This window comes from Anticarsia gemmatalis, chromosome W (assembly GCF_050436995.1).
Source record: "Anticarsia gemmatalis isolate Benzon Research Colony breed Stoneville strain chromosome W, ilAntGemm2 primary, whole genome shotgun sequence".
Taxonomy (NCBI): Eukaryota; Metazoa; Arthropoda; class Insecta; order Lepidoptera; family Erebidae; genus Anticarsia; species Anticarsia gemmatalis.
The window spans coordinates 14,214,409-14,286,497 of record NC_134775.1 but is presented as its reverse complement, the minus strand read 5'-3'; the positions used below and the strand labels follow the sequence as shown (position 1 = coordinate 14,286,497).

Here is a 72,089-nt window from a genome sequence, read left to right as displayed (position 1 = left end):
ACTTAGCTTTTCTATGTCTTCAACTACACTTTTAACGTATTCTTTTAAATTATTATCTTCATTTTCATCAACATTAACTGCCATAGACTGATTTTAGGATAGCGGATGCGGATTTTAGGAGAGGATAACGCATTAAGTTTGATTCTGGAGAGAGCATCTGCATTTGTATTTTGTTTACCATTCTTGTAGATCAATTCGAAATCGTAATCTTGTAAGCGTAATCGCCATCGAGTAAGTTTACTGCTAGGGTCTTTGAGTGATCGAAGCCAAACTAAGGGGCGATGATCTGTGTAAATATAAAATTTTCGACCGTATAGGTAGGGCCTAAAATGTTTCACTGCCCAAACGATAGCGAGCAGTTCACGTTCGATAGTGCTTTAACGTGATTCTGTATCACTGAGAGTACGGCTAGCATAGGCAATGGGCTTGTCACTACCAATCTGTCCTTGCGATAGGACAGCACCTAAGGCGACATTAGACGCATCCGTTGTCAGAATAAAGTTTTTATCATAGTCAGGGTATTGTAATAGTGGTGCGTGTGTCAGAAGTTCCTTGCATTGATTAAATGCGTCTATGTATCTTTGGTCAATAATAATTTTGTTTCGTTTCTTTAAGCAGGCGGTCAATGGTTGAGTAATTTTTGCAAAGTCTTTTATAAAACGTCGATAGTAACCTACGAGACCGAGAAAGCTTTTTATCTCAGTTGTAGTCTTGGGTAATGGGTAATTGAGAACAGCATCTATTTTGTCGTTGTTGGGTCTTAGTCCGTCTTTTGTAATGGTATGTCCAAGATAAAGTACTTCTTTGCGCAAAAATTCCGATTTGTCTAACTGAATTTTCATGTTGGTGGCTCTAAGTCGGTCAAATACAATTTTAAGTCTGTTTATCATTTTGTCAAGGCTATTTGCGTAAATTATAATGTCATCCAAGTAAACCATACAGTGCAGACCCTGTAAACCGCGCAGTATGTTATCCATAGTACGTTGGAAAGTCGCCGGAGCAGTCTTAATCCCAAATGGCATTCTGAGAAACTCAAAATGACCATTTTGTGTAGTAAAAGCAGTCTTCTGTCTGTCCTTCTCTTCTACTTCTATTTGGTGGTATCCACTTGCTAGATCTAGCGTTGTAAAGTAAACACTCTTTCCTAACTTGTCAAAAAGATCGTTGATATTGGGTAAGGGGTACTTGTCGTCAATAGTAATGTCATTCAGTCGTCTGTAGTCAATAACCATTCTGTATTTAATTTCGCCAGATGCATCTTTTTTCTTTGGGACTAGGTGAACTGGAGCACTCCATGGGGAATGCGATTCTTGTATGACATTGTCATGTAATAATTTATCTACCTGATTACTAATTTCATTTTGAACGAAAGGTGCCTGTCTGTAAGGTTTAATGTATATGGGGTCTTCATTCTTTGTACGTATATTATGTTTTACCTGATTTGTAAATGTCAAGGGAATTTGTTCACAGTAAAATATATGTATCTTTGTATTCTTTACAAAGTGCATATATTTTGTTACGTTCTTCGTCATTAGCGTGGTCGAGTCTTAATTTATTAAAATTTTCCTCGAGTAATTTGTCTATTTCTATGGTAGAGTCGCTTGCAGTAAAATTAGTATTACATTCAGAGTTATTGTATGGCGTCACTGAAAAAGGTCGTGTAATAGTCAATTGTCTTGGACAGTCTAAAGTATTTTGTATGACTGAAAATGCATATCCGTGATCACAATTTACTATTGCGCTTGGCATTCGTAGTCCATTTTGAAAGTCATGATAGTCAAGAATAGCGTCACCTGAATATTGGTCTACTGGTAGTTTGACACGTTGTTCTGAACGTGGTTGTATATTAATTTTATAATTTAAATTATTATTAATAATTGGAATACTAGTAGAATTAGTTCGTAAGGTTTGTTCTTTCAGATCAATAACAGCGCCTAATTGTTGTAATAGATCATTACCAATAAGTCCGTCATATCTTATATCGACATCGTATACAAAGAACTTATGCCAGTCATTACTAACAAAAGTAGGTAAAAGTGGTATTTCAATAACTTCGTCATGGGCACTAGTAGCATGTGTACTGACTACGTGGAAATTTTCTTTGCTTATATAGTCACTGAAATATTCGTACGCTTTCCTAGGACTAAGAAAAGAGCGCATACTACCCGTGTCTATCATCATTTTCGCGTCTATTTCTTCTATGTAAATATAAGGTAATTTTAAATTAGAATCAAAATTTAGTTCTAAGATTTCTTGTTGTTCGAGGCTATTTCCTGAAAATTTTCATCTTGAATTTCAGTTTCCATTTGCTGTTCGCAATCAATAGTTTCGTCATAATAATTTAAGTCATAGTTATATTCATCATCATAATTAGGGTAATACTCTTCGTAATAAGGCTCATAATTTTCGGTACATAATTCATTAACTTTGAAACTTTGTGGCACATTTGATTTAGGCTGTGCTGTACGCATGGAAACGTCTGTGTTTTGCAATTGCGGTTTTTGTTGTTGAGGAACATTAAAATTAGTAGGGGGTTTGTAACCAAACTGTTGTGGTGGTTTATATCCAAATGGCTGAGGTTGAGGATGCCTATAGCCAAACGGTTGAGGTTGTGAAGGTCTATAGCCAAATTGTTGAGGTTGTGGAGGTCTATAGCCAAACTTTTGCTGCACAGGTGGTCTATAGCCAAACGGTTGAGGTGCCTTGTACCCGAATTGTTGTGTTTGGGGTACGTAGCCAAATTGTTGGCGTGATGCATTAGATGGTTGACCTTGAAGCATTTTATTTTGGGGAATACCGAAATTAAATTTTGGTGCACTCATATTACCGGGTAATAAAGGTTTGTATCCAGCTGGAGTCATTACTAACCTTGATCCTGAACTATGAGATTGACCTTGGATACGATTTTTGGTATTGTACTGCTCTAAGAAATTAACTTCCTCAAGTACTAAACTCAAGGCCGCTTCCAAAGTTTCGGGTGTCTTAAGTCTTACAACACGTATCATATTCTCAGGAAGATTATACAAGAATACATTCAGAGCCGTATTTTTATAAATAATAGATTTCGCGCGTTTCAAATCTGTATCATCGATCATGTTGACCTTGGACATCAGGGCTGATCGGACACTTTGGATTCTGTTACAAAATTCTAAATAACTTTCACCGGGTTTAATTTTTAAAGATTCAAGTTCAATATTTATACAAGCTTCGCTACGTGGGTCTCCAAAATGTTGGATGAGTAATTCCCGAAATGTGGACCATGTCACAATATCTTCGCGTTCTGATAGAAGTGCGGCTGCGTCGTCTCGCAAACGGCTAGTTAACACGTTATATACGTAAAGATTTTGTTCATGGCTTCCCTTGTATCGCTCAAGAACATATTGACACTTTTTCAAATAAAGATTTAACAGTCTTTTATCCCCATTATATAAAGGTATTAACTGAATAATTTCCTTTGGTATTTGTTCGACAGTAGGAACAGTTTCGATAGTAGGGTTCGACATTTTTACAGAGTAATGTACGACACAGATATAACACTAATAAAAAATCACAAAATTCAAAAAATTAAAACAATTAACACACGTAAATCAAATTAAACAATAGTATAAAGCAAAATGTAATTGCTAAGAGTTTTAAATTGATTTTAATATTATATGTATGTATAAAATTTATATTATTATATAAAATATGTGTAGAATCTCATACACGTTACTTTATACTTTAAAAAGACACATTTAAAACACAATTAAAACATATTTAAGAGACATTTAAAACACATTTTATAGTTATATCAGAAAAGATTTGTATTCTCTGACTTTTAACTACTCTGTATATTATTCTATTTATAGCACAGAGATAAGAACAATGGAACTTATAACATAAACAATTGGACACGTTATAATGAGAGAGTTTCGATCTCAAAATAATGTAATTATATTAATATAGGATATAGGAGGATAGCGGAACAAGGATTGGCGAAAAAATTCACTCACCAACCGACTGCGACTCCCATACCGGCTGTTTCTTACTCGAGCTCACGTACCAAGAGTTATTTGTTTGATTCGTCGGATTCCACTCGTCGTCTAAATTCACGCGGCGCGACGATTTAGAGTTTACCGCGGAAAATCTATGATAACTGAGTGAAATCCTACCGGCTGCGCCACTCTTGTTTCCGGAGCGGGGAAACAATTTTTTAAAAAACTAATTTAATTAAAATAATGTGAGAAATTAAAACAAAGACATATGTGTAGCCGATTCGGAGGCTGTTTTAATTCTAGGTTGTTTACGAGCGTTAGACCCTCAGGAGAGACACATCCGTTGGGCCCGGCTTATCTTACTTCTAAGAATTGTCAGCATTATGCTGGCTAAGCATAAACTATATTCTAAACTTAATCTAAGGCTGAAGGTGTGGGTGTTACCATAACTAGATATTAAATACTAGCTGACCCGCGCAACTTCGCTTGCGTCACCTAAGAGAATGGGTCAAAATTTTCCCCGTTTTTGTAACATTTTTCGTTGCTACTCCGCTCCTAATGACCATAGCGTGATGTTATATAGCCTATAACCTTCCTCGATAAACGGGCTATCTAACACTGAAAGAATTTTTCAAATCGGACCAGTAGTTCCTGAGATTAGCGCGTTCAAACAAACAAACAAACAAACAAACAAACAAACAAACTCTTCAGCTTTATAATATTAATATTATTATTAAGTATAGATTAGTATAGATTATATATATCTTCTCATGTATCCTTCACTGTTTGTCCTGGGGCATGGTAGGATATACTGAACTGAGAGTACGTAGGGAATTTCAATTAGTTCTATCTATACTATCTATACTAATATTATAAAGCTGAAGAGTTTGTTTGTTTGTTTGAACGCGCTAATCTCAGTAACTACTGGTCCGATTTAAATTCTTTCAGTGTTAGATAGCCCATTTATCGAGGAAGGCTATAGGCTATATAACATCATGCTACTGGCATTAGGAGCGGAGTAGCAAGGAAAAATGTTACAAAAACGGGGATAATTTTGACCCATTCTCTTAGGTGACGCAAGCGAAGTTGCGCGGGTCAGCTAGTATTTATTAAAACTATTGCGTGGCATTGAACACAAACCTACAGTACTACGATGCCTTACCCTTTGTGTACGGGATCGGTATGTGTGCAGGCGGCGACGTCCGCCACTCTTAAAGCATTAACAGACGATCGCACCGCACCGTGACCTTGGTGCGCTCCGGACAATATTGGATAGTGTGTACATCGGTCCGCCGCACATTATTATTATTATTGACGGTCCGCTCGGTCCGATGGTTCTGCCAAAGGATTCGGTGCGGTTCGCGCGTGTGGCCCACGCACCGCACCGTTTAGCGCTTTAGTCGCGATTCTGCCTCCGAGCGAGACACACGTTAACGAAGTTGCAATGGCGGCGGCGTCGGAGCAAGAAGCCGTAAATATTACGGAGAAACAGTTGATTTTAGAAATCATTTAAATTTATAAGGATTTTCCATGTTTATGGGATTCTTCCCACGAACTCTATTGTAACAAAGACGCCCGCAATCAAGCATTAGAAATTATATTAGAAAAGTGGAAAACGGGTTACCCACATGCCACAATAGAGGACGTTAAGAAAAAAATTTAACACCTAAGAGCAGCATATAGGCGTGAACGAAAAAAGGTAGGTATATTGCAAATAAATAACACTCTTTGTAAAATTAATATTTTAGTTATATTTAGTAAATACATATTTAGGTACAGAGTCAAGTGCAGGTCAAGCTTTACAGTGGTGCACCTTTTTTTGTATAGGTTGATCTGCACTCGACTGTACGTAAAACTTTACAAAATGAACTTATTTACTAGTAATATTATTGTAAGTTATTCAGGTACATACTCGTACTAAGATAAACAAATGTAATTTGTAAGTGGAATCCAGCAAATCAACTGGTGCTGGGTCGGAAGGAGTGTACACTCCGATACTATGGTACTATACGTATCTGACTTTACTTCATGAGAAGACCACTCCGACATCAGAGGGAATCGATAATACCGACGACGTATGTATACTTAAATATTTAGTACATTGATCATTCTTTCCTGAAAATCAACTCTACCTTGATTGTTAAAATATTCCGTGAATATCTGTCTAACTGCATTGCCATCTGCAGTACGTTGTCTCTCTGATCTATTGAGACCGATTGATATATCATTTACCCGCCAATCTCCTGGTCGGAAAGTATTATCTTCAGTATCTTCCCGGTCGACACAATTCCTTGTGACGTAGTTAGCAGACTTTTTTCTTAGAAAATTGTGCAGAAAACATGAAGCCATTACTATTATTGGTACATTTTTGACATTGATTGTGATGGGTTTTTAAATACCCTGAAGCGTTCAGCTAGTATACCAAATGTATTGTCAACAATTCTCCTAGCTATGGAAAGTCTATAGTTGTATATTCTTTTGTCATGTGTCAAGTTTTTCTGTGGATATGGCTTTAAAAGATTTTCATTTATGGCAAATTCACTGTCTGCTACTAAACAATATGGGGCAACTACATCTGATGACGGCAAGATAGAGGGTCCTGGTAAATGCAGTTGTTTGGACAATAACTTTTCATGAAAGGATGTATGGTTAAATACTCCACCATCAGAAATACTCCCGTTTGTACCTGCGTTCACGTAAATAAATTCATAATTGGCATTAACAATGCCAAGCAAAACTATGCTGAATGTTCCCTTGTAATTGTTATAAGTTTTATAAGTTATAAGTTTAAGTTGGCACCTCCCACGCAAGTGGTCGCAGGTTCGAATCCGAGGCAACACACCAATGACTTTTCGAAGTTATGTGTGTATTAGAAATAATTATCACTTGCTCTAACGGTGAAGGAAAACATCGTGAGGAAACCTTGCATGCCTAAAATTTGTTTAATACATTTATTGAGGGCATGCAAAGTCCCCAACCCGCACTTGGCCAGCGTGGTGGACTCAAGGCCTAACCCCTCCCCCTCGTTCGGGAGGAGACCCTTGCCCTGCAGTGGGACAGATATGGGTTATTAAAAAAAAAAAAAAAATTGTTATATATTGAACCGGAGTCTGGTGGCTTTTCGATAAGAATATGCTTTCCGTCAATTGCACCCACACAATGATTGAACTGCCATTTTTGTTCAAATTCTTTTGCTATTTTTAACCATTCATTTTCTGTTTCAGGTACCTGCTACAAAAAAGGGAAAGAGTACATTCAAACGCCAAAAAGATCTAGACAAGAAACAAGAAGAGTTGATACTATCTGCGAAACAATTAATTAAAGAAAGCAGCTCGCATGAAGACACCTCAGCAGATGCGTTTGGACGCTCAGTGAGCTGTCAATTGAAAGAGTTACCGAAACTGCAAAGATGTATTGTAGAAAAAATGATTGGAGAACTTGTACAGTGCAAGCAATGCACAATAATTTGTTTCTGACTTATTAGCACTTTACGTGAGCCGTGGCGCTTTACATTCAGTGCACACATATCATTCATTTCGCGTAGTTGGCACTCAAATTATATCAATAAATAATTTTCAATCTCGAACTTCGTATCAATCAAATATTATTCATCAGTCAATCCAACAAGTATAAGTTGTGTGGTGAACAGACAGCAAACACCCTACATCTTTTTGGTCCTTCGAGCCGGATACTCTTTTTGTGGTAGCGAATCGGTTCCCTGGCCTCCCACAAGCGGGTCTCACCAGGCGAATTGAGACGACACGCACATATCACAGAAAGTTTAAATCATCAGCAACCTGGTAAAGCAGTCAAGAAGTAAGTAAAACAGAATATCAATTCAGATCTAATAATTAAACAATCAAAATGAGTGCAACCATGGAGGATCTTTTAGCCAATCAAGATCAAACCATCGGGGCTATGGAGCAGCTATTTAGTAACTTCAAAAAAGATTCATCTGGTCGTAAGACACTTCCATATATCAGAAAACGATTGCAAACATTGGACTCTTACTGGGACGAGTTTCAGTCGAATCATTTGCAATTGTGCAAGTTTGACGACCGTGGATATAGGTATTTCACGGACAACGTCTATCATAAGGCAAAGACGTTTTACAACGAAGCTCGAGAAACAATATCTCAGTTTAGTGCTGCGAGTGATCTTCAGGTGGAAGATCGAACCCCGAGCAAGCCATCGGTTTGTATAACGGAGTCTCAAGATCAAGACAAACAAAAATTTAAAGATCAGCGAGCGGCAGTTGATCCCGATCAAGCAAACAGCAAAGCGGAGAGCAAATCATTCAGAAACACTGTTTCCCGAGGAAATGACAGCAAGCTAGAAGACATGCTGCGCAAACAAAAAAGCAACTTCAAAGCGTTATCCCGTACCATCTCGAATGTAGACATAGAAGGCCTCTCTGAAAAATGGGAATTCCAAGACATCCTGAAAACAGTTGAAGCACGGTGGTCCACCATAGACTCTCTGCACTGGGAGATCGATAGTGAACTGTACGAGGATGATGAAGAATATGAAAGAAGCTATTCTAAGTACGAACAGCTGTTTAACAACATGAAACGGTCTATCAATATCAAGATGGGTTCAGTAGTGCACAGAGAAAAGAGTACACCTCAGCTAGACATTCCATTCTTCAATGGAAGCTATAGCAAGTGGACTTCTTTTAAAGACCTATTTAACGAGGCTATTCACACTAACAAGTCATTGTCTAACGCCCAGAAGATGCAGTTTTTGAAGGAGAAACTGAAAGGTGAAGCAGAAAGGATAGTGCAACACTTGGATATCAGCTCAGAAAATTACCAAATTTGCTGGGACATACTGGAGCATCGGAACAGCAATTATAAGCGCATATTCAGTTCTCACGTAGACGTACTTCTATCAATACCAATTATGCATACACCATCTGACACGCATATTAAGAACATGTTCGATGTTGTCAATGAATGTGTTAATGCCATAAAGAAGCTCAGTCCCTCACCATGGGAACCACTGATTGTGCACTTCTTGACGCAGAAACTCGACACTCAAACAAATGCTGATTACGCCTTGTCTCTAGAAAACCCACGAGAGTTGCCCAAGATCGCTGATTTTCTGAAATTCCTTGAAAACAAATATACTGCTTTGGAGTCATCTCGACGCAAGACGCATCCATCAAAATCAGCGCCAACGTCGTCAAGCTATAAAAAGGATAATTACGCCGAAAATCATAATTACGCCAAACAAAATAAATCATTCAATAATTATAACAAAAACGATTCGAAGCAACCGTTCATACGCAATTCAACAATAAAAAGTTTAGCAATGAAGGCTCAAAAATGCCCACTGTGCAGTGACAGTCACGGCTTATTCCATTGCAAAACATTTTTAGAATCTAGGCCAGAAGCGAGGCGCGACACAGTACAAAGGTTAAGACTATGTAAAAATTGCCTGTTCGATCATAAAGACAACCAATGCTATTCTGAAGCAAAATGCCGGGTATGTCACGAGACTCATAACACCTTGCTACACGATGCCTTCCAATTGCCAACGCCATCTACGTCACGGGAGCACAAACCGAGGGCCAATGTCTCTCATGTCGCAAATGAATACGTTTCTGAAGTCTTACTCGCTACGGCTCTAATCAAGGTCAAGGGAGCAAATGGAGCATATCACACTATGAGGGCTCTCATAGATCAAGGCTCTCAGGCTTCCCTCATAAGCGAAAATGCAGCTCAAATGTTACGCCTTCCACGTCAAGCATGCAAAGGGGTTATATTTGGCATCGGTTCTAATCAAACAAACAGCAAGGGCGTAATTAATGTTATTGCTACATCTATGTACTCAGAGTTCGAGTTCCAAACTGAAGCAGTGATAATGAACACTCTACTCCATCACTTGCCGAATAAGACATTCGCCCAACCGTCATGGTCACACCTAAAGAATATTCAGCTGGCCGATCCAGAATTCTATACAAGTCGACCCATCGACTTGCTCCTGGGTGCCGACGTATTTGCCCAAATACTCATGAGCGGAATTATCAAAGTAAATGAATCACTACCTGTAGCGCAGCAAACTCATCTGGGCTGGATATTGAGTGGAAATGTCAAATCATTCCATTGCAACGTTGTGATGAATCACATACAAGACATACAAGACTTTTGGAAAATCGAAGATGTAGCTGATGGAATCATCAACATGTCCAGTGAGGACTATCAATGCATACAGCAATACAACTCGGAAACAATAAGAATAAAGGACGGCAGATATATTGTCAGATTACCTTTGAAGGCAAATATCAAAGAAAATTTGGGCGAATCTAAGAAAAAAGCAATAGCTCAATTTTATCAATTAGAAAAACAATGTTCAAGATCGGCAAATATCGCAAATAATTACAAGTCATTTATCGAGGAATACATTAACCTTAGTCATATGCGTCAATGTGTTACACGGAATGTGCCTGATTGCATTTTACCTCACCACTGCGTGCTTAGACCGGAATCAAGTACAACCGCACTACGTGTGGTTTTTAATGCATCAGCAAAAACGTCCACAGGCTATAGTTTAAAACGACTTAATGTACAGTGGCCCCAATTTACAACAAGATTTATTTTCAATAGTTTTGAGATGGAGACAATACCAGTATGCGATGACAGCTGACATCGAGAAAATGTTTAGGCAAATATTTTGCAATGAAGACGACCTACAATACCAGAAGATTTTATGGAGATTCTCACCTAAGGAAAGGTTGCGAGAATACGAGCTAACCACGGTAACATATGGCATCAAAGCAGCACCATTCCTGGCCATGATGACCTTGAAGCGGTTGGCGGAAGATGAACGTTCTAAGTACCCCGAGGCGTCAGCTGTCGTTGAGAAAAGTTTTTATATGGATGACTTATTGGCGGGTCATTATAGCATACCCGAAGCCCAGAAGCTCAAAACCGACGTCAGTGATTTACTGAAATCAGGAGGTTTTCATCTGCGGAAATGGTCGTCGAACAAACCTGATATTTTGGGTGACGACACTAATCAAGCATTTGAATTCAAACATCAAGAATCAACCAAGACCTTGGGACTGCGATGGCATTCATATGAAGATCATTTCCAGTTTCAAAACAATATAGATGTATCAAACATAAAACGAGCCACAAAGAGGTCATTGTTATCAGATATTTCAAAAATATTTGATCCTCTTGGCTGGCTCTCGCCGCTTACTACACAACTCAAGCTTTTATTTCAATCTGTTTGGTCATTAAATCTCAATTGGGATGATCAAATCCCGGATGAAATTAATGAGAAGTGGCTCAAAATAAAAAATGATCTACCTGAGATGGAACAGATTCAAATACCTAGATGGATCAAAACATACAGAAATGCTCACATAGAACTTCATGGTTTTTGTGACGCATCAACCAGAGCATACGCTTGCGTCATATATTGCAGGGTTATCAATCAAAACAATCAGAATCAAGAATCCCCTGTGATAATTGTCGCTGGCAAATCAAGGCTTGTACCCATCACTAAAACCGTATCATTGCCGAGATTAGAGCTGTGTGCGGCCCATTTACTATCAAAACTGACTGAAACAGTACAAACTAGCTTATCCAGCTATGACATGCAGTTATATGGCTGGTCTGACTCCACAGCGGTCTTAGGCTGGATTCAAGGAGATCCAAATAGATGGAAGCCATTCGTAGCTAACAGGGTAAACCAGATTACAAAAATCATAGCAATCAAGAACTGGCATTACGTCAAGACGACTGAAAACCCAGCTGACTGTGCTAGTCGTGGTTCTTCAGCAGCACAGCTCAAAGAACATCCATTATGGTGGCGTGGCCCATCATGGTTAACTTCGTTCAATGAAAAGGAATATCACGGTCAAAAATCTAAATTCAATACAACCGAAGAAATGAAGAAAATACAGACAATTACAAGTAATATTACGCAACAAAAAGTGGACATTGTGCAAAATATATTAAATAAACATAGCACATTCACCCGAGCAACACGAGTACTTGCTTGGATTTTGCGTGCAATTTCAATAAATCAGTCAAGGCCACAATATTTAACAATAGCTGAATTGAAAAAAGCAAGACATTTATTAATCAAATGTGTACAACATTCCGAGTTTAAAGAAGATATTATTTATCTCCAAAAACAAGATCAAGTCCATTCAAAGAGTAAACTGCTGCCATTGCATCCGTTTCTTGATCAAGAAGGGTTATTAAGAGTCGGCGGGAGGCTTAGACACGCAAAAATCAATCAAAATATGAAGCACCCTCTTATCATACCAAATGATTGTCATCTAAGCAATCTGCTCATCGATTTAGGCCATCAAATGACGTATCATGGCAGCGCACGAGTGACTCAAATGTGGTTACGACAAAAATACTGGATCTTAGGTGGGAATCGAGCCATCAAGAAACGTCTTCGTAACTGCATCAAGTGTAGGCGACAGGATCCCGTTAAACAAGAACAATTGATGGGAGACTTGCCACCAGCACGTAGCAACCCGACACGTCCGTTTTATCACACAGGTGTAGATTTTACTGGGTTCATCGACGTCAAGGCAAACAAAGGGCGAGGAGTGATAACTACAAAAGGCTATATAGCGGTCTTTGTATGTATGGCCACAAAGGCGGTACACCTCGGATTGGTGTCAGATCTCAGCTCTTCCTCTTTTCTAGCAGCCTTGCGCAGGATGGCAGCACGCAGAGGAGCCCCAAGAAATATCTATAGCGACAACGGAACCAATTTCGTTGGAGCAAGCAGAGTATTGAAAGAAGAATTTGTCAACATACAATTTATTTTGGACGTCGAATTTCACGATGCAATCACGGACATGAACATCACATGGCACTTCAACGCCCCATCCTGGCCGAGTGCTGGAGGGCTGTGAGAAGCAGCCGTCAAAAGCTTAAAATATCATCTCAAGCGAGTGATCGGCGCCCAGAAATTAACATTTGAAGAGTACACGACATTACTAGCTCAACTCGAAGCCTGTTTGAATAGCAGACCACTATGCGCATTGAGCGAAGATTCAGATGATTTAGACTGCCTCACACCATCGCACTTTTTGGCAAGCGGTCCGACTTTAACGCTGATCGAAACAGAGAAAGACTTGAGAACAAGGTGGCAGCTAACTCAAAGGATCTTCGATGACATATGGAAAAGGTGGCGAGCTGAGTACTTGAGTCAACTTTCAGTACGTAGTAAATGGCGAAAATCACAAGATAACTTGAAAATAGATGATATAGTTATCGTCCAAGACATCAACCTGCCACCAGGGAAATGGCCTCTAGGCAGAATCACGGACATATTTCCCGGAAAGGATGATTACGTTCGAGTAGTAACTGTTCGGACAAAAAATGGGTTAATAAAACGACCCATTTTAAGACTGTCATTACTACCTATAAATGAAAATCAAACACAACATAAAAATATCAAAAAGAATCAACCAACAGTTCACAAAAGTAAACAATCAAGAGGTACATCGAAGTTGTGCAATTTAATATACAGTATTCTACTTATATTTATGATATTCGCTCCTGCAGTACTAGGTGACTACAAAATTTCATCAATCAGCAGTAATCAAAGCATCTATTTTGACAAGATTATTAACATGCGATTGGAACAGGATGTCTCCATACTGGCGAGGAATCGATCTACTAACTACATACCAAAAACACCTGGATAACATATGTTCAACACAACAAATATCACAATGCGACATCATCAGGTTACAATTACGTCATGGGCGCGATGAACTTGAACATTACAACAACATTTTGCTTGGTCAACAAGGTAGCGCACGTCAACGATCGCGACGCGGCCTTATCAACGGAGTCGGCTACGTTGCACATAGTTTATTTGGAATATTGGACAACGATTTTGCTGAAAAATACGAACAAGACATCCAGCTCATCCACAAAAATCAGGCTCATCTTGCAAAGTTATGGAAGAATCAGACATCGATAGTAGAAGCTGAGCTAAATGTTATCAAAAGAGTCGAAGATGCCATAGAAAAGCAACATAAAATGATCAATCAGTACATGATCAACGTGGACACCAAAACCAACAAATTGGCTGACCAGATTGAAAAAACAGATAGTAAGAGTGAATTCACATTGATGTCACTCATCGCTAACTATATTCTTACGAGCCTCAGAAACATTCAAGAGTCCTTGGTAGATACAGTAGCCGACATCTTTAATGAAAAATTCAATCATCATTTACTGACCCCTGCACAGTTGAGAGATGAGCTGAATACAATTACAGGACAACTACCAACGGACTTGACTTTACCTATCAATAACATTCAATCCGATATATCAAAATTGTACCACCTATTAAAAGTGAAAGCGAGAGCAACCAAACAATATTTGATATTTGAGATCAAAATTCCACTTATCAGCAGGGAAGATTATGAGTTGTACCATCTCATAGAAATTCCTCAACAAATCGGTGAAAACATGGTCACCCTACTGCCCATTGCTTCTCATATAGCAATCAATATACGCAAGGATTTATACATTCCAATGTCAATAAATGACCTACAAACTTGTGTACCAAACAACTCTGACGATCTGATTTGCCCATTGAAACGGCCTGTTAATCAGATGACGTCCGATAATAGTTTGTGCATCAGAACTTCAAGATCAAATGACTGTCGAGCAGAAAAAACCGAATGTACCGACAAATGGACAGAGTTAAACATAATTAACTCATATTTATATTATTGTTGCGGACAATGCACCGTACGTATCATATGTCGAGATCGAGTTACATCAAAACAACTAAGCAAAGCTGGTGTCATTACACTCAGTGACGGATGCGTCATCAAGGGGACTACCTTTACAATTTATTCGCATCGAAGATTTACAAACACAATCCATACGAAACCTGACGTAATAGCAACAGCAGAGATCCCGACTATAAACCATGTCATCAATCAGACTATACCACTTCACCTGTACAATGAGACTGATGAAGGGATTAGTCGACAACAAGACTTGAAAAGAATCGGCACAGCCATAAAAGACATCAAGAGCAATGAGGCAGGAATACTGGCAGAACAAGTTACGTATCATGACATCCATCATTATGTTGTCATATACGGGCTAGTAGCAGTCGCGGGAATCTGCGGTATCCTGTACGTCTGGCGCCGCATGAGAGCGCGCCGCGTCACATCTTCGCAACCACGGCAAATGGAACAAGGAGAACCCAGCGTACTCTACGTCACCCGAAGTGAACGTCCTATCAGCACCATCTTAGAACACAGCAGCGCAGAGGTCGTTCACCAAGCTACAACATCTGTTCTAAGGAAATCTTCTATTTAAGTTTTAGTATTATATAGAATCATCATTTCAATTAAGTTATATCGTTGCTTTATTTACACAATCATTCATCCTTTTGTATCATCTAGTCTTCTCGGGCCCGGAGCATGTACAGTGCAAGCAATGCACAATAATTTGTTTCTGACTTATTAGCACTTTACGTGAGCCGTGGCGCTTTACATTCAGTGCACACATATCATTCATTTCGCGTAGTTGGCACTCAAATTATATCAATAAATAATTTTCAATCTCGAACTTCGTATCAATCAAATATTATTCATCAGTCAATCCAACAAGTATAAGTTGTGTGGTGAACAGACAGCAAACACCCTACAGAACTATTGTTTTATGCTAAATTAGGAGAACTCTCTTTAGACGCTTCGATAAAGTTAAATAAAAACATGCATACTGGTACACAACTCTACTACACTCCACCATATACAAGCCATTTATATCAGCACCTTTCATCACCATTTCCTCAATATTCACAAACATCACAGTCACCTAAATATATGCAACTGTCACAGTCTCCTCAATATTTACAACCGTCGCCGTCTCCGCAATATTTACAACCTTCATCATCTCTTCAATATTCTCAAACATCACAGTCACCTAAATATACCTAACCATCACCGTCACCTAAACATTCACAACAATCACAGTTACCTATGTTGGGTTTATCTCGCCGTTGACGGTACCCCGGTAGTTGTTATAAATAATTAACACCACGCCACTATAGTATATATAAAAAGGTTTATTGTTCATAGAATTACCGCGGTATATATCTGAGTCGCACTTCGCGTATATGTAACTTGTTTGCTGTTGACACACACGATCGCGTCACAACGGTTGTTATACGACTGACCTAAAAGAAATAAATATGCAAGTTGCATATTTATTTAATTTAGGTAAATTTGTTGTATGAGCATTATTGGCTCGTACATGCTCCCGAGGGAAAGATAAGAACGTACTCAGATCACAAAACCTGCGGTATAGTTACAAGTTACAAGATTAAATAATCAATGGTTATTAGTTAAGTAAATGTTAAATAAGTATAAAGTTACAAAAGTGTAAAAGCAATAAAACAATAAGCAATCTAAATCACATTTCATAAAATAATATAATCAAAGTTTGAACGTTGTTCTCATAGCTGGTTGCGGCTGAGGATCGTCTCTTCGAAACTCCATCTCCTTCTTCTTGGAATATTTATCTCCTATTTCAGCGTAGGTAGCCATTTCCTCTAGTTCTATATTTTCTGTGTGTAGTTTGATTGAAGTTTCTTTTGTTTTTGGGGTAATATCCTTCTTGGATGCGGAAAGATATCTTCTCACTCGCCATACTATGATAGCGACGACGCATCCTCCCACCAGCAAGGAGCTTATCGTGTAATTGCCGATGTCGTGTATAGTCAATTCGTTAGGCAAAATCTCTTGATTTTTCTGTGCGGCTATCTGGTTGTCGAGTAATCGGTGTTCATCTGATAGGTTCACGTTAGGTAGTACAATCTTTGTTTTTGTGAACGTATTCCACATATCATTTGGTGAGTCAATAGTAGGCACTTCCAGACTAATTCCGATGTTCGTTTGGCTACTAAGCACGTTATGTGAGTAAATAGTAGCGTCTTTGTATTGTATTACACAATCCTGACCTAGGGCAAGAAGCCCCGCCTTTGTAATAATTGTTGTTGAAATTCGATTTTCGCATACTATACGGGTCGCGCACTCGCTGATGCAATTGTACATCCATATGTTTGGTCTCTGTAACTTTATCCATTGGTCAGAACATTGTTGCAGTACCCAATCACATGTGATATTGTTGACATTTTGACTCAGCATTTTTGCTTCGCAAGATGCTGTGGTCCCATGTAAGTTACTTATGGGCGTATAGGCGTGGCAAATGTAGTTGTCCGTCGTCATTGTAGTACATTGTTGAAGATCAGCCTCTTCTATCTGTATGTAGGTATTCTTTACAAAGTTCACTCCTATATACTTTGTTGTTATTGCTATCACCTGACATTGGTTAGTCGTGTGCTGTCTTGGTATAGGTATAGGTATATTGCGATATAATGTATCGTCATCGCTTAGTAATGGGATATGTAGTTCAAAAAGTAGGTATTGTTCAGTGAGTCGGGCTTTGACATAAATAAGTTTGTAAATATTCTGTCTGTCCGCTCCATTGCTGTTTTTAATAGGTAACGTTAATCTTTTCGATATAATGCCGGCAATGTAATTGAGTTCTTCCGATAGTTGCTCCGGCGTGAACAGATTCATATCGAGATTTCCTCTATAGATATCTGTTAATGCATCTAAGAGCATTTGTTGGTTTCTTCTTAATACTGAGAGTAGCGAACTGGCTGTTAACGCCCCAGCGTTGACCTCACTCATCATTCTCATAATTAAGAATCTGTTTTCGATGACTGCCATAGAATGTTGTGTATCGTTAATATATTGCTGAATTGCTTCCAGTTGCGTTTTTACAAAGTCTTCATTTTTCTTCAAAATATTGTTTTCTGCCTCGATAATAAGTGTCTGATTTCTTATCAGTTGTAGTAAATATTGTTCGTTTGTTTTGATTTTTTGTATGTCTTGAGTGTATTTTTCTGCGAAATCGCTGTCCAGTACACCAAACAGGGCTCGTGCAAGGTTTCCTACGCCGTTAACGTAGCCGCGGCGCCTTCGTTGTTGATGTTGAGACAGTAACAAAGTGTTGTATTCATTTAACTGGTTCATTTCAAACTTGAGTTGTTGTATCGTAGAGTGGCATGGCTCGTTGGGTATCGTGTCGCATAGTTGAACTAAATGATTAACGAAATTCTCGACCTTTTTTGTACTTTGCCAGAATGTTGACAGGTTGTAGTATACCAGTAGTTTCCACTCGTCATGTATATGTTGAACATTTCCCACAGGATCGAAATAGATAGGTTGATTTTCAGGTAACGGAGTTATTTTAAAATGTTGCGTGGGTGATGCTAGTCCACATGATAGCGTTGTAAATGCTACCAGTAGCACCATAAGTAAACTATTGACCTTTTTCTGAGTTTTAAAGGTCCTTTTTTCGTCCTTGCAATGTTCAGCTTGAGTTAGGGGGGCTAGCTTCGTTATGGGTCTTTTCAGTACTCCATTTTGTGTCTTGAGCGTAACCACTCGAACTAAGTTGTCGCTACCCAGGTGCAATTCTACCACGCGGCCCATAGCCCACTTGCCCGGAGGCAGATTGTCTTCCTTCACAAGAACTAATTGTCCTTTCTGTATATTTTCTTTCGTTTGTTGCCATTTATTTCTGTTTTGTAATAAATGGAGATATTCTTTTGACCAGCGATCCCAATAGTGTCGGCGCATAAGTTCAATAAGTTTCCAGTTGTTTCTAATGTCTAAAGACTTCAGTTCTGTCGGTGTATTGAGTGGTAGTGAGAGCGTCGGACTTCCTGTGAGGAAATGTCCGGGAGTAAGGTAATCCAGGTCTTCTACATCCTCAGATAACGGACTCAGCGGCCTACTGTTCATGCACGCTTCGATTTGGGTCAGAAGCGTAGTAAACTATTCGTAGGTTAGATTCTGTTGTCCGATTACCCGTTTCAAGTGTGCCTTCATAGAGCGTACAGCAGCTTCCCATAAACCGCCTGCTGATGGCCAGGATGGAGCGTTAAAATGCCACTCAATTTGAAGGTCGTTGATCTCTCTAAAGAACTCTGGCGACAGCATTGTTTTATATAGTTGGAATTCTTCTTTTAATACTTTTGCAGCCCCGACGAAGTTAGTCCCGTTATCGGAATAAATATGTTTTGGAGTTCCCCTTCTAGCACACATTCGTCTTAATGCAGCTATGAAAGTTTGCGTCGATAGGTCCGACACAAGTTCAATATGTACGGCTTTTGTGCACATACATATAAATATAGCAATATAGCCTTTGCATGTTTTTATCCCACGGCCTTTGTTTATTTTTATATTCACATAGCCTGTAAAGTCCACGCCACTATGTGAAAAAGGTCTCGAGGGAGTGATCCTTTCTTTAGGGAGGTTACCCATTAACTGGTCAGTTCGGGTTGTTGCGTAACGACGGCATAGTATGCACTGTCGTAGTATCTTCTTAACTGTTCGATTACCGCTGATAATCCAGTATTTGTTTCTAGTGTAAGCTAGCGTTAATCTTGCTCCACCGTGTAACGTTCGTTGATGCGCCTTTTCAATAATCAGACGGGTCAGCCTTCCTTCTCCGGGGATGAGAAGGGGGTGTTTGGTTTCCTCTGGTAAGTTTGCGTTTTTTAGACGTTCTCCGACGCGAAGAAGTCCATTGGAATCCAAAAACGGGTTAAGTTTCAATATGGTACTCTTGTTTGGCAATTTTCCGTTTTTCTTGAGAGATGTTATTTCGTTTTCAAAATAAGTATCTTGTATAGATTTAATAATTATACATAATGCATCGTTTATTTCCTTCAAGTTCGGTTCATTGCGCTCATTCGACCTTTTGTATTTCAATGTGTCAGCGAAACGTATTACCCAGGCGAGTACTCTTGTAATACGATCTAAGTTGCTATGTCGCTCAAGTAATGAATTAATTAATTCATTTTTTTTCGTCATGGGTTCCGTACTGTTAGCCGTGTAACAGTTTGTTTGAAAACCCTCGATGGTAGTAAAAGTTTCCTTTGAGGTAGGGTCCAGGTTTTCTTTTTCCTTGAGCCATTGAGGTCCTTCCCACCATAGCGAAAAGTCAACCAGTTTCGATGGTGGCAGTCCCCTTGTTGCACAGTCGGCAGGGTTTTCGCTACTCTTCACGTAACCCCAGTTTATCGCAGGCACGATTTTTATTATTTCTGTTGTTCTGTTTGTTACGTATTTCTCGTATTTTGTTTGACTTCCTTGAAGCCATGCTAGGACTACTTTCGAGTCAGTCCAGCAGGATATCTTGAGATCGTAATCTGTCAGGATTTTCGATATTTTTTCAATTAATTTCGCTAACAAAACAGCGGCACATAATTCTAACTTTGGTATTGTAGTCTCTTTCTTGATTGGTGCCACTTTAGTTTTTGCTGCGAGTAACGTAATGACGTATGCGCCAGTCGGTGACGTAGTTCGGCTATAGATGACGCATGCGTAGGCTTGCTCGCTCGCGTCACAGAATGCTTGTAACTCGATTGTTTTATTCGTTTCATTTTTCATCCATCTTGGTAAACTGATTTTGTTTATGTTTGGTAAATCGTATTTAATTTTTAACCATTCTTTTTCTATGGTGGCCGGTACATTTTTGTCCCAGCCAATGTTTTTACAATCGTCATTCCACAATTTTTGAAAAATGAGTTTTGCTTGTATGGTCATCGGAGCCAGCCAACCGAGCGGATCGTAGATCTTGCTTATCTCTGATAACAGCCTGCGTTTCGTGTACGGTGCAGGTTTGTTATTTTTTGGTGACGTACTAATAAAATGGAATGTGTCACTTGTGTCATTCCATGCGAGTCCCAGTGTCTTGCTGAACTCTTGTTGTTTGAAGTTAAAATCGGAAGTGTGTTTTTTCTCTTTTGTTTGTAATACTTCAAGAATACATGGTTCGTTGGTGGCCCATTTTCGTAAAACAAAACCACCCTTTTTCAGCAGCTCGTAAAGCTCTTTTTGCAGTAATTTAGTTGACTCGATGGTATGGTGACCCGTTGTGACGTCATCCATATAAAAGTCATTTTGCAGTGCCTTTTGGGCTAAAGGGAAAGCGTTGCCTTCATCTTCAGCCAGTTGTCGTAGAGTGCGCATAGCTATGAATGGTGCAGCTTTGGTGCCGTATGTAAGTGTACACAGCTGCATCTCTCTAAGTGGTTCTCTCACAGAGTTTCTCCAAATTATCTTTTGAAGACATTGTTGATCTTGATAAATAAGGATTTGACGGTACATTTTTTCAATGTCCGCCGTTAGAACATATTTATAGCTTCTCCACTTGATGATCAGCGATAAAATATCCTTCTGAAGATTAGGCCCTTTTTCCATCAAGTCGTTTAGGCTGTAGCCGGAGTCAGTCTTCATCGAAGCATTGAAAACAGCTCGTAGTTTGGTTGTTGTTGAGCTCTCCCTTAACACACCGTGATGGGGTAAGTAGGCTTGTAGTTTATTCTCGAATGTAGCCACTGATTTCATGTGACCTAATTCTATGTACTCTTGGATGAATTGTTTGTATAATTTTGCAAAATATTCTTGTCTCGCCATTTTCTTTTCTAAGTGAAGAAATTGTGCTATAGCTTGTGATTTTGACTGTCCGAGTGTTTGTTCATAATTAGCCTTCATTGGCATTTTTACAATGTATCGCCCATCGTTCGAACGTTCTGTTGTTTCAGCGTAATACTTTTCACAGTATTCGTCTTTCTGTGTAGGTTTCGGGTCCGAAGGAATTTCTTCTATCTCCCAAAATTTATATGTATTCTAGCTCTGTCAGCGTAACTAGACAGTTAAATTGCTTTGTTGCACCACAGAGAATCCAGCCCAACTTCGTTTGTTGCGCTACTGGTGATTCACTGCTGTGCTTGAGTACTCCTTCTAGGATAACATCAGAGTATATTTCCGCCCCCAATAATATGTCGATGGGGCCAGAGATGTTAAAGTTAGGATCCGCCAACTTTATGTTATGGAGGTGTGTCCAATTTTCTACGTTGATGTTTGAGTTGGGCAGGTTGTTAATCAGCTTACGTATTACTAATGCTTCGGTTCTGAATGTATAATCAGAGTGGATAGATTTACATTCTAGCTGAATCATTCCTTTACTCGTGCCCATTGAAGTCCCGACGCCAGTAACAGCGGCGTTCATTTTGTTTCGGGGTAAGTTCAATCGTTGAGCAGCATTTTCCGTAATCAAGGTTACTTGAGAGCCTTGATCCAGTAACGCCCGAAGGACGACGTAATCTCCTTCTTTGTTTTTCACTCTCAGTTGAAGAGTCGTTAGCAGGATCTCTTGTTCACCGTTTATGTGATTGGAAGATCGCTCAGCTACTGTTCTGGTGGATGGCTTAGATTGTTGCCCTTTCAGATTATCATCATGGAGAAGGGAATGATGTTTAAAGTTGCACGTGCGGCATCTTTTCGTTGAGTTGCATTTATTGCCGCCGTGACTAAACAAACAATTCTTACATAAATTCAATTTGTTTGTCGTTTGGTTTCGTGATGCAATATCCATGTCTATAAATGTAGGACATTGCCTCAGTGCATGATCGTTTTTGCAGAGTGGACATTTTCGTAGCGATGCATGATAGGTTTTTGTACACTTTTCTGCGTCTTTAAAGTTCGTTGACTTGTAATTATTATAATTTTTGTGTTGCGAATTCGTTGAATAATTTGATTTCAGACCCCCTTTTTTGTTTCGGGATGTTTCCAATGTCATGAACCTCAATTCCAGGAACTCCATAAACTCTTCTAAGTCTGGAAGCTCTCTTGAATGTTTCATGTTTTGTATGTAGTCACCGTAAGTGACGTCATCCAATTTCGATGATAATAAATGCACGATAATTGGACCCCACACAGGAATATCGATGTTTATGTTCTCTAACGCATTTAAACATTCCTTGGTGGTGTCATGTAGCTTTTTCAAATTTGATGAGTTCGGTTTATCGATTGACGGTTGATTGAGAAGTGTCTCAATGTATGACGTGAAAAGTAATCGCCTATTGTCATAGCGATGCTGGATGATTTCCAGGCATGAGTCATAATTCTCAGCGCTTACAGGCAGGTGTTTGATTAACTTTTCAGCTTCACCTCTCAATTAAGATTTTAGAAACTTCATCTTTTGTGTTTTGTTTAGCGTTGGGTTGTTATGAATCATCTCAAAGAATAAATCTCTAAATGAAATCCAGTTGTTGTAAGCGCCATTGAACTCTGGTAGTTCAATTCGCGGTGTTGTTTTTTCGTAATGAGATGTTTCAAAGATTTTTCTATTTAAATCTTCTTTCAGTTTGTCGTAGACTTGCTCCCAATGGTCGAATTTCGCTTCATAATCATCGTCGTTTCCTTGCAGTAAGTAGCTTATTTCCCAGTGAATCTTGTCTATGGATGCCCACTTAGATTGTAAGATGTTGAGTTGATCTTGAAGTTGCCATTTCTCTTTCATGTCATCCAGATTCGTTTTTGAGATCGCTCGCTGTAAGGCGTTGAAGTTACACGTCTGATTACGTAAAAGCGTAGATAAGTTCTTGTCAGACTCATCCACAGTCACTGTTGTATCAAACTGTGGCTTGTCCCGGGTTTCTGGCGATTTCGGTTTCGAAATACCCGAAAATCCAGGCGCGTTCACTAACTCGTTGAGTAGTTGAGTCATAGACTTCATTGTCTCGTCGAACATATCTTGCGTTATATCGAAAATGTTCTTGTTGAAGTATTCATGATCTTTGTTAGCAGACTCATACTTCTTAATAATTTCGTGATTGGTACGAAATTCATCCCAGAGAGACTGTAAAGCGTCGATGCGTTTGTTAAGGTAATCTATGTTTTTTCTACTCACAGAATCCTTTTTGTAATTGGATTGAAGAGCTTTGATTTTCTCGTAGCTGGTTTGTTGCTTGTTTATAAGTTCTACAAATTGGGCGTAGTTTTCCATCGACATGTTGCTGTCTGTTAGTGGTATACGCGTAATTTTAACCAAACGACGTTGAGTACTCACCTAGGAGTTTAAAAACAGTAGACGTTGTCTCTGCCAAGTCGATGGTTATTCGTGGTCGTGGCTGCAGTGGACGTTATCCCTGCTGTTTTGTAGATGATGTAAAGTTGTAGCGGTAGACGTAATCTTCGCTAGTTCGTTACAGACTGCTCAGTGTAACCCTCCTTTACGTTATGTGCAACGTCTCAATGCCGCCGGTGAGACCCGCTTGTGGGAGGCCAACAACACCGATTTGCTAACGTAATTTGTAAACGCCACACTAAGCACTCTGCCTATGAAAGACACAACTATCTAAACGCTGATCTGCCGTGTCCAACAAATAACTCGAAGGACCAAAAAGGATGTTGGGTTTATCTCGCCGTTGACGGTACCCCGGTAGTTGTTATAAATAATTAACACCACGCCACTATAGTATATATAAAAAGGTTTATTGTTCATAGAATTACCGCGGTATGTATCTGAGTCGCACTTCGCGTATATGTAACTTGTTTGCTGTTGACACACACGATCGCGTCACAACGGTTGTTATACGACTGACCTAAAAGAAATAAATATGCAAGTTGCATATTTATTTAATTTAGGTAAATTTGTTGTATGAGCATTATTGGCTCGTACAACCTAAACGTACGCAACAATCACCGTCACCTATACATTCACACCATTCACCGTCACCTATACATTCACACCATTCACCGTCACCTAAACATACGCAACCATCACCATCACCTAGAAATTCACGACATTCATCGTTAACAAAACATACTCAACCAATACGGTCACCTCAACACTCGCAATCATTATCACCACCACACTATTTGCAACATTCATCATCATTAAGCCTACAATCGACATCCTCTGTACCTCAAACACCAGCCGATTCGATAACAATTTATTCAGCAGACCCACAAGCTCAGTATTTGCCTTATAGTCAAGTATTATCACCAACTAACACTCCATCAGAGTTGACTCCAAGCGAAGTGTGATGTATATGTATTAATAAAGAGTACGGTAGTGGTCGCCGGACGCACTGAGTGGGGATGACACTTCTCGGTTGGCAGCCGTGCGGAGCGGACGTGCGATCACTACTGTAGTGAAACTGTGTGTTGTGTTGTTTATTGCCTGAGTTCTTACCCAAGTGACGAGTGGACGTCACAAGTGGCGACGAGTCTGTGGGTAAGTGCTTTTGTTGGCCAATTACAAAAAAAAAAAAAAGAAGGAACGGGAACACTAAATGTGTAAATGTGTGTTCAAAATGAAATTAGAATTGTGAACGGATAAATAGTGAAGGTAACAGATTAGTCAGTGCGGTACTCAAGGTGCCATAAAAGAATAATTATGTCAAATAATGAGAGGTATTTGTGTAAACAGAGTAATCTAGGCGTCAGAATATCGATACATAATTTTACCGAAAATAAAACTTTAAACTAAAGTTCCTTGTATAGAAAAAACTGTATTTATTCATTATTTTATGATGGAATTATTTTAATAATTTATTCTATTTCTAGTATGTGGTTCTATATTTACAAAATTACACAGTAGTTAACGAAAAAAAAAAGAGAATAAAACAATCATAAAGAACCTCAGTTATAGCTTTCATCATAATTACTGAAACTTATATTATGTTAACAAAATAACAATCTTCCATTTCTGAATAACACGTACTGCATCCTATATGCATCCGCCACTATTTGAAATAAATAGTACTTAACAATACTTAACAATATTACTTATTCTTCTTCTCATCCCATAGTACGCGGCACGTGGTCTTCTCATCCCATAGTACGCGGCACGTGGTCTTCACATCCCATAGAACGTGGTGCGTTAAAGCTCGAAGCCGTGGTGCGTGGTCTTCTCATCCCAGGTCTGATGTCGGGGCAGGGTGTGTTATGTGGGGTTTGTATCCTGACATTTCACTTCTGATGTCGAAGGCATATGGGGTACCTCGCTATCAGATTGGTCAGAAATGGCGAATAGTCCAAAATAATACGCACTAGACTTAGCTCGCTGGTGTATTTGTCCATTACAATGATCACATTACAAAAATAGGATAGGATAGGACTAGGATTTAACCGATCTAACTGGATGCAAGACAGAAACGCGGCGAGTTCGGTACAACGTGGCAACGACCGTCTTCCCTTGAGTTCGAATGTTGAATAATCTAACCATACTAACGTTCCAACCATCATACATCTGAATGACAGCTGTCTATTGTCATGTGACAATAGTCGGTACAATGTTGCCAACCGTCATCTGCCCGTGTTGCCAACATTGTACCGACCACACCCAAGTGTTAACACTTTACGTTTCCGTTACATTAAATTATTTCTTAACAATCAAATCAAGCTAATTTCAATTAGATTGTTCGAAGATATAGCGCCTCGATGCTAGCGCTCCGACATATATATCATTAGTTCTTATCAAATCATAATAATATAAATCATTTCGCGTTATCAATTAATTATCATCCACAATCACCCATATTCATCCAGCACAGTGCTGCTTGGTAGCTGATTTAATTCCCGGTTTAGTGGTGGGATAGGTAGCATACCTACTCCTACATTGGTGACCCCGGCAAACAATAAGAAGCTGGAGATTGTGGTAAAGCTGTAGTTTGGTCTTAAGCGGTGAGCGATTTTTTATTTTTTTATTGGTGCCATCAAAATGAGTGTCAAAGACGATGAAAGTCCTTCAGTCAGCGGTGATGAAGTGTTGCGAGTCAGTGTGCGTGTACCTCCATTTTGGCCAGAAGAGCCAGCGTTGTGGTACGCACAAGTAGAGTCCCAGTTTGCCTTATCTCGGATAACCACAGACGAGACTAAATTCTGCTATTTAGTTGCTCAGCTAGATCACCAATACGCTGTAGGAGTGAAAGATGTGATCACGAATCCGCCCGCAACCGACAAATATTTGAAATTGAAGACGGAGCTAATAAAACGTCTTTCAGCTTTACAGGAGAGGCGTGTAAAACAGCTACTGACGCACGAGGAGCTCGGTGACAGGAAGCCATCACAGTTCCTGCGACACCTGTCGGTTTTGGCTGGCCCGTCTGTGCCCGCTGACTTTTATTAACTTTGTGGACTAGCAGGTTACCGCAGAACATACAGACGGTTATACCCATGCAGATGGACCTCGATAGAGACAAGCTGGGTGAGCTGGCCGATAAGGTATACGAGATCGCACCGTCTTCACCCCAGGTTGCGAGCACCTCCCCGGCGTCGTCCCACAATGAGATGGCGCAACAGATCGCAAAGTTGACAAAGCAAGTCGCTGCATTAACTAATAAGTTAAATAACTCCGATCGTTCTCGCTCTAGGTCCAATTCGAAACCTCGCTCAAGAAGGCCACACTACCGCAGCCGTTCTAGACCGAAGCAGCCGCCACCCGACCATCCACATTGCTTTTACCACTTTACGTATGGTGACAAGGCCCTCAAATGCACACAGTCGTGTTCCTATCGCGCGGGAAACTCCAAGGGCAGTCGCCAGTAGCGGATCACAACTGTCTCTCATCACCAGGCCGTCTGTTTGTCACCGATCGCAATAGTAAGATGCAGTTTTTAGTGGACACGGGATCAGATCTTTGCGTTTTTCCGCGATTTGCAGTTAGGACGCCCTGTGTTAGGTCCAAGTTTGACCTTGTAGCGGCGAATAACACGGTTATACATACTTATGGACCTGCATTTTTACTCTTGAATTTAGGTTTAAGGCGAGATTTTACGTGGAATTTTACAGTCGCGGACGTCAACAAGGCCATCATTGGCGTAGATTTTCTGAGCCACTATAATCTTTTAGTCGACTGCAAGAATCAGCATTTGGTTGATGGTACCACATCCCTGTCTGTAGCTGCTATCTCTTCTAACGTTTCGGAAGACATTGCCTCACTCAAAGCTGTCACTGGTCACTCACAATTCCACTCAATTCTTAGAGAGTTTCCGGATATTACCCGACCTGCAGGGGTTCGTCGTCCATCAAAGCATTATACCGTGCACTATATAAGGACAACCCCAGGTCCACCAGTTTCGTGCAGGCCTCGTCGTCTCGACCCAGCACGCTGTCAGGCAGCAAAGAAGGAGTTCGAGGATATGCTCGCTTGTGGCACAGCAAGGCGATCCGACAGTCCCTGGTCATCTGCCTTGCACATGGTAAAGAAGAAGGATGAGGGATGGAGACCATGCGGCGACTATCATGCACTCAATGCACGCACCATTCCTGACAGGTACCCCGTCCGGCACATCCATGACTTCTCTTCGCAGCTCTCAGGGTGTACTATCTTCTCCATAATCGACCTGGTAAAAGCTTATAATCAGCTAGCCGTCAATCCAGCCGATATACCGAAAACGGCCATTACTACACCCTTTGGCTTGTATGAATTCCTTTACATGACGTTCGGGCTAAGGAATGCAGCTCAGACATTCCAGAGATTTATCGACGAAGTCCTTCTAGGCCTGGATTTCTGCTACGGATTCATTGACGACATATTAGTTTTTTCCAAATCTGTAGCAACACATCAGGATCATCCACGTCAGCTATTCGAGCGCCTAAGTCAGTACGGGATATTGGTGAACACTTCTAAGTACAAATTTGGTTTCTCCGAGATAACTTTCCTTGGATATCAGGTTTCAGCAGCTGGTCCGAAGCCTCTGGAGTCAAAGGTCGAAGCTATCAAGAACTTCGCAACGCCGAGAACTGTGAAGGAACTTCAGCGTTTTCTTGGTATGCTTAATTTTTACCGCCGCTTTATTCCCCATGCCGTTCATATTCAAGCACCGCTTACTAACATCCTAGCTGGTCCACGCATTAAAGGTTCGCAGCCAATTACTTTCACTCCGGAGATGACGCAAGCTTTTAACGAGTGTAAGCTTACTCTATTGCAGGCTACATTGCTCTCTCATCCTGACCCATCTGCTGAACTTGCTTTAGTTACAGACGCTTCTGACGTAGCTATTGGAGCTGTACTACAGCAACGTAGGGAGAATGTGAACGATTGGCAACCCTTAGCTTTCTTTTCACGCAAATTGAGTGTATCACAAAGGATAACCCGCGAGCTGCTTGCGGTATACGAAGCCATTAAATATTTTCGGCACGTGGTAGAAGCTAGGCCATTTACAGTGTTTACGGACCACAAGCCGCTGACGTTCGTGTTTTCGCTCAACCGAGACAAATCTCGCCTAGGCAATTCAGGTACCTCGATTTTATATCTCAATTTACCACGGATATTAGGTTTATACCTGGCCAAGACAACATCGTAGCAGATGCTTTATCGAGAGTTGAGGAGATAGCCAGCTCAATCGATTACCAGTCTCTTGCACAGTCCCAGGAGAGTGATCCGGAGCTGCAGGACCTACTCAGACACGGTACAGCCTTAAGATTGCGCCTGATGACGACTACTTGACGGCTGACGTCACACAGTACGCGACGCGTCTTCGCGCGTACATGGCGAAGCTGTCTCCACGTCAAACTTCCTGGCACAGCGCGTCATCATTCTACGTGCCACGCGACCTACACACAACCTCGCACGTTTTTGTAAGACAGGACCGCGTGAGAGGCGCCTTGGAATCTCCATATGCTGGCCCCTATAAGGTTGTCAGCCGACAACCCAAGTACTTTACCATAGAAGTCAACAACAAGACGGTGACTGTGTCCATCGACCGGCTCAAACCGGCGTACATCGCGAGGGAGGCCCAGGTTCCAGCTGAACAGGTCGATGATGACGTCAAACGTACTTTCAGCGGCAGAAGAGTTCGCTTCCCGGATTATTATCGCCCGTAGTCACGGTCTCCCGGGGGGAGTACTGTGGCGATCAACCACCACGACAACGATCAGCGAACATCGCTTTAAGATCGCCCGCTACCCGCTCCGCTTATGCAACTTGGGCCAACAGTTGTTTACAACTTAGCTGTTTACACGTGCTGCAAGTTTGACCGCTGTCCGTCCTTCGGCGCGTGCGCAGGGCCTCGAGCGCCGGACCGCGGGCACTTCTTCCCCGTCCTTCTAGCTACGCGTTGCTCTGTATAAATTCTTTATATCATAATAAAAAAAAATCTTTATTGTAACATGTTAATACAGTTATCTTATATGTAATCTATCATATGTATCGTATTGATGTATAGCACTAAAGGTACTGCTACTGATTTCCAAACTAAGCTTGAGCTTGTATTTTGGAAAACAGTGTTCAGCCGTAGGAAGTAACACTTAATAAAAAACGAATACATTTGGTCGAGATGTCGCTACAGTAGACTTACAATTCTGCGACAGATTTAGTTAAGATAAAAAATATTTTAGTTTATTTATGTACTTATCTGTTGAATGTGATCGGTGTTGGTGTGTGAGTGTGTTAAGTGTATATTGTGTATATGGGTGTGGTGTGAGTGAGAGCATAAGAGTGAAAGTTAAATTAAAATATTGTATGATGTATGTTACGTAATATATGCCAGTAGGTCTTCCGTCTTGTGATAATCTAATGTTTGAAGCCATTTGGAAACTTTATCTTTAAGTTCGTGTCTGCTAAGTAAAGTAATGTTGACGTGTTTATTTGAAACATTGTATAGCTTACTGCTCATAACCGTGTAGTGTCTTTATGCGAAAGAGGTTCTGCATGGGGTTCGAGGGCAAACCGGCTTTTTGCTGCGTCTATTGGGATCGGGCAGCGGTACACTTTGATGTTTTCTGAGAATAGTTCTGAGCACAAAGAGCTGGCGAACTGATAGGACTTCACATTCAGAGTACAGTTGAGATGTTGGATGTCTATAGGGCTTTTTTGTCATAACTTTAAGCACAGCTCTTTGTGCTCTCTCTAAACTCAGTAGATGTGTCTTTGCAGCCCCTCCCCAGACAGTGATGCAATATTGTATAATTGATTGACACAGTGCCAGGTATACAAGTCTGAGTTGTTCCACAGATGCACTGTCTCTAAGCATCTTGAACATATGAATGAGTCGTCTCACTCTGGAATTAACGACACTTATGTGCTTGTCCCACCTTAAGCCACTGTCCATGTGTACTCCTAAATATTTCACACATTCCGCGCGTGTGACTTCTTGGCAGTTACAGTTGGCCTGCGAGGTGCAAGTGTGAGCCTTAAGGGAAAAACCTTGTGGTGGAGACTTAGTTTTAGTGATGTAGAAGGGAACATATTGTGTTTTTATTTGGTTTAATGTTAGTAGGTTCTGAGTTAGCCAACATTTCACTTTGGATAGTGCAAATTCTGCTATCTGTTTAACTGCTTGCCAGTTTGGTCCCCAGACAATTATGGCGGTATCATCTGCATATGTGAAGATGCGAATATAAGGGAGGGATATTGTGCAGAGGTCGTTGATGTATAGTAGAAAGAGGGTGGGACCCAGCACACTCCCTTGAGGAACGCCGTAGGTGACCGTCTCCTCCTCACTCATGCAATCCCCAATTATAACACGTTGCTTTCTGTTCGTGAGGTAGTCTTTGAAGATTTCGTAGTTTATGCCACGTACCCCAAGCGTGTCAAGCTTGGATAGAAGTATGGGGACAGAGACTGTGTCAAACGCTTTAGATAGGTCTAGGTAGATACATAAACAATTATTTTTAGCATCTAGGGTTTTAACCACGAGATTACTCAAATCCATTACAGCATCCTCCGTGCAGAGGCCCGATCGGAAACCATATTGGTTGGCGGCTAGAATGTTAAACTTGTCAAGAATTTTTTTAAGAGAGTTATTAAGTATTTTTTCTAATATTTTTGATAGTGTAGAAAGGATTGATATGGGGCGTTATCAATTAATTATCATCCACAATCACCCATATTCATCAAGCACAGTGCTGCTTGGTAGCTGATTTAATTCCCGGTTTAGTGGTGGGATAGGTAGCATACCTTTTTTTTTTTTTTTTAACGTGGCTAATGCATTAAGCATACACCTTGACTCTGGGTGGAGTGCAGGGTTATGTGGGACTCTCCCGCCAGAAGGGCGGGCATACACCACTAAACCGCCACGTGTATCCTCACGGCCGCTTGTGGCGGCGTGCGGCGGAATAACTGCCGAAGCGTGTACCGCATGCCGCACGCCACGCGGATGCCCCAATTTAGGGGTCCCTCACAGAGGCTGCCTAAAGCACCTCATTACTCTACATGCCGATAGGCCGGATACAACAACCCATCGGCAACCCTCGAGAGGACCTATTAACTGGACGGCGGTGTCCCCGTAGCCGCCGCCCAAGGTCCTCACTAAGGGCCCAACTAGCACACAAGCGCTATAACAAGCTGCACAATGGCCGGTTAAAGGATTTTTATAACGCCTTAGGCTCCTTTAGTAAGAAGTATAGTGGTTCTATAAGCGGCTACAGATCTCTTGTAGTGTCAAATAGGCCCATACTGTCCAGCTTATAGCTCGACATTGGATCTACAGTGGTCGTAAATAGTAATTATAATAGTACGTAGTATAGTAGTTATACAGGAGCGCTAAAATAAGATAAAGGTGGTATAATCGCGCTACAAGAGCTTTTTCGAACGCTCGTGGCGCTAAGCCAGAGGTGGTTAGCGCCACGAGCGTTCGAAAAAGCTCTTGTGGCGCGATTGTACCACCTTTGTCTTATTTTAGCGCTACTGTGTAACCGTTATAAATGCTAACGCTCTAAATTAGTAATATGGTCGGTTTATTGTGGTGTAAACTAAATATATTGTATTAAAATGAATCATCAGTGACAAATGAGGAGACATTTTATTTTTACGGATGGGATTATTAAAATAACAAGTAGTCTATCGCTTTTATTTCTTTGTGTACGTGATATGAAAGTGCGAGTTCCAGTTTGCTGTCAATATATATGTATATTATCGTCAATATTTTCATGCGCCCTCAAAATATTCAGTTTTAAATGCAAAAAATATATAGATATGTGGATTTGGAAATTGTATTTTGAACATAAATAAGACTTTGAGGGTTACAGATAGTTTAATTAGGGTTATAGGTAATAAAAAATGACTTTAATTATGTTAATGTTACCAGGCTATAGATTTATATGATCTTCAAAAGATCGTAATAACCTCAAAAAATATGTTTACCAAATGCTGTAATGGCGTCTCGATCAAGCAGCTCTCAGAGTTGGTTACATCTGCTCTAGCGGCTTAAGCTGTACAAAGGCTCTAGTGTTTGCTGTTGTAGACTTAAGGTTTTGCAGTAGTGGCATAGGAGTGCTTCAATATAACTGTTTTGGTCGCACACCAGCGTTTTACTCGTACTTTAAGGGGTCAGTCGTTGAATATTAAAATAGTTTGATAGTCAATTTATAGTATGATTCTTTGAAAACAGTTGACAGACTGAACCACCACTGCACCTATGTAAATATTATTATGATTATAATTTTAAGCTTTAGTATAAAGGTATATATTACTTGGTTATAGATGTATAGTTATAATTCATAATTCATAATTCATTTATTGCATCAAATATGGTTACAAGGTCTTAAAATATAACAGGTTTCACATATTTGGCCGTGTTATGGCATGCAATATAAAATAGAAACAAAGTCGGTGCAGATTAAAAAACAAAACATATACTAAAAGCAAGTCACATACAGTCATGTTGCCTTACCATGCTGAAGATATTCTTCTACAGAGTAAAATGAGTTATTTAGCAGCCAATTCTTAAATTTTTTACAAAAAAGGTTTATAGGCAGCTGTTTTATGTCATTGGGCACTACGTTAAATATACGCCCGCACATGGTTTGACAGCCCTTCAAATACATTGTAGTTCTTGGAACTTTTGGCAAAACAATTCTGTCTGGCTGTCTGGTACTTCGAGGAAATAAATCTTTTGCTCTTTTGAATAATTCTGGGTGTTGTTTAACCAATTTAGCTGCCTCTAAGATATACATACAAGGTAGCGGTAGTATTCTATATTGCCTAAACAGTGGCTTGCAAGATTCCCATGGAGGTATACCTTTGATAGCTCTGACGCATTTTTTTTGAGCTAAAAATGCTTTTTGCACATTTGTAGAATTTCCCCAAAGTATTATACCGTAATTTAAGACTGAAGACACATAACCATGATAAGCGGCCAATACTGATTGTTCAGTCGAAGTCTTACGTAATTTATAAAGTACATATACAAATCTGTTTATTTTATTGCATACATTCTCTATATGGGGTTTCCAGTTAAGGTGTGTATCTAAAGGAAAACCTAGAAACTTCGTTTGCTGGACTTCAGTTATTTTCTGATCATTATAATTAATATTGACATTGATGTATGGTTTGTTGTATGTGCTAAATTGCATAAAATTTGTTTTATTCAGATTAACCTGCAGATTATTATTAGTAAGCCATTTGATTATATTATTTATAGTATTATTTATGTCACGTGAGAATTGTTCAATGTCAGCATCATTATCACATGTCATTATAAGTGAAACGTCATCAGCAAATAAGATAGTGTCAAATGTAGTAATGTCAGGTAGGTCATTTATATAAATAACAAATAATAGGGGTCCCAGGATGCTACCTTGAGGTACACCCATGTTATGTTTGATGAAAGAAGATCGATAAGCTCGTAATTCTTTATTATCGTCAATGCCTAGTATTTCTACAGCTTGGTGTCTGTCTTGAAGGTACGATTTTAACCATTCCAGAGCTGGACCTCTAATACCATTCCGCTCGAGTTTGTCCAGTAACACATCATGATGTACTAGATCAAACGCCCTAGTCATATCAAAAAACACCACTATCACTCTTTTGTTATCCTCAATGTTCCTTAATATTTTTGTGACTAGATCATAGCAAGCTAACGTGGTGGATTTGCCTTTCTGAAAACCGTATTGTTGGTTTTGTAGAATATTGTGCTTATAAATAAAACTAGATAGACGTTTATGCATTGCTAGTTCAAAGATTTTAGACATGACTGGTATCAAAGCAATTTGTCTGTAATTGTCTAAGCATGTTTTTTCTCCCTTTTTAAATAGTGGATTGACGATAGATGATTTCAGTGGTCTGGGAAAACAACCATCACTGAAGGAATGATTAATTAAATGTGTTAAAACTGGTGTGATTTCTTTAGCACATGCTTTGAGTATGTTTGTATTTATTTCATCATAACCTTCAGCGCTGGTATTGTTCAGAGACATAATAATTGTGTGAGTTTCATGACTGGTGTAGGGTTGTAAAAATATGCTATTATTTAGGTTGTTTTTACATATATTTTGTATCGAACCTTTACTAATAGTGGCCAAGTTAGTAAAATGATTATTGAATGCCTCGGATATATAGGTTGGATTAGTTAATACTACACCATCTTTTATAATGTTAGTTATATATTCAATTTGTTTTGTTGACTGTGTTTCTTGTTTTATCAACCGCCAAGAGGTTCTACATGTATTTTTTGAATTTATAATTATATTATAGTTATGGTTTTTTATAGACTGATCAATACAGTTTCGTAAGATCTTTGAATATTTTTTATACTTAGTTATAGTTGCTTTACATTTTTGCGTGTAACTTTTGTAACGCAATAAGCGCTTTGTTCTGCAACTAACTTGTAACCCTTTAGTGATCCATTTAGATTTCTTAATTTTATTTGATATTTTTATTTTATTTTTTGGAAAACATAGCTCATAAAACAAACAAAAAGTTTCGTAGAACGTTTTAAATGCAGATTCAAAGTTATTATCATTATAGACTTCACTGAATGACAGGCTAGATAAACATTTCTTAAATTTGTTTATATTATCTACATTATAGTCCCTTTTATAAATAAAGTACTCCGACAATGGTGTTTCTTTATGTGATGTAGGGACTGTAAGCATTTGAGCTGTGTTATGGTCAGAGATGTCGAGAGGTAACAATTCACCAGTTGCATAAGGGATATTGCTCATTATGTGATCGATACATGACCGTTGGCGAGTGGGTTGATCTATATGCAGTTTCAAATTATAGTTCTTTGTTAGATCTTTTAAGTGTTCTGCTTCTTTATTATGCAACTGCAATGTATCTATGTTTAAATCTCCCAATAGAACAAGTTTTTTACGATTATTGTAAGCAATCTTATGCAAAAGCTTCTCAAGCTTCATGAAAAACATTTTACAATTAGAATCTGGTGTCCGATATATGCAAATAATTATTATATTTTGAGATATTAACTCTATTGCACAGCATTCAAAGTGTTTATCTACTGAATAATCAGTGCAGAATTTGACCTGTTTGTACTTTAACCCTAGTTTAACAAATATGCAGACTCCTCCTCGTTTTTGTTTAGACTGTCTGCAATAGAAAGAAGCCAAACAATAACCCGTAATATTTGCCATATGTTCATGACCGCTTTGGATGAATGTTTCCGTAAGGCACAGTACGTCAATGTCTTTATCATTTTGTGTGAGTTCATTTAGGTGAATCTCTAGTAACCGACGTTTACTAAACAAACCAGCAATGTTCTGATGCAATATTCTAAATGATAAAGAAGGTGTATTCAAGCCATTAAAGAAAAAACAAGTCATTTGAGTCAGAATTATTTATTGGGATACTTTCCCATTCGGTCTGTGTACATTGATCATTCGTCAATGTTAGGTGTTTCCCGTTACTTATATTAGACTTGGACCTATTTAGTCGCAAATTATACCAACTTGTATTAATATCATGTAGAGCGCTATTAGGTTTTACTAAAAATCTTTCATTATAATCAGCTTGATCCAGAACAGAATTTATTTTACGACATACTGAATAAAATCGATTAAAATAATATTTGTAATTTACGTCAACATATGTACATCGTGTGTATTGCTTACAAATAAAGTGTAACATGGAATTTAATTTACCTTCATTTAAATATCTGTTTTTAAACACTTTCATGACAAAAACTTGACATTTTACAGATTTCAGGAATGCACACAATTCAGCCTTAATTACAAATGGGTTTGAATCATTTTGGCCTATAAACAATATTACTTTGTCATTTTCAGACATGTCATACATCGAAGCGCTTCTCAATATTTCCCGTGTAGTTGCGTGTGGCTTCAGAAACGACGTAAATTGATACGTTGAATATCGAGTATGAATTCTTGACTTGATGAGATGCTTTGTCAATCCGGAACATTCCTCTGCTCCAAAAATAAACGCTTTTTTTATGTGTTCATGTTCAGATTGCTCATGTTTTGGTTCCGTTATGGTAATCTTTTCAGTGTTTGTAAGGGACTGGTTTGATTCTGCATGTTTTGGATTCGCGTCTTCTTTAAACATACTATCAGGCTCAGAGCTAATAACCTGGTCTGATGGGTCCGAGGAATGCGAACTTCCATTTTGAGTTGGTGGTGAAGTTGGATTACCAATAAAAGAGTTTGTTAGTCGGCGTTTAGCGTTGGATTTTCTGGCTTTACGAATCGATGACAAAGGGGATTGACAAATACGTTTCAAGGCTTCTATTTCTTGTGATAATTGAAGAATTTGTTTTTTCAGGTCTGTGTTTTCAAGTATAACATTTTCTAGTTCTTGTTCTGTGCTTTGCAAATTAGTTTTCAAATTGTTTATTTCTTCTTTCATTTCTTCATTATACAGAGCCAAAGCATGGGATGATAAATCTAGGCTTTTACCCAATAATTCTTGAGAATTAGAAGAGTTTAAGGATATACTCATGTCTACTTTTTCTAAGGATTTTGATCTTGTTGCTGGTCTTCTGATAGTTATATTATTCAATCCTTCCATTTCAGCGCCCTCTAGTATATTGGACTGGAACTATATACTCCGTTGATATTGACAATACTGCGTGTGCGCTTTCTAATGGTTTAACTATTGCAGTCCTTCACAGAGTTCGTATACTCAACAATAGATGTCGTTTCTGGAGTTATATAGCAACCAACAAAGAAACTAACTCCATCTATGATCGGCTACTGTAAAAATGTTGACGCTGTAGCACAGTTTGACTACTCGATAATAGATGTCTCTGCCTGACTTATTAAGATATCAGCAAAGAAACTAGCTCTATCTATGATCGGCTTAAAACAAAAGTTTTCAAACGGTCTCAGATTTTAAATTGTAGTTTTCACTACTCGACACTGGGCATTAGTAGTCTGTACATAACTAAAAAAATGTTATTTTCAATTTAACTCACAATTTTTTGTGCTGCTTTTATAAACAGGTATTGGAGACACAACGTTATAAACTTTTTTACTTCTGTCAGTAGTTTTTGCACTTCCTATGGATTTATTTTTTCTTCACACTGTCACACGATCAAGGTTTTTTAACACTGGTATAAGTTCACATGTACTGAAGTATTTTCAGAGATAACGTTTGTGCCAGGGAATTGGTCAGTAATAGTCACTATAATGCACTTTGATTCACTTATAGTACCGTAATTTAAATTTAAAACATTTTTGAAAATGAGTCGACACGAATTGAATGTTTACTTGGTCGCGCCATCTAGCGGTTTTTTCAAGAGCGTTAGTTCATGCTATTAAAACGCTTTAGGTGCTTTAACATAATTCTGTAATCCCCATGGCTGTAAAAATGTTTCGAATGATACCTTATACATCTATTTGCCGTACAGAAGCCATATAAATATCTGATATAACGCTCAAGGCGCTATTAAAGACCTACGCAACTCTTTTATAAATGAGTAATACACTAGCCCTAAAAAAATCTGTTATAGAACCTAAGGCGCTATAAACGCAACGCATAACTCCGTTTGAACTCCTTTATCTCCTAAAGTCCCCTTATACAGTTAACGGTGTTACAAAAGATTCCATTAACTCAATTATACTTCCCTAGGCTGTCTAGCGATGCAATTACATGCTCATATATCACTATAAGTCATTAGTTTCCTACTAAACGGCTACTGTCCCGCCTAGCTGTTAAAGGGTTTTTTAAATAGCTAGTATACAACTTATAGAGAATTGTACAGCATTTGAACGACTCTTATGCAACTATCAGGCTGTATAACGACTGTATAAGTAGCTTGTGTGCTAGTTGGGGGGGAATGCGCCGATCGTGCGCCAGCCGCCGGCGACCTACTCGGCGGCGACGCATCTGGGCGGCAAGGGGATCATTCTCACGCGCCCTCTCGGCCTCCTCCTTCCGCGATATGACCTCCTGGCAGAAGGTGATCATCGCCCTCCACGCCAAGGTGCAGCATGCCATGGCCCTGACGACGGCCGGCAGCGACAAATCGGCGCCCACCACTGCAACAAGGCGCGCCCTCTGTACGGTCCATGCCGCGCAGTCAGAAATAGTGTGCGCCGCCGTATCTTCCTCGGCGCTGCAATGATGGCACTCTGCCGTCGGCTCCCTCCGTGCCACCTTCCACAGGTATCGGCTGAAGCAGCCGTGACCGCTAAGGACCTGTGTAAGGCAGTAGGTGATCACACCGTGCCCTCTACTCGTCCACTCGCCAAGGACCGGCCGGATGGCGCCGATGGTTAACACCCCGGCGGTTGGTTCCTCCAGCCGTTCGGTGCAGGTACGGACGACATTCCGGCGGGACTCTAGTCTCCACCGTGCTATGTCCTCCGGCTCCGGACCGGTCCCCCGGAACCTGGCCTCCACTGTATGGCGGTAAACGTTCGCCAAGACTTTGGCTTCCAAATCCCAAGGGGGAGTCCCCGCGAGGACGCATGCCGCCTCAAAGGACACGGTAGCATAGCCCCTTATGGCCCTGATGGCAAGGATGCGCTGTGGCCGTCGCAAGACCGCGATTTTTTCGCGGCGTAGCGCGTCAGCCCATATGGGAGCGCCATAAAGGGCCATTGACGACACCACACCCGTGTAGAGCCGACGACAGGCGCTACCCGGCCCCCCGATATTCGGAAGAAGGCGCCCCAAGGCCCCTGCAACACCGATTAACCGAGGCGCCAACCGCCGAAAATGCTCTCTAAAGCCCCATCGACTATCTAGGACGATGCCGAGATACCGCATCGCCCCGCCAATGCCGATTACTACTCCATCGACAACTATATGCGCTCCGACCGGCGGCTCATTTCGAGGCCCATGGAAGGCTATGGCCTCCGATTTTTCTAGCGCAACATTGAGGCCGAGGGCCCTGATCCTTCCAACTATAGTCGCAACGCCCGCCGTGACTAGTAGGGACGCTTCACGATGGGTGTCGCCGCGAGCTGTGACTAGGGTATCGTCAGCGTAACATGTCACGCCGAGCCCTGTCTCGAGCTGAGCCCGCAGCACCCAATCATAGCCAATGTTCCACAGCGTCGGCCCCAAGACCGACCCCTGTGGAACACCGCACGTGACGGCCGTCCGACACCACCGATCGCGCGCCGGGTAAACTATGTACCTATCGGAGAGGTAGGAATACAGCACTCTCCGCAGGTACCCCGGCACGCGGTGGAATTTTAAAGCCTCCTCTATGCAACTCCAAGGAAGCGAGTTGTACGGTGAACCGCACAATTAGCATTTATAAAACGGCTGACGCTGCGCGCTGCGCCGCGCCGATTTACCTAATTTTATACATACATTTCAGCAATAAATTTAGTGTCCATTTATCAATCATACAGAGCGGTTTCATTTCGACACTCCTAAATTATCATCAACGTATCAATTATTATCATATTATCATCATATCATCTGTGTAAGGAGCTCCGGTATCTTACATAGTTTTGGTCCTTCGAGCACTCCGTAGTGCAGGATCACGTTCATTAAGTACAGCAGACGACTTGCTGTCACGCGTTCGCATACGTGTCACTGAATTGCAGTGTCTATCACTATCATTATCACCTCGGGATTTACAACCCCGAGATCTTCAATTCTCTCATATCATTACCAGCTGGAAAAGCCGGGAAGGCCTAGGCAAAGCAGCATTTGAAGTAAGTTCGTTCCATATTTTTATCATGGCATTTTCTTTGATTGACCGTCAATACGACCTCTACAAAAATCTCGATAAGATCGTAACAAACTTTAAAAAAGATCCTAAGTCAAGGAAGAGTCAGGCGTATATTAGGATTAGGCTTGAGACGTTAGAGAACCTCTGGGAAGAGTTCACCTTAAACCATGACACAATTTTAAAGCAAACCGATCGCTCTAGCAATTATTTCGTAGACGAACTATACCGTAAGGCCACGGATTTATATCATTCTGCGAAAACCCTTTTGACCTCTCACGGAAAGAAAGATGCAACTGACGCATCTCAGCCAAACGAAGAATTAGATTCTCTATTATCCTTGCAACGAACATACTTTAGAGCTTTGAACCGTAAAGTTAACAACATGCAGATCGAAAATATCTCCGAAATATGGCAAATAGAAGATTGCCTACAGAATTTGAAAGCTACATGGTCTACCATAGAAGATTTACATATAAAAATCGACAACATATTGGAAGGCGTAGACAATAACTATGAGCAAGAATTTTGTAACTACGAAAATAATTACAATGACATAAAACTACAGCTTGGTCGCCAGTGGTCGCAGGTTCGAATCCGAGGCAACACACCAATGACTTTTCGAAGTTATGTGTGTATTAGAAATAATTATCACTTGCTCCAACGGTGAAGGAAAACATCGTGAGGAAACCTTGCATGCCTAAAATTTGTTTAATACATTTATTGAGGGCATGCAAAGTCCCCAACCCGCACTTGGCCAGCGTGGTGGACTTTAGGCCTAACCCCTCCCTCATTACGGGAGGAGACCCTTGCCCAGCAGTGGGACAGTAATGGGTTAAATTTATTTATATTATTTATAAAACTACAGCTTAACATGATATTATTAAATACCGAGCATAGGTACAAGGCACCTCCTCAACTCGAGGTTCCGATTTTCACTGGTAGCTACACTCAGTGGCCTACCTTTTTCGATTTATTTACAGAGACGATCCATAACAACAACGCCATAGCAAAGGCTCAAAAACTTCAGCACTTGAAAAATAAGGTGAAGGGAGAGCCCTATCGTCTGATTGCTCATTTAAACATCACTACTGACAATTACGAAACTGCTTGGGATATCTTAACCCATAGAAACCAGAATCGTCAAGCAATATTCGAACAACAAATAGAAGTATTTTTAAACCAACCCACTATCACTAAACGTTCGGCTAGGGAACTCAAAAAATTATACGACGTTACTACCGAGTGCATTCACGCCATACATAATCAACGCGTTGATACTAAATCATGGGATCCGTTTTTAGTGCACCTGTTGTGTAAAAAATTGGACCCTACAACTCGCTCTGAATACAAAGAGTCCCGTAACGACCCAAGAGAATTAGCATCGTTCGAAGAGTTCATGGTGTTTCTTGAAAAGAAAAGTTTACATCTCTCGAAGATACCTGTTTTCAAGATAATACTCATAAATCATTGTCAAATAATTTCAATAAAAACCAACGCTTTCCGAACAAATCACGTATTTTTTACCTTACACTAATAAGACAACCCAATCTGGGCCCCTTCAACAAAGAGCGTTATATTCTACACCTTATTGTCAAGAAAATAAGAACTATCAAGCCTTAGCTACCTATGTGTCACCGTGTTTATTGTGCAATCAACAACATCAATTATTTCAATGTAATACACTTATTACTATGTCACCGTCAAATCAATTGAGGGCAATAGCCGATCCGCAAGTCTGCGAAAATTGTCTCTATAGGCATTATGACAAAGACTGCATTTCGACGAAACGATGCAAAGAGTGTAATGGTAGGCATAATACAATTCTACATAAAGCTTTTGTGCCTACAACCTCGAATGCTATATATATGTCATTTAAATCAAATAAACATCAACAGAAGAGCTCTCATGAAACAAAACCTATTCCCTCTACGTCAAACTATCAAACTAAAAATACTTATCATGTAGCATCGGGTGATCAAGAATCTCTTTTAGCAACTGCTCTAATAAACATACAAGCCGCCGACGGGACGTTTATAACATTTAGGGCATTGTGCGACCCTGCATCCCAAGTATCACTTGTATCAGAGAGAGTCGTTCAATGTTTAGGATTAAAACGTGAACGTCCAATTCTATCAATATCATGCATTGACCTTTGCACAAAACAGAGCAAAGGAATGGTAAATATAATTTGTCAATCACTGTTTGATCCAAGTTATCAGTTTGAAGCAGTAGCATATATCATAAGAAAGGTTGTTAGAGACTTATCTAACACGTCATTCGAACTAGGATCATGGAAACATCTTGAGCATTTACAACTGGCCGATCCTGATTTTAATATATCAAGACGAATCGACATACTGTTCGGGATAGATGTTTATTCGAAAATTATCAAAAATGGTCTAATCAAGGGACCGGAAGGAGCACCCATAGCGCAGAATACGAGCCTAGGGTGGATTGTATCAGGTAACGTTCAAACGTTACATTGTCATGTTATTGTACATGATGCTGTAGACTTAACAAAGTTCTGGGAAGTCGAAGATATCAACAGTCAAGCATCAACCGTATTAGATGAAGATAGTTATTGCAAGCATATTATCTGCCGCACCACGGTGTTTTGAAATTAGATTCAGAGACAACAAAATTACGCGTAGTTTTCAATGGTTCATCAAAAACGTCGTCAGGGAGCAGTCTCAATGACCTCATGTACAGCGGTCCTAACCTTCAGAAGAATTTGCAGGCTCTCATTCTGGTATGGAGATTACATAGATACGTCATAACAGCCGACATTGAGAAGATGTTTCGACAGACATTCGTAAGAAGGACTGATCAACCTTTACAAACGATTGTCTGGAGGGACTCTCCGAATAAAACCCTACAGGAATATCAGCTGACGACTGTTACTTACGGTTTAAAATCATCAAATTTCCTTGCTATCCGAACATTGAAACAACTAGCGCGGGATGAAGCTGCAAAATATCCCAAGGCAGCACAGGCAATTGAATCTAGTTTCTACACTGACGATTTACTAACGGGAGAAACCTCCCCCGAAGCTATACAACAATTCGACCCCTCCTACGTAAACTATGGTACCCCACAAAAAATCAATTTTTCCTTTTTTACGGAAATGCATATAAAATTAGTTAAAGAATGTATAAAAAAAAAATTGTAACGAATTTCCATAAGGAAGTCTATTTTCTCAGTCGTATAATATGGCAAGTTCTGAACGTCCACGATGTAAAATATTGCAAGAGTCGATGCGACCGTTTACGACGGGTGCGCGGGGAAGCCGTGCGGTCGCGAGCGCATTGTAAGTATCAGTAACCGTTGTTTACGCCGGACGAGGCGACTTGCGCGGTTTATTTGCTGAGTTTTACGAAAAATTGTTTGTACGTGTTTATAATACTTTTATAATGACGGATAGATATAAAGTGTATAGTACAGGTAAGAAAATTTCGTCTATGTCGGACATTATATTTAATTTAGCCGTCAACCGATTTAATGTTAGCGGTGAAACAGAAGATAAACCAGGTAAATATTAGCTATGGGTATTAAATTATTACTCATTTACTTCAGTAATTACTTTTTTATAAATATTTAAATACTTAAAACGTAAAGAAGTCGAAGCTGTGTGTGCTATATTACTTGCTCATATCTCCGACGTATTTTATGGTTAGTGATACATACCATAATGTACTTCGGAAATCACATTTTTTCATGTAATGTATGTGATAGTTGTCATATTTTCCATGGGACCAAATAAGGAAACCTTATGTTGTACAATCACTTGCTATACTTTACACCGTAAATTACACCAAAAAAAATATTGTATCTAATACTTACCACAATTCACAGTGGATAGATAATTAATATACGATATATTACGTTCCTAAATATTATTGATTTATTCATATTATATTGATTTTTGTTGGTATTATTATATTTCAGATTCTCCTTTGCCCCCCGGAGCAGATTTAGAAGAAATAAATAGTTTAATGGATAATTTGCGACCCACTTGGCCGCTTGGTGTTGGTGACATTGAGATCTAATAGTTTAGTAGATGTTTCTGCTAATACGTGATTAACACTTGCAACCGATCCTTTAATGATTCTATTCCTAACAGTAGGTATGTATGCTTCTTTATTTCCTCATTTTAAAATAAGTACCTATTTTTATTATTTTGTGTTGGTTTGTTTTGCTGAGACTTTCTTGAGCTACGAGAATTTATTATTTACCTACATTTTTGCATTCTTAAACTGATAAACTACTTTTATATTTGAAAAAAAATCATCTCTTTTTTTCCTAGTGCGAGAGATGTAGGTTTGGTATGCATAACGAAAAATATTTTTAACTGCTTAATATCGAAAGGTGAAAGAGATGCATGCAATAAAATGTACTAAGTTTACTCAAGCTAGCTATGACCAAACTATTGTTTATTGGGCATGTTGCAGTGTTTGCTTTCCCTATTTCAGGTTACACAGAGAGCCATGACAAAAGTTGTTACATTTCAGATTCGGAAACTGAAATATTTTAGCTGATGAAAACGATAATTTAAATACTCCATGCCCATCCACAGAGTGTGATTTCATTAATCACCTAGATAGTGACTGCCATAATAATTTCTGTCCATGGTTCGTTTCAAATAATACGGAAGACATTATGTCCATAGACTCACCATTTATGTGACAAAATAGTTATGCTTCTACTCCTCAAGCAAACACTCCACTCTCATGCTCATCTGTAACGGCTACACCTCTGTCCAATAAACGAAAACTTCCAAGAAAAGACAAAGCAGATATAAGAAAAAGACACGTCTCTGAATGGATTGATGTTAAAAGAAAAGCTTTAAGGAACACCGACAAGAAATATACGAGTCGTAATGGAACTATTAGGCCAAAGAAGTCAATGAAAGCACCATGTCCTCAAACATGTCGCATGAAATGCTGCAGCAAAATTGACGAACTAGAGTACAAGTACAAGTTAATATGATGATGAATGTTTTTAACTTATATTTACGGTCCCAGAATTTTTTTAAAATATTTAAGCGCTCTTGTTCGTCAATTTTGCTGCAACATTTCATGATTATATATCCAGAACATACGTGATACAAGTACAGACTCTATTCGACCTTATAGCAATTTGTTTACACAGCTAGAGCATGAAATCAAAGAGTTAGATCACTTTAACCGAATTCTTACCAACGAACCGCAAAAAAATAAACGGAAGAGAGGTCTGGTAAACGGAGTCGGTTACATAGCTAACACCTTATTTGGCGTCCTGGATGAGAGGTTTGCTAACCAGTATAAGGACGACATAGAAAGAATCACAAACCATCAAAATCACCTTCAAAGTGTACTCAAAAATCAGACGTCGGTAATGGAGACTGAATACAACATTTTAAAACGCCATGAAGATATTATGAGAAAACAGTTCATCTACATTAACGAAACCATCAGGAATACGTCATTAGTCCTACAGAAAGTTGTATGGAGTACCGACAATGGTTTATCACTTCTATCTTCAGTTATGTCTGCTAACATCATTATATCAAGCCTACGGCAAATGCAACAAAATCTTATTGACACGGTTACGGATATCTCACACGGACACATCGACCCCCATTTGATTCTACCAGAAGAACTTCAAGATCAATGAAATATAATATCAAGTCAAATACAGGGGGAACTTATGGACCTGCATTTTTACTCTTGAATTTAGGTTTAAGGCGAGATTTTACGTGGAATTTTACAGTCGCGGACGTCAACAAGGCCATCATTGGCGTAGATTTTCTGAGCCACTATAATCTTTTAGTCGACTGCAAGAACCAGCGTTTAGTTGACGGTACCACATCCCTGTCTGTAGCTGCTATCTCTTCTGACATTTCGGAAGACATTGCTTCACTCAAAGCTGTCACTGGTCACTCACAATTCCACTCAGTTCTTCGAGAGTTTCCAGATATTACCCGACCTGCAGGGGTACGTCGTCCTTCAAATAATAATACTGTGCACTATATAAGGACAACCCCAGGTCCACCAGTTTCGTGCAGGCCTCGTCGTCTCGACCCAGCACGCTGTCAGGCAGCAAAGAAGGAGTTCGAGGATATGCTCGCTTGTGGCACAGCACGGCGATCCGACAGTTCCTGGTCATCTGCCTTGCATATGGTGAAGAAGAAGGATGAGGGATGGAGACCATGCGGCGACTATCGTGCACTCAACGCACGCACCATTCCTGACAGGTACCCCGTCCGGCACATCCATGACTTCTCTTCGCAGCTCTCAGGGTGTACTATCTTCTCCACCATCGACCTGGTGAAGGCTTATAATCAGCTAGCCGTCAATCCAGCCGATATACCGAAAACGACCATTACTACACCCTTTGGCTTGTATGAATTCCCTTACATGACGTTCGGGCTAAGGAATGCTGCTCAGACATTCCAGAGATTTGTGGACAAAGTCCTTCTAGGCCTGGATTTCTGCTACGGATTCATTGACGACATCTTGGTTTTTTCCAAATCGGTAGAGACTCATCGGGACCATCTACGTCAGTTATTCGAGCGCCTAAGTCAGTACGGGATATTGGTGAACACCTCTAAGTGCAAATTTGGTTTCTCCGAGATAACTTTTCTTGGGTATCAGGTTTCAGCAGCTGGTCCGAAGCCTCTGGAGTCAAAGGTCGAAGCTATCAAGAACTTCGCAACGCCGAGAACTGTGAAGGAACTTCAGCGTTTTCTTGGTATGCTTAATTTTTACCGCCGCTTTATTCCCCATGCCGCTCATATCCAAGCACCGCTTACTAACATCCTAGCTGGTCCACGCATTAAAGGTTCGCAGCCAATTACTTTCATTCCGGAGATGACGCAAGCTTTTAACGAATGTAAGCTTACTCTATCGCAGGCTACTTTGCTCTCTCATCCTGACCCATCTGCTGAACTTGCTTTAGTTACAGACGCTTCTGACGTAGCTATTGGAGCTGTACTACAGCAACGTAAGGAGAATGTGGACGATTGGCAACCCTTAGCTTTCTTTTCACGCAAGTTGAGTGCATCACAAAGGAAGTATAGCCCATATGACCGCGAGCTGCTTGCGGTATACGAAGCCATTAAATATTTTCGGCATATGGTAGAAGCTAGGCCATTTACGGTGTTTACGGACCACAAGCCGCTGACGTTCGTGTTTTCGCTCAACCGAGACAAATGCTCGCCTAGGCAATTCAGGTATCTCGATTTTATATCACAATTTACCACAGATATGAGGTTCATACCTAGCCAAGACAACATCGTCGCAGATGCTTTATCGAGAGTTGAGGAGATAGCCAGCGCAATCGATTACCAGTCTCTTGCACAGTCCCAGGAGAGTGATCCGGAGCTGCAGGACCTACTCAGACACGGTACAGTCTTAAGATTGCGCAAGATACAGACTGAGTTGAGCAACGTACCAGTCTACTGCGACGTGTCGCAATCTACACATCGTCCGTACGTAACGCCTAGATTCCGCAGGCAAGTTTTCGACATGCTGCATAGTCTTCACCATCCTGGCAGTTCTGCTACAGTGCGACTGGTGACACAAAGATTTGTTTGGCCAGGGATTCGAAAAGACTGTAGAGAGTGGGCACGGCATTGCGTTAAATGCCAAACTTCCAAAGTTTTCCGTCACACCTCTGCCCCCTTGTCCTCATTCCTTCCTCCTTCCTCGAGGTTCTCCCATATACACCTCGACATCATAGGGCCATTACCTCTTTCTAATGATTACAGGTATTGTGCCTCACGGTCGTCGACCGGTTCACTCGCTGGCCCGAGGCATTTCCGCTGCGGGACATCACTGCCGAGACCTGTGCTGCTGCTCTTGTGTCTGGCTGGATAGCCAGATTTGGCCGTCCTGAGCGGGTGACCACCGACCGTGGCCGCCAGTTCGAGTGCCACCTTTTCAAGGCTCTCACTGCTTTGATGGTTCCCAGTGGACCGAAGCTTTGCCACTGGTACTTCTAGGCATGCGTAGCGCCTGGAAAGGCGACTTTCAAGGTTCTTCAGCTGAGCTGGTGTATGGCGAACCTCTTCGCCTACCCGGTCAGTTCCTGTGCCCTGATGACGACTACTTAACTGCTGACGTCACACAGTACGCGACGCGTCTTCGCGCGTACATGGCGAAGCTGTCTCCACGTCAAACTTTCTGGCACGGCGCGTCATCATTCTACGTGCCACGCGACCTGCACACAACCTCACACGTTTTTGTTAGACAGGATCGCGTGAGAGGCGCCTTGGAACCACCATAATATATGCTGGCCCCTATAAGGTTGTCAGCCGACAACCCAAGTACTTCACCTTAGAGGTCAACAACAAGTCGGTGACTGTGTTCATCGACCGGCTCAAACCGGCGTACATCGCAAGGGAGGCTCAGGTTCCAGCTGAACAGGTCGACGATGACGTCAAACGCACTTCCAGTGGCAGAAGAGTTCGCTTCCCGGATTATTATCGCCCGTAGTCACGGTCTCCCGGGGGGAGTACTGTGGCGATCAACCACCACGACAACGATCAGCGAACATCGCGTCAAGATCGCCCGCTACCCGCTCCACTTATGCAACTTGGGCCAACAGTTGTTTACAACTTAGATGCTTACACGTGCCGCAAGTTTGACCGCTGTTCGTCCTTCGGCGCGTGCGCAGGGCCTCGAGCGCCGGACAGCGGGCACTTCTTCGCCGTCCTTCTAGCTACGCGTTGCTCTGTATAAATTCTTTTAACTTGCTTATTGCTCCGCTTTCATTCATTGTATTTATATTTATCTTTAGTTCTTACATTAAATTCATTCATCAAATCATAATTTTATAAATCATTTCGCGTTATCTATTAATTATCATCCGCAATCACCTATAATCATCAAGCACAGCGCTGCTTAGTAGCTGAATCAATTCCCGGCTTAGTGGTGGGATAGGTAGCATACCTACTCCTACACACTTTCCATTATTAAAACATTGAACGGATGAGTCATGTATTATGCACTGTTTGCATTTGTGATTTTCCTTCACTTTATTGTTACGCTGTTCTGCTGACAACGCTTTAAATTGTGTGCAAACGTATATGTTATGACTGTAACTATTACATAGCCAGCACTTGAGGCTATTTATAGATTTAGTATTATAATGTTGTTTATAACCAAATTTTCCTTCACCGTTGGTATTTTCGAGACACATTAACCGTTTTTCCAGAAAGGACATCATTGATGAAAACGTTTGAGGTTTGTTCGGCGTTACGAGTTGTTGTTCGTATTTTTCGTCAGTTTCCGAATCCCAAGTCCGACTCAGTATTCTTGTTAAAATAGGATCCCGTGACGAAATATCAATTTTTTTGATTATTAATCGCCTCTAAATTTTCGTTAATTGTATCATGCAGAAATTTCAAGTTATTCGCGGAACCCACCTTCACTTTTTGTATGTTGAGAATGTTGTCAATGTGCTTAGTTATAATCATCCTCTCATTTTCGTAACGTTTTTTAAGCAATGTCCACGCAGTCGCATAGTTAGATTCGCATACTGTCAAATGCCTAATGAGTTTGGCTGCATCACCTTTCACGTGCGTCTTCAAATACTGCATCTTTTCTGTATCTGTGAGTGAGTTATCTTCATGAATGATTTTCAAAAATAGATCATAGAACGAACTCCACGACTCATAGCTTCCCGTAAAGATCGGGATGACTATTTTTGGTATTTTTACGGATGCTTTGTGAACAGGTTGATGTTGTTGTAACTTTTCATATAGTTGTTCAATTATGCTATCGTAGTCCGTTTTCTGGTTTTCAAACACTTCATCCTGAAAATAACTATGTTCTAAGATGTTTTCTTCTGATTTTCACTTTATCACACTGTTTTTGCAAGGCTTCTAGCAATGTTTTATAGTGATAGCTGGATCTGTCGTCTTCAATCGCCAAGGCTACTTTCTCGAGGTTTTGACGCAACTGATTGATGCGATATAACTGCAAATTCATCCTTGCTAAACTGTTACTGTTGGTTCTGACTTTTTCTTGGTCTTGACCACAAGATTGATGACAAATTGGAAGTTTTGTCTCACATTGTTCCAAGTAATCCATAGCATCTTTATAGAGTTCTTTGATGATTCCGAAGTAATTAGACTTCATATAGGTATGTTCTTCTAAGATCTCCTGGTCTTCAATCAGCGAATGGTTTGCCGATGCTTTGATGAATACTTCTGTGAGTCGCGATCTTCTTTCTGCGATGTACTTCTCCGTTTTTCTTGATGTCGAGTCCTTTTTGATGTTGTTGAATATGCGTCCGATTTCTTTGTAGTGGCTCTCCTGACTTTTCACAACTTCGTTGATTTGTTGTATATCCATCTTGCTGCCCTATCCTATCCTTACCAACCTAACAAGACTATAAAGGGGTAGAAAACTAACACTTAGTTGCGATCTGTATCCTCGTTACGGTATGTGCGACTTCTCGAGCACCGGGGCGCCCCTGTTCAGGGAGACCGATACCTGATCCGCTACCGAACGACGCAACTAAGTTAGTCAATCACTTGATATACAACGAAACAAGCGCTAGATTGGTGCGCAAGTCTGCTGTATACCAAGTTGTCTGTCAGTCAATTAGTCAACTTAAGGGACAAGATGATTCTCTACTACTCGAAGGATCAAAAGGCTCGAAGGACCAAAATGTACAGCGTGATAATAGCCTTAGGCTAAGATCTTACTGCACAGGACTACCTAATCCTAAGGACTTCCAGCAAACGTTATCTTATACTATCCTAGAGATTCTAACACTTATAATCCTATCCTAAGTACCCTAAGCTTAGTTACCACTATAGCCTAAAATCCTATCTTATCTTGCCTAGCGTATAATGCGTATAGGCTTGGTGCTCTGTGGTATTCGGTGATACAGACCAGCACTTCTACGCACCTACTACCAAGCCCCTAACCTAAGGCACGTACTATCGTGGTACCCTGTGGTATACTGTGATACAGACCTACGCTCCGTACGCACCTAATGCCCTAGCCCTACAGTCCCTAGATCCTAGCCCTACTATACGTATTTATATACTTATATAGGTAGGTGCGGAATATCTGCCACCTGAGACCTATGATGGCAGATGGAATGTGGGTAGGAATGGGTTATGGTGGTGATGGTTTTCTCACTGCCTGTCGAGCAGACTCACACGACAAATCGGTTGATGGCTAAAGGTGTCTTGGCCACAGTGAGAGGTAGAGGAAGGGTATTGAGTCAAAGCCGGGCTCAACTTGTGACTGGTTTATTGCTTAATCTACAAGATTTTATATACTAAACTTATCCTGTGTACACACATACCACATAATCGTTGCGTGCGTACTATGCGTGTAACTTACCATCTCAGCGCTATATCCCCTATGTGATGTTTCCTTAGTTTTTATATGATTACTAAGTAATATGTTTTCCAGTATTTTATCACGTAGGTTTATCTCGCTGAAATGGCACGTTCATGTGTGAACAATATCCTACCCAAAAATATTTACAAGACCACAACAAAAGATATCGACGAAACTAACCTATGAATAAACACTTATTTTAATTACTAACCTACGTTAATTGATACTCTTCTAATACCTAACTAATATCTTTGTAGCGGCTCGCTACATACAGCGACATCTACTGGGACCAGCGCGCAACCAACCACCACGCGCAGTGTGACTGACGTCACAAGTCCTAGATCGCGCTATCGAAGTTTGCACTGCAACTGACTATATATACAAGTTCCCGACTACAACAGTCGGGCAGCCTAGGCCCACCAGGCATGATCACCTCGCCTGGTCGGAGGATCCTCCCTTTGTGTTGGAGGAACATGATCACCTCGTTCCTCCACAGTGGTGACCCCGACGTGATTGGAAGCAGCCTTCACGAAGAGCAGACCAGCAGCAGAAAACCCTCGCACCCTCATCACTCCTCACTCCTACAGCAGCAGTCAACAACTCCAGCCAGCATCTTCGGCCACACCAGGACACTCCACGAACATGTCGCTTACGCACATGTCTGGCATACCCTGCGGCCTCAGCGGCATCCAACCTGGGCATCATCGTCACGCTACTCTGAAGCACCCAGGGCACCGCAACGCTTCGTCTCGACTCACCGCAGACAACAAGCACCTCGCCCCGACTCACTGGGGACACTTCACCGCACACCGTACACCGTACACCGCACACCGCACACCGCACCTTTCCGACTCACTGGAATTAGCGGCATACAGTTCCGACTCACTGGGACTAGCAGCATACAGTTCCGACTCACTGGGACTAGTGGCATACAGTTCCGACTCACTGGAACTAGCGGAATTCGAGTTCCGACTCACTGGAACTCATCAATGGCATGGCACTGGAGAGACTGACTGACATGAAGAGAAGATCGACCTACGGTTTGAGGGGGAGTGATGTAGCGGCTCGCTACATACAGCGACATCTACTGGGACCAGCGCGCAACCGACCACCACGCGCAGTGTGACTGACGTCACAAGTCCTAGATCGCGCTATCGAAGTTTGCACTGCAACTGACTATATATACAAGTTCCCGACTACAACAGTCGGGCAGCCTAGGCCCACCAAGCATGATCACCTCGCCTGGTCGGAGGATCCTCCCTTTGTGTTGGAGGAACATGATCACCTCGTTCCTCCACATCTTATTTTTTACCTAACACAATTTCTTATTTTTTATGTAGCACTTGAAGTCGGTGCCTCTATTCATCCATGCCTTCAATTATTTTAGTTGTAGTTTATTGGTTGCTTCATTGTTTATTGGTTACTTGATCGTTAGTTATTCATTGTTATTGCGTTGATTTGATGTCATCTGAAATTTCAGTTTACATAATATACCTAAGTATTAAGATTTAACTTGGCGAGTCCCATTCATTTTATAATTATTCTAATTGTAGGTTTAGTTGTACAGATACATTAGGTTAGTTACCTACGTAGGTCGTACGTAATTGTTTGTGGTTAGATTGATTAGTAGGTATTTAGTTTTTAAGGCACCGACTTCAAGTGCTACATAAAAAATAAGAAATTGTGTAGGTAGGAGCTGCTACCAACACTCCCGAACACACATTAGAGATGAGGCGTATTTATGGTCACAGATAAAAGTAACAGATATTTAAAAATAACAAATAACAATTGTTACCACCCATCCAAAATAACAGCTAACTCAAGTAACAGTCTTAATACGCTGTGACACACGAAATATCCATACTACCAACCACATAGGTACTCTAGCAGTCACAGTTACTACGAAAAAGAACAAGGACAAACAGATATCAGATCGTAAATTTGTAGTAAGGTAGAGGTATTTTGTCATTGCCTGTTACATACTGTTATTGCTCACTCTTAATGAAAGGTACTTCCAACACCATAACAAAATGATTTAAAATAATACTTAATACCTTATTATTTATAATTAATTATTTCCTCATTTTACTGAAGTAGTTAGATTTATTTAAAAGTTTATAATAAATACCTATTCGAGATTGCTTTCATAAGAAACCACTTATTTATCATTGAAACTAAACTTTACGTAGGTACCTACCTATTTTAATCTCAGTTTGGATACACGTCATTTTTCTTTTAGATGAAATTGGAAACTTAAATATGTAAATTCGTAAAAGTATGTAACACTTCATATGTTTATGCATATAACTATAACATGGATCCATGATTATATTTATATAATAATAGAATAAATACGTCAAGGTTAAAAGCAACGAAAAAAATATTTTTATTAAATTATTTTATTTCCATAAATCAAACGAAGTGAGTCTATTACGTGTATCCAAAAGTATCTCGGATGATGCGATGTGATTGGCGTTCCTATTTCACTACTACCGTTGTACTCCATTGCAATAAATATAAAGGTGAATATTGAAATAATAAAGATATTGTTTACATTTTAAAATAGTTTTCGTTTCTTATGCTCTTCAAAGAGCGAGAAGAATACAAAAGTTGTTTTCGTTATTTCGTAATCAGCATTCCACCTCAGTAAATAATTTGTATAAAGTTTTGATCGTTTCGTAATTAGTTTCTAGTATGTTATATTATTAGGTTTTATTTTATTTTATTTATTTATTTTAAACTTCATATACATGTGTATATAGGCGGACTTAATGCCAAAGGCATTATCTACCAGTCTACCTTAGGGTGATGCAGAGATTGAAAGAAGTAGGTGTTTAAAAAAATAAAAATAAAGGACGTTAAGAACCAGGTTTACCAATAAATAAAAATAAGGTCATGTATGTACGTGTACTTAAATATAAATAGGTTTATACATACACAATGATTAACAAATAAGAAATATTAAATACATATAACAATATACATAAATAAATAATAAAATATACTATATACTGAATTATACAATATATATTATGAATTATAAATATATATAAATAAAAACTAAGACGAGTGTGACGATTCTGCTACTTGTTTTAACAAGAGATTCCGCACTTTGCTCTTAAACGTATGACGGTTAGTGGACATCCTGATTTCAAGAGGGAGCGCATTCCATAATAAAACCGATTGGACAGGAAAGGAAGAGTTGACAAACCCAGAAGTGTGAGATGGACATAGAAGAAGAAGATTGTTTGAGGAACGGAGGTTACGGTTGTGATTGTCGCACAGATATTGAAAGTAGGGAGTTAGGTAGGCTGGGGGAGTAGAAGAAGAGAGAAAAGAGAAGAGAGTCGTGAGTGCACGTAAGTGTCGACGCTCACGAATAGGTAGCCACCTAAGTTGGGAGCGATAAGTAGATATATGATCATACTTGCGGAGGTTGAAGATGAATCGAATGCAGTTGTTAAGAAGACGGTCTAGTTTGTTGAGGAGATCTGCATTCAGGTCAAAGTAACACACATCACCATAGTCGATCAGAGGGAAGATTAAGGTCTGCACAAGCATAGCTTTAGTCCTAGAAGGTAAAAAGTTCTTAAGACGATAAAGAGCCCTCAGTATGCCAGTGACCCTTTTACAAACATTAGAAACTTGGGCTCTCCAGCTTAAAGTTGAGTCCAAGTACAGGCCAAGATCTTTTACGGTAGGGGTCAGTTCTATGGTAGAGCCATTAAATATAACTGGTGGTACCTGCATATGATCTAACCTACTAATGCTACGATTACTTCCTACAACTATAGCCTGGCATTTGGTAGGATTAACAGCCAAGCCGAATTTCATCGACCAACACTTGACATGCTCGAGGTCGTTATTTAACTCGGCGACAACTGAGGCTATAGAATCCACTGTTCCTTGCGAGTAGAGTTGCAAGTCGTCCGCATACAGATGATACGCTCCCTGAAGGTTTTTAGTCACAAGATTAATGAAAATTGAAAACAATAGTGGAGAGAGGAGGCCGCCTTGTGGGACGCCAGTGTCGAGTTCACGCCAGCTCGATGAAGATTCACCGATGTGAACCGACTGTTGGCGTCCTTGAAGATACGAGGAAAACCAATCCAGCGCACCGGAAGATATGTTAAGATGGGAAAGGATGGCGAGAAGGATATCATGACTGACGGTATTAAAGGCGTTCGAGAAATCAACCAAAGCCACCACGGTGACTTTAGTATCCTCCATGCCTGCCCTAATATCGCCAGTCACTTTTAGGAGGGCGGAAGTAGTGCTATGACCTGGTCTGAACCCAGATTGAAGTGGGTCAAGGAGGTTGTTATTAAGCACAAACTGTGTTAGTTGCTTGTGTACACAGGCCTCAAGCACTTTGGAGAGGAAAGGGAGAATCGATATGGGGCGGAAGTGAGCTGGACTTGAGGGATTAGGAATTTTTGGTAACGGTATAATGTAGGCTTTGCGCCACAGAGAAGGAAAAGTACCAGAGGTAAGGGAGAAATTTATGATATGGGAAATGGCGGGGAGCAGATGATCCAAGACAGAGACGACCATATGACGACTAACGCCATCGGCGCCCACTGCATTGGACTTAATTGACAGGATAATCTTCTTAATATCTTCCGGTGTAACTGGAGCAAAATAAAAGGATTCGAAATTGAGTCGAGGTAAATTCATCAGGGCACGAACGGTGTTGCATTTGGTTTGGTGATCCAAAGGTACAGAGGAAGTGAAGTGGGTATTGATGACATCCAAACCAACCGTGCACTGTGGATCGTTACTACGGTGTTTGCCGATACCTAGAGTCCCAAGGAACTTCCAGATATCAGCAGGGGAAGAAGAAGATAGATTACTGAGAATGTGTCGGCGTTTAGCATTGCGTACCATCTGATTGCATCTGTTCCTTGCAACTTTGAACCGAACCCAATTGTCGTCACAGCGGTCTCTGCGGAACTTTGCGAATGCCCTATCCCTACGCCTCATGGCCATACGAACTCCTTCAGTCATCCAGGGAGCAGGCGGTCGCTTGAGTTTCACTTTTCTGACGGGCGCATGGACGTCAAACAGCCCAATAACAGCTTTGTAAAAAATGCCCAACTTGTCATCGATTGTGTGGGCTGTCGTTAGCTGCTCCCAATCGATTTTCGCAGCGTCCCTACACAGTTTAGTTACGTCCATACGCCCAAAGCAGCGTCTGTACAGAACCTTGGGACGGGATTTCGGAGGTTTGAGGGTATAGGACAAATGAATTAGGTCGTGATGAGAGAAACCAGGGGCAGGGTATTGACCAAAAAATGAGGCAAGGGTGGGAGCAGACGTAATCATTAGGTCCAACCATGTATCATCGCCTTCGGTGTTGTGATGAGTGGCATTCAGTGGTAGAACATGTAGACTGGCGGACTTAATGATGTCTAGGAGTTTACGGGAACGGAGTGATCCGGGAGAGAGGAGATCGGTGTTGAGATCGCCCATGATGATGTGATGCGAGTAAGCGGACCCTAAAGATTCCAGCACTAGTTCAATACTGGAGAAGTAGTCGACAGATGGGGGACAGTATACTACGCCAAGAAGGATTTTAGCCCCTTTGACCCAAACCTCCAAGAAAAGAAATTCGGCGGAAGCGGAGTAATTAGGACAGGAGGAAGCTACGATTTGATAAGGGAGGTCACTTCTGAGGTAGATAGCGACGCCACCCCCTCTCCTGTCTATCCGATCATTACGGATGAGCGAGAATCCAGGGAGGGGGTAAGAAGTTGAAGGAAGGTGAAGTTTGAGCCAGGTCTCCGAAATCAGGACGGCATGAACGTCAGCATCACAGAATGCCTCCCGCAGGTCATTGTAATGGCTAGGCACGCTTTGCGCATTTATGTGACATACGTTAAACAAATTTATCCCAGAACGCTCAAAGGTCTGTCGGACGAAGTCGCCTAGCGTGCCTGTCGTAGAGCAAAAGCTATCTTCCGAGAATGTAGTAGAGTCGTTCGCAGAAACATATGAAGCATCATCATCAGACATAGTGTATAAATATTAAATAGTAATTATAAAGATAAAAGTGATAAAAAAAACAAAATACTACGGTGCAAATTGCATCTCTGCACCACCCGCCAGCTAACACAAAAGAGAATGGAAAAAAAAAACAGCAAAAATATTAAACAATAAAACACATTTCCGAACGCAACTTAACTAATCAAAGGACTGTCAGTTTGACAACTAACAACCCTTCGACGCAGTCATTAACGTCATGTGTCAAACAAAACAGTATAAGGTGAAGAAATAAAAAGTTATAAAGTAACAATGCGTGTAGATAAAAAAAATATATATATAAAGTGGGTAAACATATTATCGGCGAAAACTACAAGTTACGTAGGATGCAAAACTAAACTGGAGCACGGCACAGTCTAAAAATTGAATCAATTAACACGTAAACATTGCGTGTCTTACTTGCGTGTCTTAGATATCGCCGTCGATGATCCCGCACTTCCACTGGCTGCTCCGGTCTGGGAAGAATGAGATGTACCGGTCACCTTTGGATGCTTGGTTTATTTTAGTTTATGTCGCCAGTTTGATAAACAGTAGTAAGTCTGATATGAATGGTTAAATAAATTAATCGAAAACTGACAGTCCTAAGCCTGAATTAAAGCATGAAGGAAAGTTTTCAGTTATGAATGTAAATGACTGATAACAATGAATAACAATAATTACAATTATATATCTTATCATATAGCGAATTTTTAGAATATCAGATTCCAAGCACTTTAAAATAACAGTTGTTATATAATAACAGGTATTTGAAACTGTTATTTTTACTTAACAGTAACAGGAGTAACAGGTATCACAAAAGACCTGTTATAACCCATCTCTAACACACATAGGTCATAATATAAATAAATTAAATCAATATAAAGGTGTGTAGGAGTAGGTATGCTACCTATTGGTCCTCATTTCAAAGGAGGGTCGCCCGCGAGATTCACCCTCGGCATACCGGCCCATCGTTCTACTTGATGAGGTGGGCAAGCTCTTTGAGCGCCTCTTGGCAGCCCGCCTCACAGAACATTTGGTCGAGCATGGACCGGATCTGAACGAACACCAGTTCGGGTTTCGCCGGGGCCGATCAACTATTGATGCGATCTCGCGGGTGCGCGCCCTTACAAGAGAGGCGGTAGAGGGTCAAGGTGTGGTGGTTGCGGTGTCCTTGGACATAGCCAATAAAACAACGTAAATAACATAGATGCTATCTCTGTATCGGATTCTTCGACCTGTGAACTGGAAAATTGTATACCGCCTAACTTCACACCAAATCAGTCACTCAAAATTATAAACCAGAATATAAGAAGCATTTCAAAAAACATATCAGGCTTTCAAACTACCCTAGCTAGAACAAAACTTGATTGGGACATAATTGTACTTACTGAGTGTTGGCTGAGAAACACTCATAACATTCCGACTTTAAACGGCTACAACTACTTCACTACTTCTAACAATCATACACAAAATGAGGGTGTTGTCGTCTACATACATCAACACTTTAAAGTAGTCGTGAAAGAACCATTTTTCTCAGATGCAAACTGTCTCCAGATTAAGATTGATCCCAACACCATTTTACTAGCCATATACCGACCACCTGGCTACAAAGACCTTGCAAACTTCTTGAACTCGCTGAATAATACTTTGACCGCTATTGCTCGCTATCTATACTTATAATAAATCTGTAGAGAGGTCAATTCTGTACATTGAATATATTTAAAAAAAAACCAATGGGGGATGTTTAGTAACGGATACTGATACCGAATCTGCAATTTATAATTTTCTTTTCTGTCTGTCTGTCTGTCTGTCTGTCTGTCTGTCTGTCTGTCTGTCTGTCTGTCTGTCCTCCGTCTGTATGTGTCGCTATCACGTAAAAACTACCGGATAGAATGCACTGAAATTTGGTAAATGCATAGAATAAGTAGTGGAGCAATTTCTAGGATACTTTTTATAGCATAAAATTTCAAAGATTTTTAGAAAATTGAAAAAAATACGTAGAAATCGTTTGAACCTGCGTTTCCCTATAGAGACCATAGATGGCGTTACAATCCATTTCACAACATTCGCATAGTTAACGCGGCGCCTGCCGTATCGATACCTGTTGTTCGCACCAACCAATAGATGGCGTTATAAACCGCAACAAAGCATGTTTTTTCTAATTAATTTATTTTGATGGCTTTATTGTAAAAAAATACCTTTGAAACATGCTATACATTTATAAGATTTTTAAACATAAATGTTGTATGATATATTACACAAAAATGTTGGTTTACGTGGGTCCGGTGCGATCGGGATATCCTAGATGGCAAGCCGAGCAATTTCGTTTGTTGTCGTCAAATTAATTGGTTGCATTAAGGAAATAAATTGGATAGCTATGAAACAGACTATGTGGTAAGTTTTAAAAAATAAACAACGGATGATATAAGTATAAAAAATTATTACGGGTTACGCGGTTTCGGACGTATCATCGCAAGTATACATTATTACGCGTCTCAAGAGCTCCGGCGCAGATAGGACCTATAATAATATTCTGAATCCAGACGGGTAAGCAATGGTCAGTCTATTATAAGGTATTATATTTTACACTGTAAACTGCTACGGATACAGACGAGAGCGGAAAAGAAGGTAACCACAGGAAATCAGGCCTGCCTGAGCCTGTGTCACATTGTGTGCCTTTCGGGTCCCTTTCGTAAATAACCATTAGATGACAAAAGAGTTGTTTACATTTTTATGTGTAGGTGTATCGAGTGCTTCGCAATTCGCGTGCTCAAACGAATAAGCAACAGTACGAAATTCACGCGAGCGGAGCCGCACGGGTCAGCTAGTAATAACATAATTGTAACCGGAGATATTAACATAAACATTCATCCAGACTATCACGAACCCAGTAAACATAATTATCTAAACTTATTGGCGTCACATGGTTTATTACCAGCGCATACTCTGCCAACTAGACTGAATGCATGCTTGGATCACGTTATATTAAAAACTCGCCTTCCAGCCTCTACTCTGATTGCACATTCTGCTCTAACTGACCACGACACCGTCTTATTATTTTTAACTAAACGTGTTCGTAAAATAGTTGCAAAAAAATATGCAATCCGGGTCGATAATGAAAAATTGGACTTGGTCATGAAACAATTAGATTTTAGTCCAATACTCGAGTGTCAAGATCCAAACTTAGCTGCGGAGATAATGATAGGTTTAATGCAAGATGCAATAAATTCTAATTCCAAAGTGATTAAGCGTCCGAATCGGAAAAAAATAATAAAACCTTGGATTACGCCTGGGTTACTGCGATGTATCAGGCATAGAGACAGATTGCACAAACAATTTAAACAGGCACCAACTAATGAAATATTAAAAATAACATTTATAAGGTATAGACATTTTTGCTGTAAATTATTGAGAAAGATCAAAAAGGAATATGAAAAAGGCCTAATCAGACAAGCCGGTAAAAATTCCAAAGAACTATGGACAGCTGTCAACAATATAACAGGCAGATCGGCAAACAGCGAAAATAATTCGACCCACCTATTATCATCTGCATTGACACCCGAGAGTTCGGTAAACCTTGTCAACAACTTTTTTGCCACAACAGGTGAAAGGCTAGCTTATAAATTGGCGCAAATACAAAACGAAATACATAGGACTATTATCGCTAACAACAGTAGTCATTCCATGGTAATGTTACCCACGGACGAGCATGAGGTGGCGTCAATATTGGGGTCACTCCGAAATAACTGTGCCACTGGCTGGGATGGAATATCCAGTAACTTACTGAAAAAACACGCGATTGCTATAGTACCACCTTTAACACATATTTGTAATCTTGCCCTGTACACCGGTAAGTTCCCAAAAGCTTTCAAACGAGCTATCATTCATCCAATTTATAAGAATGGAGATAGAGACCGTGTCGAAAACTACAGACCCTTAGCAGTCCTGCCTGCTCTCTCAAAGGTACTCGAGAAAATAATGAATACTAGACTTATAAGCTACCTAGAAAAGAACCAACTTTTATCACCCACACAGTTTGGATTTCGAATAGGCAAATCTACCTCAGATGCAGTCCATGAACTAACAAACAGTGTAGTCACAAAAATGGATAGTGGGCAGAAGGTTCTGGGGGTATTTTTGGACCTTGCAAAAGCGTTCGACACAGTTTCTATACCCATACTAAACAGAAAAATGGAAGACTTGGGAATCAGGGGTATACCACTGCAACTATTCCGGGATTACCTTAGTGAGCGCACCCAAACGGTAAAGATAGGAGACTACTATAGTGAGGAATGTACCCTTAGTTACGGCACCCCTCAAGGCTCCGTGATCGGCCCGACATTATTTATTATTTATTTATTTATTTATATAATTAGAACGGCCAGGCCAATTACACTAATTACAAAGTAATACTAAAAACTAAAAAAATAAATAAATAAACAATGTACATAAAAATTATTATAAAACAAAAATTCAAAACCTACAGTAATAAATCTTTACAATAAACTAAGAAATAACAAATAACAATCATATAATTTCACTATCACGCGTTCCTCTCACAATACTCCAAGCATACCGACAAAATCACGCTCCATTCATCCGTAAACACATCAAAGTTTGGACTAGCGTCAAGGAGAGCATTGAGTGCGGAGAGCGATCGGGGGATAGGAGATCTCGCGCGTGAGACAGTGCGGCACGTCGGAACAGCAAACAGCTTGTGTTTTCTGCTCCGGCGGTAATTATTTGGTGCATATATTTGGCACACCTCAGAGATAAGGTCAGAGGCATCGACCCTACCTCTGAGAGTCTTGCACATAAAAACCACCTGATCATGAGATCTTCTAACCTCCAGTGAATGTAGTCCCAAAGCGCCCAAAAGGAATTTAGTTGGATACATGTAAGGGTAATAGCCATACCTACGCTTGTACAAGTATCTCAGAAACGCCTTCTGAACTTTCTCGAGCAGTAGTGTATACTTAGTCTCGTGCGGATGCCATATACAAGAGCTTGCCTCAAGCTTGGAACGAACCAAGGCACTGAAGATCAGTTTAATAACTCCTACGTCCTCAAATTCATTAGAGTTTCGAAGAACAAAACCCAATCGCCTGAATGATTCTTTAGCTAAAGATGTTATATGATCATGGAAGGTAAGTTTTTTATCAAATGTCACACCTAGGTCTTTAACTGTTGTGGATCTTGAAATTAAGCTGGAGCCTAGTTGGTAATGGAATTCAATGGGATGTCGCATTCGGCTGAAAGTCATTTGAGTACATTTTATAGGATTAAATTCCATTTTATTTTCAACACTCCATTGATATACTGCATCGATATCACGCTGGAGTAATAAACAGTCATCCGTTGTTTTGATCTCCATGAAGAGTTTTAGATCATCAGCGTATAGGAGACATTTGGCATATTTGATGACAGCAGGAAGATCATTTACCATCAGGATAAACAACAGAGGACCGAGTATTGATCCCTGACTAACTCGGGAACGTGTATGATAGGGCAGAGAATAGTATTGCCCGAGTCGAACAAACTGCTGGCGACCTCGAAGGTAACTGGCGATGAAGCGGAGAAGAGTAGGAGCGAGCCCCAAGGCACTGAGCTTCTCTAACAGTATGTCATTATTCACTCTATCAAATGCCTTCCGAAAGTCAAAATATACGACGTCCACTAGACTTCTACGGTCGAGTCGGGTGGAGATATAATCTACAATAGACAAAAGGTTAGTGTCGACTGACTTTTTCCTTCTAAAGCCGTGCTGTTCATTACAAAGGAATGGTTCAACCTGATTATAAATTTCATTATGTATTATATGTTCAAAAATCTTAGCAACTGTGGGTAAAATAGCGATAGGGCGATATTCCTCAACTGACGTTTTATTAGAGCTCTTAGGGATGGGCGTGACTCTCGATAATTTCCATTCAGAGGGGTAATGGCCAGATTTTAGGGCTATATTAAACAGGTAGCAGAGTGGATGGACTAAATGATGAATCGCTTGTTTAAGAAACCAGGCAGGAACACTATCAGGACCTATGGAACTATTTGCCTTTAATTTACGAATACCGGCGGCCACATCAGCAGGGGTAATTTCAATTATATTAATGTAGTTACTTGAAGGTAGAAGATTTGGATAATTTACACTATCTGCATTTAGTTTAGGGACTTCAGGTAAAAATACACCGGAAAAGAAATTCGCGAACGCTTCAGCGGCCTGTATACCTCGGTAAGTATTACCTTCATAATCTACATTAGGCTCAAAACCTCCTTTAGCTTTCAAACTAGAAACATGTTGCCAGAAACCGCGAGGATTGGTTTTAATGTTCTTCTCAACATTGGCCACGTAAGTGTCGTATGCAAGCGAAATGCGGTTCTTTAACGTTCCTCTCAGCTCGGAAAACAGTTGATATGTTTCTTTAGACTTAGTTTGTTTCCAGATACTATGAAGTTTGAGTTTAAGTTTAATATCCCTTATAATATCACAAGTAAACCAGACTGGATATCGTGTACTTTTAGTTTTTTGTCGATGCTTTTTAGGAATACAGTTGTCAAATAAATCATAAATAGTTTTATAAAAATATTTAGTACCAGAATCTACATCCTTGATATTATAAAGATGTTGCCATGATATGTTTGAAAGCTCAGTAAATAACGTTTCATAGTTTCCTTTTTTAAAGTTCCAGTCTCTACTGCCATCAATGTTACTGGGCTCAATATGATCGGAATGACTAGTTGTACATAATTTTATATTTATGTCAAGAGGTGGATGATAACTGTCAGGTGGGACCATTCCTCATCTATGTATATCAACGATCTGGGTGCGTTGTCACTACACAACGGCAAAATCATTACTTTTGCTGATGACACAGCCTTGCTCTTCAGTGGTAGGACGCTGGAAGAAGTGTATAAACATGCGCAAGCTGGTCTGAACACAGTATGTGATTGGTTAAGAGATAGCCTACTGTCGCTAAACATAAATAAAACCACGTATATAAATTTCTCTCTTAAAGCTAATGCTTCAACACTAGAAACAACTTCCCCCTACTCACTTATTGCTCATTCATGCACAGAATCTGAACGCGGAACCTATTCCTGTGAACCTCTCTGCAAAACTACTAAAGTGAAATATCTAGGTATAATAATTGACAGTCACCTAAGGTTCCATGAACACATAGATACAGTGAGCAACAGACTAAGGAAGTTGATATACATCTTCAAAGCTCTGAGAGATGTTGGTGATGATGGATTGCTAAAATCGGTGTACTTCTCTCTTGCACAGTCTCAAATCACGTATTGTATAAGCTCGTGGGGTGGTGCTCCAAAAACCACATTAATACAACTAGAAAGAGCGCAAAGAGCCATTTTAAAGGTATCTGCTTTTCGTCCGTTCTACTACCCTACCGAACAATTATACAGAGATCATAAGGTGTTGACGGTGCGCCAACTGTTCATACTTACCGTCGTTATGAAACAACATTCTCTACTCACTTATGATCCAACGTTGGCTTGTGGTAGACGACGATTCAATCCAGTAGATCGACACTGTAGCCGTCATAGTACAACCTTTTCTAAACGTTTCTTTTGCCACTTAGGTGGCTATTTGTACAATAAAATTAATAAACTGCTTAACATCTACAACCAAACAAATACTCAATGCAAACGAAAACTAACCAGCTGGCTACTAGAGTTGAACTATAACGACACTGAAAATTTAATTATTAACAAAGCCTAAAGTTCCTGCAACTACGTATAAAACACGCACACACATAGCACACACACACAGACAAACATACACACACACACCATACACACATACACACACACACACACATACACAGACACACACTCATTCATTAAATCATAGACCATCATTAAGTCATCTGTCATATTCTTTTCTTATTTACTACCGTGTCATATTCTTATTTAAAATTTCCTGTTGTTTTCTTGCCTACTTCGAGATATGTATTTAAATTCGTCCATAAACCACTATTTTAGTACTAATCTCTCAGTACATGTTACTATAAATGTAAACTGTGTAAGATACCGGAGCTCCTTACACAGATGATATGATGATAATATGATAATAATTGATACGTTGATGATAATTTAGGAGTGTCGAAATGAAACCGCTCTGTATGATTGATAAATGGACACTAAACTTATTGCTGAAATGTATGTATAAAATTAGGTAAATCGGCGCGGCGCAGCGTCAGCCGTTTTATAAATGCTAATTGTGCGGTTCACCGTACATCTTGCCCTCTCAGGAGAGAGGCTAGAGAAATGAATAACATATTTAGATGATAAATATAAGAACTAAAGCGTCACAGAATAATGTGAGAATTTGATAAGGGGGAGGTGCCCACACTTTGTACTGACACTTTCACTGGGCGACTAGTGGTTTTCACTTCACTATAAATAATTGGCTCAGACACACTAGACACATTCACCATTTCAACTGTATGCTGCACCTGTTCCTGTGAAGTCGGTTGTCCTGATGAGGCCGAGCTACGCTTAAGCCTCCTGCACCATCTGCTGCGACCCTTGGAGATTCCGACGCAAGCTCCGACGATAAAGAAGATTGCTAAGATACCATAAAGTACACTGTAGTGATGGATATCGTGTACACTCAGATCGCTTGACGCCTGCCTTTTGATATTATCAATCTGATCCCTTAATTCGTTCTAAACATTATCCTCATCATGACCGTTAAATTCGGATGGCTTTTCAGGAACCGACGTGTTGATAAGCGTATTGAGTATAGATACCTCTGGGACTTCAACTTTAGACACAATGTTGATCGTACTGAGGTAGTTGTTGTGCGCATATATAGTAAATGAATCTGATCATAAGGTACACCCTTGACCTATATTTATAATACCAATGCCATTCAAATCCTTGATGGTCACGCGAGACTGACAATAAATACGGACGTGGCATTCCTCACAGCACGCGAACAGCCAGTCATTACTCCCGTGCAATTTGACCCACATATCATTACATAATGACTTTACAGTGTTGCACGTCGAGGTACCGCTGCTGACACTAATCAATTTGATATCGCATAACGATTGTTTTATTTTTAATTGGTACAATGGCATATGTAATGAACATAATATGTTGCTACTTTCTGATATTCATTGACACATTTGTAAATCGTTTTCAGAGAGCAGGAAAGCGTGGTCCTTGTTCAAGTTGTATGCCAAGTAAGAGAAAGCTGGAATTATTGTTAGGCTCTCGGAACCACATTTCTGCGGTACTGGGATGATTTTATCTAATTCGAATAGATCTGTACTTATAAGCGGAATTTTTAATTCTATGATAAGATAGTTTGTAACAATTCGAGCTGATACCTTGAGAAGTTTATATAAATCTCTGATATTATGGCTATCGACGGGCAACATCAGATCCCCTTGTATTTGACTTGATATTATATTACATTGATCTTGAAGTTCTTCTGGTAGAATCAAATGGGGGTCGATGTGTCCGTGTGAGATATCCGTAACCGTGTCAATAAGATTTTGTTGCATTTGCCGTAGGCTTGATATAATGATGTTAGCAGACATAACTGAAGATAGAAGTGATAAACCATTGTCGGTACTCCATACAACTTTCTGTAGGACTAATGACGTATTCCTGATGGTTTCGTTAATGTAGATGAACTGTTTTCTCATAATATCTTCATGGCGTTTTAAAATGTTGTATTCAGTCTCCATTACCGACGTCTGATTTTTAAGTACACTTTGAAGGTGATTTTGATGGTTTGTGATTCTTTCTATGTCGTCCTTATACTGGTTAGCAAACCTCTCATCCAGGACGCCAAATAAGGTGTTAGCTATGTAACCGACTCCGTTTACCAGACCTCTCTTCCGTTTATTTTTTTGCGGTTCGTTGGTAAGAATTCGGTTAAAGTGATCTAACTCTTTGATTTCATGCTCTAGCTGTGTAAACAAATTGCTATAAGGTCGAATAGAGTCTGTACTTGTATCACGTATGTTCTGGATATATAATTTTAAATGACTCACTCCTGTCCAATACGTAGACATATTATAATATGCGATGATTTTCCAGTCATCCTTGATACAGTTTAATCCTGATATTTTATCAAAAAATAAGCATCGATTATATATTGAAGATCGATAGTGATGATATATTGAAGTCTGTATTTTGGTGTAGAGTTGATTGATGCGATGGTGAAAAACATAATGTAAATAGTAATAATGCTGTTATGAAGAAGTTGCTTAGTAACCGTTTTGGTTGATGACGTGTACGCAATGTAGATTAATTAGTATTATTATGATCTTGCGTAGGCGGGTTTGACGTAGATGACAGTGATGGTGAGGGTTTGTTGTTGTCATTTTGTCCTGTGACTTGTTCTTCTCTAACAGGAAGTGGAACTAACTTGCAAACTGGTCTTTTCAATAGGCTGCTACTTGTTTTCAACGTTACCACTCGTACGAATCCATCCTTTCCAGGGTGAAGTTCGTGGACACGAGCAAGTGCCCATTTTCCAGGAGGCAAATTGTCTTCTTTTATAAGTACCACGTCGTCAATTTGTAGGTTTTCACCTTGAGTTCTCCACTTTGACCTTATTTGAAGCTGTTGTAGGTATTCCATGGACCAACGTTTCCAAATATGTTTGTTCATGCCTTGTACTAATTCCCAACGCTTTGATAAAGTTATTGATGTAGGTTCTGTCTGAGGTTTTGATAGTAAGGGTCCTCCAATGAGGAAATGTCCTGGCGTAAGGAAGTCATCGTCGAGACTCTCGGTTAGTTGGCAAAGCGGTCGCGAGTTTAGGCACGCCTCTATTTGATAAAGCAAGGTGGTTAACTCTTCGTACGTTAATTTTTGCGAGCCGAGAACGCGTTTCAGATGATACTTCATGCTCTTGACTGCAGCTTCCCATAGTCCTCCAGCCGATGGCCACAGAGGTGCATTGAAGCTCCAGTCTATTTGAAGATCGCTTATTCTATTGAAAAATTCTGTGTTGATATTCTGAATGATTTCCTGATATTCCTTCTTTAAAAGACGATCGGCGCCGATGAAATTGGTCCCATTGTCACTATACATGCGAGTTGGGGTGCCGCGTCGAGCACAGAGAGAAAAATGATTGAGTGCTTAAATCGGACACAAGCTCCAAGTGAGTCGCCTTTGTTGCTAGGCATACAAAAACTGCGATATAGCCTTTGCATGTCTTTATTCCTCGTCCTTTATTGACTTTTAGTTCTATAAAACCTGAAAAGTCTACCCCTGTGTGGGTGAACGGACGTGATGGTGTGACTCTGGGCTCCGGCAGATCCCCCATAATATGGTAACGGGTTTGATTGTTAAATCGTCGACATTTAACACATTGTCTCAATTGACATTTCACCATACGAATCCCGCTAATAATCCAGAATCGGTTTCTGATGTATGATAGTGTAAGTCGGGGGCCGCCGTGCAGCGTGGTAATGTGTGCTTGTTGTACGATGAGCTGTGTGAGTCGACTATGCGGTGATAAAATGATTGGATACTTAGCACTATCATTTAAATTGGAGTTGGACAATCTTCCACGTACTCTTAGAATACCTTGATCATCGATGAAAGGGTTCAAGCTGATAATTTTACTTTTAGTGCTAACTTGACCATTTTTCTGAATGCTGTTCAGATCTTCAGAAAATTCCACCGCCTGAGTTTTTTTAATTATAAAACTAAGAGATCGATCCATTTCGTTCTTTGATAAATAATTTAGTTTATTTACATTCCGTTTGTTACGTGTACATGTTATGAAACGGAACACCCTGCCAATCACCTTAGTAACACGAGCCAATGAATTATAATAATGTAATAATTCGCTTACGATTGTAATTGTATTGTTCTTTAAAGTAGAGTGCACACATGCGGATTTCTTCGCTTCAATATCTGGACTTTGATAAGTTTGATTTTCGTACTTTTTGGGGTCAAATGATAAAAGCCACTGAGGACCTTGCCACCAAAGTGTATATTCTGATAATTTTTGGTTTGATAGTCCACGGGTAGCGCAATCTGCTGGATTTTCTCCTGATTTTACATGGTGCCATCTCGCAGCCGGGATTATGCTTGATATCTGTTTTACTCTATTAGCGACAAACGGTTGCCATCGCTCACAGTCACCATAGAGCCAGCCGAGTACTATCATAGAGTCAGTCCACGCATAAATATCAAAAATTCAATTTCGAAAATGCAACAAGAACCTTCTTCAAGAGCTGTGATACAAGTAAGGCTCCCAGTAATTCTAAGCGAGGTAATGATATTTTTTTTGTTATAGGTGATAATTTTGTTTTCCCCGCAACTAGCGTGGATGTGCACTCGCCTTTATGATATTTTGTTACTAGGTAAATAACGCAGGCATATGATGTTTCGGAAGCGTCGCAGAATGCGTGTAAAACATTTAATTGATTTGTTTGACCTAAATATCGGGCTATTTTGATATTTTCTAGGTCTTTAAAATCGTTTAATAATTTGTTCCATTTCGATTGAGTATCTAATGATATTTTATCATCCCAATTCAACGCTGATGTCCAAGTGCTTTGAAAAATAAGTTTTGCTCTGATTGATAACGGCGATAACCAGCCCAATGGATCGAATATTTTTGATATATTAGATAGTAATTGTCGTTTCGTTAAGAATTCACTTTTGGGATTTTGATCGAAATGGTTTTTAAACGAAAATGAATCAGTATTTGGACTCCATTTGAGGCCAAGAGTTTTTCTTGATTCTTGACATTTGAACTCGAAATTTCCGTTTGATAATTGATTAGGTGATAACTCCTTTAATATATCTGGTACGTTACATGACCATTTTCTTAGATTTATGTCCGCAGTTTTAAAAATACTGATAAGTTCACTGATTAATTGTTGTATAGCTTCGGGGGAGGTTTCTCCCGTTAGTAAATCGTCAGTGTAGAAACTAGATTCAATTGCCTGTGCTGCCTTGGGATATTTTGCAGCTTCATCCCGCGCTAGTTGTTTCAATGTTCGGATAGCAAGGAAATTTGATGATTTTAAACCGTAAGTAACAGTCGTCAGCTGATATTCCTGTAGGGTTTTATTCGGAGAGTCCCTCCAGACAATCGTTTGTAAAGGTTGATCAGTCCTTCTTACGAATGTCTGTCGAAACATCTTCTCAATGTCGGCTGTTATGACGTATCTATGTAATCTCCATACCAGAATGAGAGCCTGCAAATTCTTCTGAAGGTTAGGACCGCTGTACATGAGGTCATTGAGACTGCTCCCTGACGACGTTTTTGATGAACCATTGAAAACTACGCGTAATTTTGTTGTCTCCGAATCTAATTTCAAAACACCGTGGTGCGGCAGATAATATGCTTGATTCAAGCTTCCTTTTACAAGACGCATGTGGCCCAGTTCCAAATATTCTTGCATGAATTGTTTGTAGCTATTTGAAAATATCTCATTTTTCTCAAACTTCCGCTCTAAATGTGCAACAGCCTTGTCCCTTGATACACCCAACTGATTTTGATACCCAGGTTTCATTGGATAAGCCACTTCATATTTTCCATTTTGTAAGCGCCTCGTTGTTTCTTGATAAAAGCTCTCGCAATAATTATCTTCATCTGATACGGTTGATGCTTGACTGTTGATATCTTCGACTTCCCAGAACTTTGTTAAGTCTACAGCATCACGTACAATAACATGACAATGTAACGTTTGAACGTTACCTGATACAATCCACCCTAGGCTCGTATTCTGCGCTATGGGTGCTCCTTCCGGTCCCTTGATTAGACCATTTTTGATAATTTTCGAATAAACATCTATCCCGAACAGTATGTCGATTCGTCTTGATATATTAAAATCAGGATCGGCCAGTTGTAAATGCTCAAGATGTTTCCATGATCCTAGTTCGAATGACGTGTTAGATAAGTCTCTAACAACCTTTCTCATGATATATGCTACTGCTTCAAACTGATAACTTGGATCAAACAGTGATTGACAAATTATATTTACCATTCCTTTGCTCTGTTTTGTGCAAAGGTCAATGCATGATATTGATA

At 40.1% G+C, this 72,089-nt stretch overlaps 4 protein-coding genes across 4 annotated transcripts; 2 read left to right on the top strand and 2 right to left on the bottom strand.

The window, feature by feature from the left end:
* Positions 1-2,243: 2,243 nt before the first annotated feature.
* On the bottom strand, positions 2,244-3,503 carry LOC142985999 (uncharacterized). The gene has a single exon (XM_076134234.1). It carries the CDS (start codon positions 3,501-3,503, stop codon positions 2,244-2,246), a length of 1,260 nt encoding a protein of 419 aa, XP_075990349.1.
* Positions 3,504-16,425: 12,922 nt separating this feature from the next.
* Positions 16,426-21,570, bottom strand: LOC142985998 (uncharacterized). Its single transcript, XM_076134232.1, has 2 exons — positions 19,890-21,570; positions 16,426-16,778 (listed from the first exon to the last, which is right to left on the bottom strand). The coding sequence occupies exons 1-2, from the start codon at positions 21,568-21,570 to the stop codon at positions 16,426-16,428; spliced, it is 2,034 nt and encodes a 677-aa protein (XP_075990347.1).
* Positions 21,571-26,581: 5,011 nt separating this feature from the next.
* Positions 26,582-26,989, top strand: LOC142985997 (uncharacterized). The gene has a single exon (XM_076134231.1). It carries the CDS (start codon positions 26,582-26,584, stop codon positions 26,987-26,989), a length of 408 nt encoding a protein of 135 aa, XP_075990346.1.
* A 21,685-nt stretch (positions 26,990-48,674) lies between these two features.
* LOC142985996 (uncharacterized) lies at positions 48,675-49,165 on the top strand. Its single transcript, XM_076134230.1, has 2 exons — positions 48,675-48,929; positions 48,977-49,165. Exons 1-2 carry the CDS (start codon positions 48,675-48,677, stop codon positions 49,163-49,165), a joined length of 444 nt encoding a protein of 147 aa, XP_075990345.1.
* Positions 49,166-72,089: the final 22,924 nt, after the last annotated feature.

What these genes read in the sequence shown, in the direction of transcription:
- LOC142985999 (XM_076134234.1), bottom strand. Translation starts at nt 3,503, where the DNA reads ATGTCGAACCCTACTATCGAAACTGTTCCTACTGTCGAACAAATACCA.
- LOC142985998 (XM_076134232.1), bottom strand. Translation starts at nt 21,570, where the DNA reads ATGCCAATGAAGGCTAATTATGAACAAACACTCGGACAGTCAAAATCA. An exon ending in AAACTGTTACACGGCTAACA is followed by an intron (nt 16,779 to 19,889) that starts GTACGGAACCCA and finishes TGAACCTATCAG; the next exon opens with ATGAACACCGATTACTCGAC.
- LOC142985997 (XM_076134231.1), top strand. Translation starts at nt 26,582, where the DNA reads ATGAGTGTCAAAGACGATGAAAGTCCTTCAGTCAGCGGTGATGAAGTG.
- LOC142985996 (XM_076134230.1), top strand. Translation starts at nt 48,675, where the DNA reads ATGCGTAGCGCCTGGAAAGGCGACTTTCAAGGTTCTTCAGCTGAGCTG. An exon ending in TTTTTGTTAGACAGGATCGC is followed by an intron (nt 48,930 to 48,976) that starts GTGAGAGGCGCC and finishes GGCCCCTATAAG; the next exon opens with GTTGTCAGCCGACAACCCAA.